Source organism: Gastrolobium bilobum, unplaced genomic scaffold (assembly GCF_033153095.1).
Source record: "Gastrolobium bilobum isolate Gb01-03AN ecotype WA unplaced genomic scaffold, APGP_CSIRO_Gbil_v1 utg1531, whole genome shotgun sequence".
NCBI lineage: Eukaryota > Viridiplantae > Streptophyta > Magnoliopsida > Fabales > Fabaceae > Gastrolobium > Gastrolobium bilobum.
The window spans coordinates 142,259-214,347 of NW_026896587.1; the positions used below are offsets into that span (position 1 = coordinate 142,259).

Here is a 72,089-nt window from a genome sequence, read left to right on the forward strand (position 1 = left end):
GATTGGTAACGCATTTGATAATATAATTGATGCTAAAAGGACTTTGAGGGAAATTAAGCTCCTTCGCCACATGGATCATGAAAATGTAACCTTCTGTTTTTTTCAAATTAAAAAATCTCTTCCTATTTTTAGTCCTTGTAATTCTGATGCATTTCTTGAATTAATTTGCTATCTTCTTTCTCAGATCATTGCCATTAAGGATATCATACGGCCTCCCAAAAAGGATACTTTCAATGATGTATACATTGTTTATGAATTGATGGACACTGATCTTCATCATATAATTCGTTCTAATCAATCTCTTAACGATGACCATTGTCAGGTTCGGTTCTAATCATATTTTTTGAACTTAATTGCCATGTCATTTTTTTTGTCTTTTCAGGGGCAAGTCTGTCCTTTTCAATATTTGCTACCAATATCAAACACTGCTTAGTAACAATGGAGATACAACACTTCCTGTATGTTGGAAAAAAGTCATAATATCTGGACAGTGTATACTATACGTGGGTTTTCAGTTTTCACTTTTGCGTTTATACAGAAAATCAATGAACATTGACAGTATTGCTAAGATATTGTGAAGTAATGAAATGCTTTCTCTATACTCCCATTTGAGTGTGACACAGATTTGCCTGCATTAACCATCCTAGTCAAAGAACTACTGTAACTTATCAAGTCTTATCTTTGGACATAATATTCCCATTCTAATGAAGTATTGAAATTTGCACAACACAGACTCACAGAAAGGTTAAATAGATCATCTTGAATATGAAATCTATTTTTATTATTATAACAAAAGAAGGAGCTGTCTCATTCTCACATCAATAGGTATTAAGTTTTGACTTCTTTTTTTCATTTGAAATTAAGCATGGTATTGATATTTCATGAAACTTCTGCAGTACTTTTTATACCAGCTGTTACGTGGGCTGAAATATGTGCATTCAGCTAATGTCTTGCACCGTGATCTTAAGCCCAGTAATTTACTTCTGAATTCAAACTGTGACCTCAAAATTGGGGACTTTGGTTTGGCAAGGACAACATCTGAAACAGATTTCATGACAGAGTACGTTGTCACCCGATGGTACCGAGCCCCAGAATTGCTCCTTAATTGTTCAGAGTACACCTCTGCAATTGATGTTTGGTCTGTTGGTTGCATACTTGGTGAAATTAAGACCAGAAAACCCTTGTTTCCTGGGAAAGATTATGTTCATCAGCTAAGGCTTATAACAGAGGTATGGGTTTGATGCTTCCATTTAAACTTGCGGGCTGCTGTGGCATTCTAAATATTGTATTACATTACTTATCTCTTGCGTTAGTTGGTTGATCTGTAAAATCCTCATCCTGCTTATGAAAGTGATTTACACTTGCGAGTTACAAACCCAAACCCTGTAACTAACAGAAGGAATTTTTATTATGAGAGAAAAATAACTCCCTTTGACCTTCCCAACATGCTTAATAGTTGATACCCCAGCTGAAGCTATTGGAAGCAAAAAGCCATTGTTTTTCACATTTTGTTACTCCCGTTGTTTGCTTATCCCTGCTTTCGTCACTGCTTAGAATGACTTAAATTAACTATAGGAATTGGGTTCTGTGTGAAGTTTTCACAATCTGAATGCCTAGAATGACTTAAATTTGTCCAGAACCGACACCCTTCACTAAACTAAAGTGCAAAAGAAAGCTGTTCAAACTTCCAATTCTTCCTGTTTCTTGTTTATCTTTCAGATCCAGCTATTGCTAATTTACTGTTGTTGATAAATGGAAGTCAATCGCTGTCTAGAATATGATAAGCCATTATCTTTAGCATTAATATATCTACAATCGACCCTCATCTCTATCCTCGCAAATTGGGGAGTTTTGTGACTGGAGTTTGCCCTTTTTATATCATTTTGCATGGTTCCAGTTTCGGTATCTCTACCAACCCTTGTTCCCCTTACACCAGGGAATAATAAAAGTCATATTATAATCCATCTTATTATACTTCCATCTTGAATGCTGTTATTGTTAAAAAATTGAAGGAATGCATGTAAGCTGATTCTATAGTTCCCTGTAAATTGATCACTACTAGTTGTAACACCACAGATGCTTTCTGTTCTCCTTTTGCTTAAAAGTTAATAGGTTCACCTGACGATGCAAGCCTTGGATTTCTCCGAAGTGAAAATGCCAGAAGATATGTTAGACAGCTTCCACAATGCAGGAAGCAAAAATTCTCGGCTAGATTCCCTGATATGTCGCCTGAGGCTTTGGATCTACTAGAAAAGATGCTTATCTTTGATCCCAACAAACGCATAACAGGTTAGCAAGTTCTCTTTTTTAATGTAAGTCCTCTTTCTTTTTTTGTCCCATATTTATGTAGTATTTTCATTTATATGCAGTTGATGAGGCATTATGTCACCCATATCTTTCTTCACTTCACGACATCAATGATGAGCCAGTTGGTCCCAGGCCTTTCAGTTTTGATTTTGAGCAGCCAACATTCAGTGCAGAGCACATCAAAGAGCTCATCTGGATGGAATCAGTGAACTTCAACCCAGATCCACCCTGTCAGTAATTCTTTTTTATTTGTATATGGGATCTATTAATCTCATGTTGCATGAGCACTACTTTTTCAAAAAGAGAAAAAAAATAAAAAATAATGAACCCCATTATTTTGTCTCTGTTGCATGAGATAATTATCTCATGTAACATGAGATAATTATTTCCTTTCGTATATATGTAACAAGATAAACTTCTTTCACCTTAAATATGGTGCCTGTCCATCATTGTCCAGATAAGTTGCTAGGCACAGAAAGTTCCCTTCCTGGGAATCTAATTCTAGACCATTTAGGATGCAAATGAAAATGGGTAATCTGTAGAAATCCTGTTGAATATCACAAGCATTTATAGAAGTTGAAAAGCTGTTGTATTATGTTGAAGTTTGCTTAAGGAGGAATGGGAGTCAGGGTCTGGGAGGAGCAAATATGATAGCAAAAACCGTGAGTCTGTATTGGAGCGTTTTTTTTATTATCTATCAATAATCTTTGAATCCTCTTTTCTGGTTTTTAATGTTTAGATCTTGTACCATTTGTTACACGCCTATGATGTCTGGCTTCACACATGGGGTGGATTCTTGTTTCATGGCTAAACTTAACAATGCATCTCTTATTAGATTAAATACAAAATATTACAATGATTAAATTAAATTAAAATGGAAAAAAAAGAACGTAATAACTAAATATAAACTCTAATTTGATATTAAAGTAATTTTTTTTATGGAAAAAGTGTTTTTCCTATATGTAACATGAAATTTCCAAAATGCCGATCATCTTTACTATCTCCTATTACACTAAACCCTTTTTTTAATTATACTATAGCAATTTGTTAGCTTGTTACACAATAAGAACACCGAATTAATTATTTAAAGTAATTAAGAATTCATTATAAGAATATAAAATTATTTATTTCAATAACAGATCCAATTATCTTCTAAAAATATCTTTACAACACGAGTAGTAACAGGTCAATCCACATGTACAATATGAAGCAGGAACCTTCGAGAATAACAATCAAGTTCCAATAAACGTTGACGTTAATATCATAACAACGTTTTTTGGCACAGTATTACCCATAAAATGTTCTCCCAGCACTACTATTCATTAGCGAATTGAAAACTAAATAATACACATATGACATAATGTTCTTGGCTAACGCCATGCACTTCAATACACATACTCTATACATAGCAGAGCACCTATTATCACGCTAGAATTAGACGAAGAATCTCTCCCGAGAACTTGAATGATTTCTCTGTTTCTTCCAGAAAGTGGTTCTTCTCTTCCCGAGTCCATTCCTGATATAAACAACAAGGGAATTCCAAAAGGCATATTCATTACCCCAACTCAGAAAATTTGAATGCAACCATTTTATCCTTTGCTACCCAGAAATAAAGCCGCAATAGAAATCAACCTATTGATTATTCCTTTAATGATTGCAAGGAACCGTACGCAAAGAGTTAAAGAGAGTTCAAGAAACTTACTTCAGCAACTTTATTCAACTTGTCCCTCACATTCTGCAACAACTGGGAAAGGTCACCATCCCATTTATAGAACTCCAGCCCCTTGCTGTTAAGTAGCTTTTCAGCAACCTGTAAAAGTTAAGGTTAAGATGCTGGAAGATCTTGAGTATAGAAAGGATAAAGTAACATTCATTATTGATTTTTACCTCATCAGGTGAAAATGGCTGAAAAAAAAACTACAACATAGTGAAACCCCCAAGAGTTGTAGGATGCCAATCAAATGCAGAATGCTTGATAACAATTCTCTCTCGTTAACAAATGCAGATATCTTGCTTATTTTAATTTTTAAAAAGCTTATAATAAAAATGCTTCAGAAAGGGCTTTAGGCTGAAAACTTTTTTTTCTAAGTGCAAAATATGCGAATCCAAACATGTATGTATACAAATAGTAATATTGATTAATTACCATCAGCATAATAGTAGTTACACACAACAAAGTATTTGATGCTAAGAGAAAATAATGCACATAGAACATATGTGACTCAACACTGCAAATATCTGTATATAGATACAACTATTGTGGGAATTGTCAAGATCTGACATACCAGCTTATATATACTGATGAGACCTTGAGATGCACCATCCCAAAAGCTAGCTCAAAGGGTGGGAGTGCCCAAGGCCTTATAAACCCCACATTAGTTACCCATACAATCAATGTGGGACTCCAAGTCCCATACCTTGCAAATAGAACCCCAACATTCCACCACGCTTCCCTAATGCGTGCCCCCACGCACATTGCAGAAAATATAAAGGAAATACAGAAAATACACACTAAAAGACCTCACTCACTCTAAAGCCAAATACCTAGGCCAAAGAGATCCCAAGAGATCTTTTCCAAAAGTCCCACTCCAAATATTCTGAATACATGCATCCCTCACTACACACACTCACTCACCTTTTATCCTACTTACCAGAATATTCTAGAATAGTTTTCCTAACAAACTAGCTAATTCACTAACTAATTTTGCATTGCATTGCTGAACTTGGGCCCACTAGTCCTAGCCCATCAATACTCCCCTTTCAAAATTCACCTTGTCCTCAAGGTCAGTAGAAAAGGCAGATAATGTGAGAGGATTTTCCACCGGGATCCCATTGTTTGAAACCTCTTAATCCCAATGTCAGCAGAAAAGGATTTGGCACTCTGTCACCCTCAGCTAACTTATCATTTGCACAAGCCAAAATGCAGAGTTGTTTATTTGGATGAGAAAATGCTATGTTATTCACGCCGCCAATATGAACATCTGCCTCTATACGATGGGCCAGCTCATTTGATCCAGTGTAGGTATATAAGAGAATAGATTGTTTAGTAAATACAATACCCACCAAACATCCATCAAGGCTCCATGTGACATGGTTGAAAGAAATAGGTGCAGCCACCTGAATTGGTAATGAGCATGCTGATATACCTAAGTACCATTCAAGGAAAAATTTACCATATGGTGTGTTTCGAGAACCCTCATTTCTAAAAAAATCAGGATGCTCAGCTTGTTGCGTCAAAATTCCGGTACCCAAAGGACCACCATCTCCCCATTCTCGCTTTCCAATCTTTCTTGCCAACACATTTAGAGACGCAAACATATACTCATCATAGCACTGAAACTCGCCAAGTTCATAAGCAAAGCCAAATTTGGCTTCTGGGAAGAGAATGAAAGATATCTAACATACCCCCTCCTTTCTACCACCTCGTTTGGCGACCATAATCGCATCCCCCACCACTCGCCACCGTACATCGCCTCTGTTGCATCATTGGAGTCTTGCGTGCTGCTGCCCTGCGTGTTGCCCATTGGGTTGTGCCGCCATCGTTCTGTCATTTCTTCAGGAGACCTTCGCCGGAATTGCATTGTCTTCCGGTCACCATTTCCACCTCCGCCATTATTTCCTCCGCCGTTGTTACCAGTCTTGCCTCTCTTTTTTGCATCGTACCCTAAGTTGACATTGCCTTTGTTGGGCTGTGTTTGCATCCCATTGGTTCTGATGGGGTTAATTAGATTGGGCCCTCTATTGTGAGGCCCATTACCAGACTCAGCCCCTCACCCATTTGTTTCACCAGTTAAGTTGTTGGACCGGGTCATGATTGCAGCTCTTAAATGCTGACCCAAACCACTTCTCTGTTCTCTGGTCCTGCTACATTCTCCTTCTCCCTTTCTTCTTCTTCTTCTTTAATTTCTTCTTTTTCAATTTTCTGTTCGTGTTTTGCTTCCTCTTTCATTCAAGCTTCTTGCTTTTCTTCCCAAGCATCCATGATCCTTATCATCTTCCGCATCAATTCCATGACATCCTTCGTGTTGGCCTTCTCCAATGCTTCAAGATATCTGTCGGTTTTGTTCTCCATTTTTTTTTTGTTCTTTTTTTTTTTTTCAGATCTGGACCAAAAGCACTCCCTAGATCGGAAATGCTCTGATACCAAATTGATGGAACCCTTTTTTTATAAATCTGAAATTGCAGAAAATATAAAGGAAATACAGAAAATAAACACTAAAAGACCTCACTCACTCTAAAGCCAAATACCTAGGCCAAAGAGATCCCAAGAGATCCTTTCCAAAAGTCCCACTCCAAATATTCTGAATACATGCATCCCTCACTACACACACTCACTCACCTTTTATCCTACTTACCAGAATATTCTAGAATAGTTTTCCTAACAAACTAGCTAATTCACTAACTAATTTTGCATTGCTGAACTTGGGCCCACTAGTCCTAGCCCATCATATACCTACAAGCCTTGTAAAACTTTGCGGACCGTTCCATTTAAAAGAAATTCGAGATATTCCCACTTCGTCAAAAACTTCACTATTTTTTTTACATCTCCAAGGAAATATATAGTAGTAAATATGCTACATGGAGAGGAAAAATGAAAAATATCCCCCGATGTGACTGTGCCATATTAATCATAAAACAGATGTTCCAGCCCAATAACAACACTCAAAACCAAAGGTGGGCTGCATAATCAATGTGAAACACAACATAATTTAACTTCTTTTAGCATGAATGCAATTGATTACCTTTTTCCCAATCATTCGACCACCAGCAGTGTGAGCAAAGTAGATGTTGTAAAAGTGGCAAATGAAGGCTTGGGGATCCTTATGAGATAATTCCGTAAGATATTGTGCATAGGTAAGACCAGGAGAGGAAGGTTCAGGAATGGTATGACCTTGCTCCTTGAACCACTCCAAATCTTTTGCCAAACTAGCAGACCTTTCCAATCCAGTATTTCTGAATTCAGCATCTATGAAAGAAAGATGAAATCATAGGCATTTAACAATCAGATTAGTTGGGAACATCCATACACCAGGGAACACCAACTTATTAGTTATGGATATGCTAAAGAAATATAGAACACAACAACTAAAACGGATAACAGCAAGAAACCCTTGAAATGGAAAGCTGAGTGAACAAGACAATTAAGAACAAGTTCCAGAATATGAAGAAGCTTAAAGATATATGATTATAAATTATATTGAATGCTTTTGCAGTTATTTTCCCACTAAATTACAACTCTACCTTGCACAGTAGGAAGGCTGGACACTATGTAATGCCCCGTGTGCACCCGAACCATTATCCTTATGATTTCAGGTGCAGCAGTTAAATTTTTTATTTATTTAATAGGTTCTTTATTAAATACCATTGCAAATACAACTTCCTTTATTTGATTTCCAAGTTTGATGTACAAATAATAGCAAGGTAGCCAAACAACATATATTGCCATTAATCATAGTGACTACAAAGGAAAGCATACATACATGTGTTATGTGTATAAATGCATTGGTATGACGTAAAGCATAACTCACAAGGAATCTAGCTTTCAGCTTTTGTCTTCAAAATAAAGTTTCAATCCTTGTTGATTTCATAGCCTAGCCTTGACAGAAATGATATATATATATATATATATATATATATATATATATATATATATATATATAGGTGCACCACTAACATCTAGTGAAATTGGTGGTTAGGCTGTTTGAAGACTTTGGGATTCCTTTTAATTATTATTCATTCATAATCCCTCAAGGTCAGACCAGTTTAATGGGTACAAGGTAAGTTCTCTTGGAATTATTTGATCTAGATTTTCCTCATCTTCTATAATTCCCAATTCTTGAAACATTCCTTAAGAACTGGCACCCTTCACTATTTAAGAGTTGGCCCTTCAATTAGCGAACCTAGCCCCTTAACTAACAAGCATATCCATTACTCCCTCAGAATTACACGGTTTATGCATCTACTGAATTTTTTTGTCACCAACAGGAAAATATCCTGATACAGGAATTTCGGTATCCAAATATACTTCGAAAAGTATCCGAATACAGCAACAGAAGTATCTAGATATTGTAATGCAGGGATTGTTCCTGTCGAAAACTCCCGTCTCTCACTTATATATGACTTCTAAGTAGTTAGGTACAATTAACCCTTTCTTTCATTCTTCAAAATCTGCAATTTCACCATTTATGTCTCTATCTCATGCCTTTCATGAAACAAGTAATAAATTATACATGTGTTCTCTCAAATAATTACTTTAAGTAGCTCATGTAGTCAACGTTAATTCTGCCATGTACCAAGCACAACTCATACACTATAAAAATCTGAACATCAACCTTACAAGATATCTGTAAAGAACCTTGGGATACACCACCCCAAAAGCTAGCTCAAAGGGTGGGAGTGCCCAAGACCTTATAAACTCCACATTAGTTGCACATACAACCAATGTGGGACTATATATAGTCCCACATTGGTTGTATGTGCAACTAATGTGGAGTTTATAAATCTCAACAATATCTTTCAAAATACATGGATAGAAGCAAACATTACACATTGGGAAAACAAAAGATGCACCTCCACTTCATACACATATCATTAGCAGCATTGTAACCAAAATAGTTAAAGCAACATAATTCCATCTTCATTCGTTTTTAAAGAGGACATCATATTTTGGCAATCTCCAATTAAGGCAGCATATATCTTTCATGCACTGATTAGCATAAATACCAAGTTCACAAAATTAAAGCTATACTTTCATTGCATTTACGTGGCTGTCTATGGTTCACATAATGAAAACACACACAAGTGTTCAAAATACATACAAACTACTACTACAACAGCCACATCATAAAAGACTTTCATAACATAGCAGCCCTATCGACTTCACAAACACATCTGAATTAAACCAGAACTTCCGGCCATCACTCCTTTTCATTTACTTGCACTATGGCCATTCCCTTATTCTCTGGACTCCCTGCAATAGCAGCCCCAGAGTAAAAACTCAATAAACCGCTAGTTCCTAAGTCATTTTTCCTTCTTACTTTCAATGCACCTGCATAAAACTCATTTTAAAACAGAATTTCCAATGTGAAGGGTACATAACAGAACAATCAGTTAGTGCATTAGCACAAACACAATTGAAAAGCTAAATCATGGTACATCCATCATCATAACTTGTCTATATACACCACCATGAGCCTTTGCTCAAGTAGGACGTCTCCTAAGAGGTGTCTAAGCTTAATCTTCAACCTGGCCAGGGATTCATACTATGCTCTTCAAGAGCAGCACTTAATTCTCAACTGCTCAACTTCTCATCTTGTCTTTCATTCTTTCTTTGAAACACTATGCTCTTCAAGAGCAGCACTTGATTCTCAAGTGCTAAACTTCAAATCTTGTCTTTCATTCTTTCTTTGAAACACTATGCTCTTCAAGAGAGGCTTGTCTATATACACCACCATGAGCCTTTGCTCAAGTAGGACGTCTCCTAAGAGGTGTCTAAGCTTAATCTTCAACCTGGCCAGGGATTCATACTATGCTCCTCAAGAGCAGCACTTAATTCTCAACTGCTCAACTTCTCATCTTGTCTTTCATTCTTTCTTTGAAACACTATGCTCTTCAAGAGCAGCACTTGATTCTCAAGTGCTAAACTTCAAATCTTGTCTTTCATTCTTTCTTTGAAACACTATGCTCTTCAAGAGAGGCACTTAATTCTCAAGTGCTAAACTTCTTATCTTGTCTTTCATTCTTCTTTCAAAACAGCCATTGCCTAGTTTATGAATTCACTAACTCAAGACTGTAACTTCATGCTCTTGCATCATAACTCAGAAAAATGCAATTTCAGCTTTAAGGTAATTATAGCAATCACGTTTAACAGTCTTTACACTAACAACATAATCATTCATTTTCAAGAAACATAATACTCTAAATTTTCTCATAATCATGTAGCCTTAAAGCATGCTAAACAGTAAGCATTAAATTTTCATCCAATAATTCAAGCACAAAACAGAAACTTCAAGGTCCTAACATTAACCTTGCGCAACTGAAAATAAAGAGGAAAATAGGGCCAAGAACTAGGGGTTTACCACTTGTCCTTTCTCTATACGATGCTTTAGCCTCTTCTCCTTGACAAATTTTCACTTGAATCCCCTTTCACTAATAATAACTAAGGATCTTAAAATTTAAAGGTTGCACTTTTGTCTACCCCTTCGTATCAGCATTCACTTCTTCTTCCCATGGGTTAAACCTTCATGCATTCCCTACTTGATGCTCTTTAATCCCAGACGTTCACATATTAAATTGTGTCTTCCTCACAACCCCTGATCCATGCAGTACAGGAATTAAATGAATTGGTGTCTATGGCTCAAGGATGAGGGAAATTAAGAGAACAGTGTGGTCTCTATGGCTGATACCGAGAATAGCTTAGGGTGTTAGAGAATGGGTGAAGTTTTACATGCAAAGTGCTTTCTTTCGTGATATCAGACTTGACAGGGAGTGGTTGTCCTCTCATTAATTGCATGGAATCCATCCTAGATTAGGGAGTGTGAAATCCCCCATATGCACACACACGATCATAATCGGATGACTAGGAATTTGTTTATATAAACCTCTATTTTTCTCCCTGCACACCCAATCATATTCACCTCTATTGCTTGGGAATTACAGTTCAGCCCTTGCAGATTCAAATTTATAATTTTAACCTCTTGTCTTTGGAACCGAACATAAACTCTTCAACCAAAACAATAATTTCTGAATTTAATTTAACTTATAGATTTAAATTGAAATTATTGGGGTGTTATAAATCTCCCTACCTTTTAAAAATTTTGTCGTCAAAATTTAAGGTATTGAGTTTCATAGCCAAATCATACACATATGAGCATGCATTCATCCACTTCTAATATAATCGGCATTGACCATACACAAGCATTAACACTAAAATGTCTAACCATCCGAAAGGAGTGTGGTTCCCCACTTACATGGAAACAATACCTTCATTCATCAACAATTCCCTTAATTAGAAAATATGATGCAAATTTAACCTTATGCTTCGTTATTCATACTCAAAGTAAATAACCTACTCAAGGAAACATGAACCTTGACTATTGACTATTGATAATCTTCCTCCAAAGCTCATCATTCTTAGTCACTCAGAATTCCATGATCCTAAGTTGGTAGATACCCATATATAAAAACAAATAATTACTCAGATACCAATATTTTCTGCATTTTTTTTCCTTCTACCTCCTCACTTTTGATTGTAATGTGCTTCACAGAATAACAAAGTAAGAAAATAAAGATGTAGAGGCACATTTTGAAAAATTCTAATTTAGTCATGCAACTGCTAAGCATTTCAGATTACTCAGGGCATGCACAATAATAATAAAATTATATCTTACACTTATCAAGTTTACACAAATAGCCTCATTAGATTAAGAAATCATGCTTGCCTTCTCTATATTTAATTTAGAAATATAACCCTGAAGATCAACTAAAATGTTGATTTTCAGGGGAGGTAAGTGAAGTTTTCTCTCAGTAATCTCTTTCACTTATTACAAAAGCAAATTGGGTTTTGGTGGTTCCACTTTTGCTTCATGAATTTTTTAATTTTTTTTTGTATAGATGAATCCATTTTGAACAAGTGAGGATAAAGTCTGAGCAAATTTTCTTGGGTTATGTGCCAAGAATATCAAATTGAGCCCCCATAATGCATTAAAACAACTACCAATTCAAGAGAAACTCCAAATATAGTTACAGTAATTGCCGAATCGAAACAGCGACAACATCATATTGCAAGCACTACACCCGAGAAAAACAAGGCAGAGATAGTCCAGAAATTTAAATCAAAGGAAACTATCTACGTCAATATTCAGCAATTACATCTCAATACAACCAACCGTTAGTTCTTGATACAGTTATGCAACTATATCAATTCCATTATTTCAAAAAATTACTCAATTTGCAATTGGCTTGGGGCTATTTAACAAGATTAGAGAATCATTTTTCAAAAAAAGTACAAATCACATCACACAGAACGCTTCTAACTTATACATTGAGCTACTATAACAACCTCATAATTACTACCTTACCACGCGAAATATTTGCAGCAGTATACATAACAATCGAATACGAAATAGAACCGTCGCAAAGCTCAAACATCAGCCAACATGAATACTACGTTAAAATATCTAAGAATAGTGAGAGAAATAACAGAGTCACAGCAAAAACTCACATGAAGGATAAGCAGCCTCTTCAATGATCTTCTCAAGTGTATCATAAACCAACTTGCTGTCGACGAGGAACCTTAAGTACCCATCAATCGTTGGGTCCCACTTGGTCACAGCTCTCTCCTCGGGTTCCGTGACCTCTTTCTCACCCTCCTTGGCCTGGTCCTTCGTATGCAACTTCATGGCTACGAACCTCATCTCCTCCACGAACCCCTTGGACTCATCAGGGTAAAGCTTCTTGGGTTTCTCGGCCGTTGTTTCGGACACGATAACCGCTTTCATAGGCATCTCAAAAACGCCACGATGAACCTGAAACTTCACTGATAATCTCGTGGGCAAGAAAATTGGACGAAATTGATGAGGTGATGAGACATGGGTCTTGCTATAAAGGGATTGGATTTGAGAAACAGCTGTTAGTGACGCCATGGTGATTGATTGGTATTGCAAGAAGAGAGTTGAGTGCACGAAATCTCTGATGTGAAGCAGCAAATGAATTTAGATGATAGAGTGTGAGAAATGCGGGGATAAATACAACTGAAGGTTCAAGCAGTAACCTTGAAGAAAAAAACATTAAACCCTAAATTAAATGGGTGGTTTTGGTGTTGCCCAGCCTGCAAGGCAGACAGGTCTTGTGCCTTCTCGGCATCTCCTTAAATGGAAGGGATGGTTTTCTCTATCCCATCTCTCTAAAAATTAATTTACAAATTTCATGAGGAGTTTGACGAAGGAATGCATCAATTTTATATAATTTAATTAATATTATTCTTTTATTTTTATATATTTAGTTAATATTATTCTTTTATTTTTATGCATTTCAGTTACTTTTACGAGGATTTAATTGAAAAATTATAAATTATACAAACTCTTAAGATAAAAGATATAATGATGTCACTTTTTGTTGTATACAGAAATAACATTCTTCTTTCCCTTATAGCATTTATTACTGTTCACTTTCTTCATATTACTATAAGTAATATATTTATATTTTTTTAATATGTGAACAATATATCTGGTTGAACGGGCCTCTCTTCTAGTATGGTGTGATTCGAGAACGAACCAGGTGGGCATGTAACATCTCAGGCGCTGACGAGGGTGGAGAGTGATCGTCGGTGTGCAAGGACATGGTGAGCAAAGGCACAAACAAAGAGCGGCTCCTGGCAAGCTTCCAGCGACGGGGTACATGAATGAATCAAATCAACACCTGAAAAAGAGGAAATTCAGAGACTGTGCTGATATAGTTGACGATAGCTTATAAGAATTAATTGGTACTACCTATACTAACAAGATGCATCTATTTTTTGGTAGCCTATAACGGAAGAACTCCACAGTTAAGCGTGCTTGACTTGCAGTAATTATGAGTGGGTGACCTCCTGGGAAGTTTTCTCCGAAAGTGTGCGAGTAAGTACAAAGTACGCTGAAAAGTCTCGTGTTGTATATGAGGATAATCATTGATTCTTGAAGCGGTCAGGCCTTACGTAATGGGTGTGGGTTCTAAGAAGTCCCACATTGGACAATTAGTAAGAGGAGAGAAGATATATAAGCTCTCACCTCACACTACTAAATTACCCCTTAAGGCACTACACATTTTGTGGAGGGGAGAGGAGCTAGATGGCCTTTGGTTCACCACACACGTGCGCCACCGTCCGCTCGACTCGGCTCGGATCGGATCATGTGTGAAATAAAAAAAAAATTATTATTATTTTGTCCAAAAATACCTCTGTCCTTATCTGTTGCTTCCCTCCAATTTATTCAAACTCAATCGTTGTTTCCCGCCATTTTTGAACAGAACCGGTTCTTACCTTTTGGTTTCGTTTTGAACCAAACCCGTGCGTTCGGTTAAATTCGAACAGAATCGGTCACTGGTCGCACTGCTTGGTCGCGGTCAATGTTGTCAAACTCGAGTTTCTACGTAGAAACAGAAAGGGTGGTAGAAACGTAAAACGTAGAAACGACACAAAACGTAAAGTTTATACTTTCTACTACTTAAGGTCAAGATATAAAATTATATATATGCATGTAAAAAATATATTTCATAATGAACATATGTGTTAGCCACTTATCTATCTAACAAGGAAAATTATTTTTGATAACCAGGTATCAAAACTATAAACAGTGATAGCTAACAAGTAATGGATAACCAATATGCTTTAACTGCTTCATACACTCTGCAGATTTTGGATCATCGCTCATCATGATATAATTCCACTTCTTTCAATGCACACAATGATCCAAAAACACAAAACGATTTTCATAACATAACTTATAATAGAATTGCAGTTTTATAAGACATAATTATAAAAGACATATATCCAAACAAAAAGATATCAAGATACTATGCATATGATTTGGGGAAAAAGAAATTTATTTATTTTTTAATTTTTTTTTTGTACATCTTTTTTTAAAAAAAAAATCATTTTAAGTAAAAACGGTCAAAACGATAAAAACGTAAGTTTTTACCATTTTTACGTTTTTATGCGGCATTTTTATCAGTTTTTATCAAGGACCGTTTTTACTTGCGTTTTAACACGCACCACTCTAGTAAAAACGTAAAAACGTAAGTTTTTACGTTTTTACACTAGTTTTTGACAACAATGATCGCGGTTACCTGACGGCTTTTAATCGTGACTCTCCGGCGTCTATATATAAACTCTCCTTCCTTCAGAAAAACCATCCATTTTTCTGCATCGTTACTCTGCCGATTTTTTCCTTTATCCGTACAGACATTCATATATCCCTGTGATTCCTAAGACATCCTGTTGCGTTCATTCGGGCTCTTGGTTGGTAGTTGCATCATTTTTGAGACGCAATTCATTCTATCCTAGGAGACAAGTGTTCATCTATCTTCGGCAATAATGAGGGCACAAATTGTCTTAAAGAGACAACTGTGTTGAGCTCGGGTTCTATTGCATACTTTCATCATTTCTTTTTTCTTATATAGTGTGAGTCTGTTCTTATTTTTCTTATTGCACTTGATTGTTGATTTCATTTTAAATTTCTATCTTACAATCAGATTCAAGTCTTTTGGTGATCATTCATCCACTGTCTTCGACAACAATCTTAAGACAATTTGTAACTTTTTGTGATCACAAGCATCCTCTACTCTTCAGTTTAGTTTTGGTATTGATTTCATAATCATATTCATCATACTAGTCTGGAAGTAAAGCCAAGAAACTAAACGAATACGAGAAACAATGTAAATTGCAATAGAATTTCAAAGTGTCTACTTTTTTTTTTGGTAAACATCAAAGAGACTACTTAAGTCATGCAAGTTATAGTCACTGAAGATGGTTTTTTTTTGCAACAAACACAATCACACAAAAAATGGGACTTACTCATTTTTTTAAAAATAAACCATGATCCACTTTTCTGAAAAATCATCCATTTTTCTGCATTGTTACTATGCTCGATTTTTCCTTCATCCATGCAGACATTCATATATTCCTGTGATTCCTCAGACATCTTGCTGCATTCGTTTAGGCTCTTGGTTGGTAGTTGTCATCATTCTTGAGACGCAATCTATCATATCTTGGGAGACAAGTGTTCATCTACATTCAGCAATAGCGAGGGAACAAATTATCTTAAGGGGACAATTGCGTTGGGCTCGGATTCCATTACATACTCTCATCATTTCTTTTTCCTTATATATTGTGAGTCTGTTCTTATTTTTCTTATTGCATTTGATTGTTGATTTCATTTTAAATTTATGTCTTACAATCAGATTCAAATCTTTTGGTGATCATTCACCTACTGACTTCGACAACAATCTTAAGACAATTTGTAACTTTTGTGATCAGAGGCATCCTCTACTCTTCGGTTTGGTTTTGGTATTGATTTCATAATCATATGCATCATAGTAGTCAGGAAGCAAAACCAAGAAACTAAACAAATACGAGAAACAATGTAAATTGCAATAGAATATCAAAGAGACTACTTTTCTTTTTTGGTAAGTATCAGAGAGACTACTTAAGTCATGTAAGTTATAGTCACTGCAGATGGTTTTTTGTTTTTTTTGCAACAGACACACAAAAAAATGGGACCCACTCCTTTTTGAAAAAAAACCCATGATCCATCATCATATTCTGGATTTTCTATATATTGTTGCAGAAGTTTTTTTTTTATTTGCAGAAACAGCAAAGCTATATTTCCTTAAGTTATAACACAAAAAAACTGATGAGCCAGAAACATAATCTAATCGACACACATTTAAGGGTCAGGATTAGGATCCTCCGAAAATTGCGAGAAGAATCAATCCTTAAAGCTATTTGTCTATTGTAATGAAGGGAAAAGTGTGTATTATTATAAATGATATAAAGTTGTGCTATTTTAAGTGGAAGAAAGAGATAAATAAAGAAAAAGAGAAAGTGGACAAAACAATATAAAAATGTGGATCTCATCTTTTTGTGAGAGTAAAATGACATAAAGTGTGTCATTTTAAAGAACAAATATTTTTCCTATAATGAAATATTGATCGTAAGAAGAGTTTTATAACCAGTAGAAATTTTGTTGAGTTAAAAACTGTACTTCCTTTAATTATTGTTTTTTTAACTGTGAGATATCCCTATTCCTTTTTGAGCGATGACATGCATCAGAACGTACCACTGCGTTACTTGCCTATGTATTGAAATGGACAGAAGAGAAAAAATAAATGCACATTTAAAAACAAATCACAAAAATGTCACGCAAGATTAAAGATTAAGCTCAATCACTCAATTAATGTTCTGCGAGAATTGTCTATGATTTCTTTTGGAGTGAACGTGTGATGCATGACATCTGCCGGAAGAGACAATTCCCACTTAACTCCATTAGTTTTTTTTTTTTTTGTCTTGTAATTCCCTGGGCAATGATAAGGTTCAGATTTTCACTCTTTGAAGTGTTTAGATGAAAAATTTTATTGATTCAAATTCACAACATCTAGCCCAATATTAATATTCATGAATCGTTCTTTTACTCGGTTCTCTCTCTCCCTCCTCCCTCCTCCCCTATCTCCAAGAGTGAAATTAAAATGGAAAAGGAAGAAAACATAAAAGAGAAAGAAACTTCCTCGAACAAGATTCTGAAAAAGCTAGCTGTAAGTGTATGGTTACTTGTGAGCAAAAAGAAAGAGTTTGGACTTATAATGATACGTGTTAATTAAATAGCATATATACCCTATGTATATAAACCTTAAACATATGTTAATCAGAAAGCAAATGATTATTTTTTTTTTTTAAGATATTCCAATAGGTTCATTGTTTCGTGACTAATCTGAATCGGGGCGTGTCCCGGGATTAAAATTTTAAATCTCTTCCAAAGATAATACTGTGAAGGATCGAACACATGTTCTCACCCTCATCTGTTCAATTCCCTAACACCAACTGAACTACTATCATTTGATGTTCATGAATCATTCTGTAGCTAGCTCTTAATCTCTTATCGCATGGTCAATTAAAAAAGTTCCTTGCCAACTTAATTTAAATATAAGTGATGTGAGAAGATCAACTGACAAAAAACTGGAGAGAAAGTATATAACTTACTATATTTGTTTGAAGTACAGCTAAAATAATAATAACACACTTAAACATTCAGTTCAACCTGATCAAACTAACAGAGAAAGCACACCCTGATTTTTTCCCAAGACAGTAGTGACCCACACCTACTTGAATATTATTTAGCCTGACCTATTTTTAGATTTAATTTGATCCTTGCCAATCCAACACTGGGAAAACTTATCCCATATTTGATTTTATTTTTTTTATTTTTTTTGAGGTGTCTTTTTTCATTCTAAAACTAAATTATAAGTGATTATTCAAAACCCACACATATAAGCTGCAATATATATGCGCCGATTCTCCTTTTCAGAAGCACCATTACCATGGATAACGGAGAAAGAAATATCACTTATCCCCAAACAAGTATCCAAGCGATGAATGTCCACCAGGAACCGAGTTGACTTTTGTTGACGGGCGATCCTGAATCATTAATATATGTTGAGAAAAATGGTTTAACAAATTAACTACATAAGATGATAGTTAGAAAGGTTAAAAGAGATTGGTCATGAATATCAATACTGTTAAGAGTGTTAGTGTTAGTAGTGTAGAAGTCCCACATTGAGTGTGTCTCTTTGTATTCTTCAATTGGTTTGCTATATAATAGCACCAATGTTGTGTAGTTTAATACAACAAGGATTACTATCATTTTCTCTTGTCTCTATGATATTTAACATGGTATCTAGAGCCTAACAAGAGGAATCTTAATCCATTTAACTTAGTTCTATTTTCCATAATTTCAATATGGTTATAGAGAGATATCACCCTCCTTGAGGGATTTCCGTTGCTATTTTTTTTTCGGGTTTTTCTTAGTATGCTCTGTGACTGCAGCTTAGACTGGTCTGTCACATCAGAAAAGAATGATCCTTGGGAAGTTGTTGGGTTGACCACCGTTGTCGTTGACCGACCACCGTTGACCGCGTCGTCCACCGTTGACAGCCGTCTCCGGCGACTTTTCCGGTGACTTTGCCGATGATAATTCCGGCACTATTTAGAAGTTCCTCTTGAGGGGGAGCACTGTCCATGTTGTTGATGGTCATTCCAGCACAATTGTCTTTGCCGATGATAATTCCGGCACTGTTTAGAAGTTCCTCTTGAGGGGGAGCACTGTCCATGTTGCTGATGGTCATTCCAGCACAATTGTCTTTGCCGATGATAATTCTGGCACTGTTTAGAAGTTCCTCTTGAGGGGGAGCACCGTCCATATTGCTGATGGTCATTCCAGCACAATTGTCTTTGCCGATGATTATACTGGCACTGTTTAGAAGTTCCTCTTGATGGGGATCGCCGTCCATGTTGCTGATGGTCATTCCAGCACAATTGTCTTTGCCGATGATCATTCCAGCATCTTCCATGTTGATGTTCATTTCGACGCCATTTTTAGCACATTGTTGATTTTTGGTCTCTCATTTAGGAGATCTATTTTGATGTTACGTTACTTGGTCTTTCTTGTAATAAGCTTGTAGCATAGTCAAGGGGAAACCACGGCTACTCACCAACTGTTAAATGAAATGTCTGAGAGGGATCTTGATGCTGATGTCCTGGTCAGCTCAGTTGTCTTTGCCGATGATAATTCCGGCACCATCCATGCTCTGATGTCCATTCCAGCACTGTCTCTTTATCAGCTCTTCAGACTGATGGTCATTCCAGTTGATTTGTTGTACTTAGTCATTTCATTTCGTTGATGTAGCATTGTTGTTTTTGGTTCCTAATGAGAGTATTATTTATGTATCAAGCTTGTAGCATATGATCTATACGCTACAGCTTGAGGGGGAGTGTTAAGAGTGTTAGTGTTAGTAGTGTAGAAGTCCCACATTGAGTGTGTCTCTTTGTATTCTTCAATTGGTTTGCTATATAATAGCACCAATGTTGTGTAGTTTAATACAACAAGGATTACTATCATTTTCTCTTGTCTCTATGATATTTAACAAATACTAATTAGATATCAAATACAGAAGCTTACAGCTACAAAGTTTCCCAAATGCAGGCCTTGAGATTGATTGTTTGAGATGGTAGCTTGAGTCTGAGTGTTAGAAGGAGCACCCCCACCCTCAGAGGGCTTGTCGATGTCAATGCCATATGGTGGCAATGAAACTGTCTTTAAGGGCAAAGGCTGATTTGGCTGCTCTTCTGACCCAAACAGGTAACCCAAAGAGCTCTGTCCACCACCAGAGCTTTCACCTCTACTCATGGTCCACGTGGTTCTCTTCAAGATCTATGTTATTGCTATAACAGGCAAAGACTATAAATGGCTGGGGAAGATATTATGATTAACTTTCGATGTGTGTGTCTATATATATATCGGATGGCTTTGTTGTCTGCTTCAGTAAGCAAAGTATGCTAAGACTTCAATACAGTAATATGGTGTAGATGATAATGCACTACACCTAATCGGGCATTATTGTCTTGATAAATTTTAAAGGATAGTGCACTAGTGCTTTCATATTTATTATTCCCTTGCCAAAAGGAACATGTGTGATGGAATGCGAGTTAAGGAATAATATGGTGCTTCAACCAAGTCAAACATACGAGTGATTTGGTTTTGTCCACCACGAGATAAAGAAAAGAAGAATGGAGCCTTTTTATTTTTCATTTTTCCCTTTAGCCGAAAGTATCTGTGTGTTTGGAACAGAGACAAGTTACATTATTCTCTCAACGAAGGAAACTTGTCTAAATTGTATCTCAATTTCATTTACAGACATGCATATTGCTTTTATTATTTGAATATATTTCACTAAATATTATCTCAGCATTGCTCCAGCCTAATGTTACTCGACTTCCTTTTTCCTGAATAACTTTATAAGTTCCTCCTTACCAAAAAAAAAAAAAAAAAAAAACTTTATGAGTTCCTACATATAGAGAGAGGGATCAATTTGCAATTATGTAAGAATAATTACTATGTTTTACACTTAATTTTAGCTATTGATTTCCATGTATCAAACGATCGTAGTTGATTGAGTTATTTTTGTTAATTAATTATTAATTTTTAATAAATTACAACCGTCAGATATACAAAAATTAACTATTAAGATGTGTGAGATGTTAGATTTAAGCAGATCAATGATTAAGATTAAATATATGACTTTTTATTCTTATACCAGTTGATGAACAGGTTATTCTTACACTAGTGTAATAATAATAAATTTTACGTTTAATTTTAACTATTATTTTTTGTACCTACGATGAATGTAATTTATTGAGAATTAAAATTAACTACTGAAAATACATTACATGTATACAACATTGCTGTTTAAATATTTCTTTTTCGGTAGACAAATTAGAAATCAAACTAATAAAATATCATTTCACAGAGTTGGCCAATCTAAAAAAGATAAGAAGAATAACTTTAAAGTTGAAGCTTTGCGATTCAGGCGAACCAATAAAGTAGGTCAAGTGTCAAATATCATGTGGCTTTCATCTATAATCAAGATTCAAGACCCACGCTATCCATTACCCTTAATTTTTTTATTTTTTTTATCGTCATTTCACTAAGGAAAAGATGCAGTGGTCCATGGTTATGTTCATACAAAACTTGATGTCAAATATGCTATCATTTGAAAATAAAGAATCTAATATTAATGAGAGAATTTGAGGATTTGTTTTTTAAATATAATAAATTCATGTTTAGATAGAGGGATGAAAAAAGCATATACAAATAATTTACGCATGAATTCTGGATATTTATATAAGAAAATGTGAATCTTGTGAAAGAAATAATTTATATTTTATCTTTCCAAATATGGCATCAACACGTCATATGAAAACGAATTTAAATCCAAATTGAGATGGGTGGATTTATTAATTATTTAATATGAATAAATGTGAGAATAATAAAAGTAAGGGAGATGTTATACTTACTATCTTTTTTTCTTACTACTTATTACTATCAAATTTTAACCATTGATTTTCGTCAATTTAATGGTTATAATTTATTGGGTCACACTTATTAATTAATTATTAATTTCAATAAATTATAATCGTTAGATTGACGAAAATCAACGGTTAAAATTTAATAGTAATAAATTAATTTTTGTCAATTAACAGTTATTATTTTTACAAATCAAATTAATTAATTAATTATTAATTTACAATAAATAATAATCACTAATTAATAAAAATTAACAATTAAAATATAATTATAAATTATAAATATAACATTCCTCGTTAAATAAATCATTGACGTAGTTGTAGAGTCTTATCACATATTGTTTTTTCATTACGATGTGTCAAGGAAAAGTTGATTATATTTTCAAAAAAAGGAAAAGGAAAAGTTGATTATCATGCAAAGCAATCCAGAGTCATAGCCCCGATTTGGGAAATTATTGTACGAATGTGATTATTCGTCAATACAAAAAGTACAAGAAACTATGCCATTTGAGGCCTACTGCTATTCATGGTTTGAACGTCATTACTTGAGTCGATCTCGATTTTCTCATATAAAAAAAAAACATAATTATATAAAGATCATAATTATATAATGATAATAAAAAAATAAAAATAAAATAAAATAAATAATTATAAAATTATAACCATTAATTCACCTGTATATGATTGTTATTTTTTTACATAATTATGTAAAAAAAGATTTATATGAAATGATCCATTTCCAGTTGGATCATGTTCTGTGACCCTAAATAAAAGTATTTTAGTTGCTCAGGCACTGATTAAATTAAGGATAAGTCGAATATTCAAGATAATGGTTGCTTTAAACTTTAAAAGAGAATCCAAAAAGAATGAAACAATAGCATTAGCTGGTCTGTTGCTGGAGTTGAATATGGACCCATCAATGACTCGTATTACTTAGACAGAGTCCGGTGGGCAGGGATCTTGTAGGCCACAGGAATCCTTTGGCAAGTTATTAATTAATTCACTATTAGTTTATGATTAACAATTTTAATATTATTATACCCCCATTTTTAAAATAAAACAGATTTGGCATATTGTTACAGGGTCCTTTTTTTCTCATGTTAAAAAATTTTTGCAATTATTTTTTAATTATATACTCTCGGAGATATATAATTATAATATTAAAGTTATTTTTTTTTAACTATGTACTCCTGAGAACACATAGTTAAAAAATTATTACTGATTTTTTTTTTAATTATGTATTTCATGAAATATATAGTTAAAAAACGATTACAGAAATTCCTGCAACATGAGAAACATATTTTTCATTATTATAACATTTTTATACGACATATTTGTTATAACATTCTTTCTTGGCATTATTATCATCAGTCATCACGTAAATAATGGTTAAGAAATCAAGTATGAGTGATAAATAATTAAATTTCATATATTAAAAATAAATTAAATAAGAAATATATAAATAAAATGACCCATGATTTCCGAATTCATCCCAATTCTCGTGTAAAAGAAAATAGGTTAGGAGTAGCTGGTCCTTCTCTTTTAGACTACCATTCTTTCCATTAAGAGGCTGTGGCGCGACACATTGAATTGAAGGCCGCAAAATCACCCTTTTTGCAATTTGTTATGATTTGGGCATTCACTATTATTTATAATAGCAACCCATCTTTCAAAGCGCTGGGCTCACAGACCACAGATGATGTTTCCAGCCCAAACTATAAACACTCGAATACAGATACCGTTTTTTGTAATGTACTGTTACTTTGTAAGAAGTCCAAATTCTAATAGCAACCCAAATCATAAAACAAAAAAAATAAGTATCTGCATCTAGATGTTGAACCCCTCGCACACGTGTCTTTATAAAATTGAAGTCCGGAAACTTCGGGAACTACCTATTTCCAGTGGCACTTCTTGTTGTTCACACTCAGACGAGCCATTGCGATTGCGAACTCCTTTGTTCTGCTTGTGTTTCCTACAATTCCCTATTCTTAACCATCGAGATTGAACCTTTTTTGTAAGTCTTCCGCTTATTCTTTTGATCATCTAAATATATTGTCAAAGCTTTTCGTTTGTTTCTGAGACTTTGTCTTAATTTAATGTCTCAACTTTTATTGCCAAAATAATTTCACCAAATTGTATGATCTTGATGTATACCAATACGATCATTGAAGCAGCGTTGGGTATTTATAATTGTAGTCATAAACTCATGAGATGCAATACAAGGATTCCGTTGGTGGCATAGTTTCCAATTTCTTTCTTTATTTTGTTTTAATTTTTGTTCCTCTTTTCTTTTCTTTTTTCTTTTTTTTTTCCTTTTTTTAAAAAAAGAGCTTTAAATTAAATGGGTGCCAAGAATCGTATTATTGTATAGTCCATAATCATCCATGTTTTTCTTGTGGCATATGAGAATTGTATTTATGCCATTTCATTTAATATTCAATATCAACGATTTTTCGTTTCTCTTCTCTGCAGACCAAAACAATACTGTTATCGGTTGCCCAATTTCCTATTTCGAAGTTATTTCTAGATGCTTTATCAAAAGGAGTTACTCTTGTATTTTTGTGATTTGGCTAGCTTCATGTATTGGATTATTATGTTAACATCAACTTGTTATCTCATCATAGTTGTTGCAAGAATTAATGTGTAGTTTCTAACTGAGAATAATAATACTAATAATAATGTTTAGTCTTGTTAAGAGTGTTAGTGTTAATAGTGTAGAAGTTCCACATTGAGTGTGTCTCTTTGTATTCTTCAATTGGTTTGCTATATAATAGCACCAATGTTGTGTAGTTTAATATAACAAGTATTACTATCATTTCCTCTTGTATCTATAATATTTAATATGGTATCTAGAGCCTAACAAGAGGAATCTTAATCCGTTTAACTTAGTTCTATTTTCCATAATTTCAATATGGTTATAGAGAGATATCACCCTCCTTGAGGGATTCCCGCTGCTATTTCTTTTTCGGGTTTTTCTTAGTATGCTCTGTGACTGCAGCTTAGACTGATCTGTCACATCAAAAAAGAATGATCCTTGGGAAGTTGTTGGGTTGACCACCGTTGTCGTTGACCGACCACCGTTGACCGCGTCGTCCATCGTTGACAGTCGTCTCCGGCGACTTTTCCGATGACTTTTCGGCGATCCACCACCGTCTCCGACAACTTGTTCGACGACCCACCGCCGTCTCCGGCGAATTTTCCGATTCCGCGAAGCTTTGTTTTTTCTTTAATCTTCTTTCTTCCCAAGATGGAGTATTTATACTATTCATCATCCATCTTGAGGGGGAGCACTGTCCAAGTTGTTGATGTTGTCTCCGCTGATGTTAATTCCGACACCGAAGTTCCTCTTGAGGGGGAGCACTGTCCATGTTACTGATGATCATTCCGGCATCTTCCATGTTGATGTTCATTTCGACGTCATTTTTAGCACATTGTTGATTTTTGGTTTCTCATTTAGGAGATTTATTTTGATGTTATGTTACTTGGTCTTTCTTGTAATAAGCTTGTAGCATAGTCAAGGGTAAACCACGGCTGCTCACCAACTGTTACATGAAATGTCTGAGAGGGATCTTGATGCTGATGTCCTGGTCAGCTCAGTTGTCTTTGTCGATGATAATTTCCGGCACCATCCATGCTCTGATGTCCATTCCTGCACTGTCTCTTTATCAGCTCTTCAGACTGATGGTCATTCCAGTTGATTTGTTGTACTTAGTCATTTCATTTCGTTGATGTAGCATTGTTGTTTTTGGTTCCTAATGGGAGTATTATTTATGTATCAAGCTTGTAGTATATGATCTATATGCTACAGCTTGAGGGGGAGTGTTAAGAGTGTTAGTGTTAATAGTGTAGAAGTTCCACATTGAGTGTGTCTCTTTGTATTCTTCAATTGGTTTGCTATATAATAGCACCAATGTTGTGTAGTTTAATATAACAAGAATTACTATCATTTTCTCTTGTATCTATAATATTTAACATAGTCTAATGACGTTTATCGGGCTTTTCCTATGTTGCAGTTGTTATGATTAAATTATTCTCACGAGGGAATATTTTAGTAATATAAAGCTTGTTTTCTTCGATTATTGCAGGGACAGCACGGTAGTTATAGTGTATATGCGGGGACTTATTCAACTACTACTGCAGCCCGCAATATACAGATTCAAGCGTATGAACCATTTGAATGGATCACGAGGTAGTGTGAAATATCTTTGATGCCTATAGTGTAGAGATCGTGTTGCTTGACATTGACTTATTTTTTACATTCTCGGTTTTATCTATTTATTTATCTCGTGACTTATTTTTTACATTCTCAGTTTTATCTATTTATTTATCTCGTGTTCTTGGGGAAGCAATTGTTACTCGTTAGATTATGGGAACTGGCAAATATAAGAAAATTTATGAAATAAAATTTTGTACTTGAAACAGGTATATTGGCGACTTCAACGCCTGATAAACAAGAGAACAACGAATCTGGAGAAATGGGGCTAGCTACTAAAGAGATGATTGACCCAATAGTCACCTTTAGCAGGCCTCCACCACTTCCTCCAGTTATAGGACCGTTGGTTGCTCTCTCGTTGTTAGAGACATGGTGGAACAGCGGTACCGATGATGATGGCAAGTGATATGAGATCATTCCCTCTAGTGCAAGCAGTTCTTATTTCGGGGTAGTGTGCTCTCTACTTGAAGAAAATCTTAGAAATAAAAATCACAATATTGAATGCATAGCTAAGCAATCGAACCATGAAGCTCCATAGCTTTATGTAACCATCTAGTAGTGGATTAAGCAAGGGCGCTACAAATATATTGTAAATTTTCAATACCCAATTTAGTATTGCATGAGGACTACTTAAGAACCCTGCAGGAACACACACATATATTAATGGATATGTTGGGTAATTAAAAGGAAATAAAAAACCTAGAAACGCTTACTCACACTGAGCTACATTTGGAAACTCATCAAATAATGAAGTCACGGTCTTCAACAGAGTCTGAATTTCTCAAGGGGAAAAGCCAATTGAATAGATCCAAAAGGAAACAAAATACCATAGGATTATCGGATATTAGATGATAGTGCGTCAAGGTGAAAAATAAAAATAAAATAAAAGATGCTTTCATTATCATAAGAATCAGAATGCTTATAAGAGTCAGTTTGTTTTTTCGGAGTTACCAAAACTATGCTTCCAGGTTTGACCGGTGATTCAATTAATACTTCAGCTATCCTGAATTACAGTTTTATAGTGAGTATTTGTTTTATTTGTTACAATTGTGGAATGTTGAGAAGTTAATTGTTTTTATACGTACCGAATGATCATGTTTTCTCCTTCTTCTGATAACTTGAAGAAGCTGCAACCTCTAGTGAATGGGATCTGTTCCTTTTTCCATTCTACCATACCACAAAGATTGTCATCAAGCCTTGGATCATTCAGTAAATAGTAAAGAGAACAGTAGAAAAATGGAGGAAAAGAATATGACCCAAGTGCCAGATAGCTGTAACAGTAAAATCATCTCCCTCGCATATATGTCTCACTCTGAATTTCACATTCTGGCCCATGCTAGCAGTAAGCTGCTCTAGAAAGTGCATCACTTCCTGCAATGTTATTTTTAGACTATGTACGTAGTCTAGCTATTTACTTGGTGCAATCAACCGTGGCTTATTTTGGGTAAAATGTATGGTTCGGATACAAACCTTCTTTCCTTGGAATGGTTTGATGAAGGCACAGTCATCAAAGCAAGCATCTTGAGATATGCATTCGCCCAATTGTCGTAGCTCTTTCTCATTGATACATGTGTAAAATCTATCTACTGTTTCTGCTGGGGAGAATGAGTTTTGCCCAGTTTTGGGGTCTCTATTTGATGATATGGCTGTAATTCTATTGTTATCCCAAGATTTTTTTAGAACATTCTTCTGGAAACAGATGCTGCGTTGTTGCATCTTCATTTTGTCTGAGTGCAAGTTGCATGTTCTTTTGCTGGGCGAGAACCTGGGGGTGAGCCTCTTTGTGATGTTGGAGTTTATTCCTGTGCCATGGCATGAAGCTCTGGCTGGGAATCTAACTACAGCATTCATTTTCAAATTTTTCTAACCGAAGCATTACCACAGACATTTAATGGCAACTCTCTAATATATAGCTGCCTTTGTGACTTAATCGACGAAAAGAACAGAGAGTTTTCTCTAGCTTTAGGCAAAGAATCAGTGCCTAGTTTGTTTAGCTTTCTCCATTTGCTTTACTGTTTTTGACTTGACATGAAATCTAAGAATATTACCTCCTTCCTTGATCGGGTATGGAATTCTTTCAATTACTACTTTACCTCGTGTTTTTTTATTTCCTGAATTCTCGTCCCTTGCTGTCACGGCCGACACTTATCTCACCCTCAACAACTGTTACCAAGATAACAATACTGTTATTGAACAGTTTATTTTTATTCTCAACCATGGCTACTGAGTGCCAAGGTAGTATTGTTACGGGAACAATTTATCATTTTACTCGGCTGTGAAAGACAATAATTATTTCATTTGTCCCACTAATGTCATTCCTATGCTAATAGATCCTGTTGTTGTCACGATGCTATGGCACTTCAATTGTACAATTTTAGCCCCGGAAGGGGGACGACTCTTATGATGGCATCAGACATTGATCTTTGCGCATTCGTAGCTGACAAAATAAATCACATTGGGAATGGATTATCTATTTTTTCAATTTATATGGTTCGGTTACATGAGATAATTTCAGTCGTTAGTAGACAAATTAACAGTGATATACATTGTAACATCCTGGCGCTGATGAGGGTGGAGAGTGATAGTCTTTTGGCACGTGAGTTGGATTGTACTACCAGTTGTCATGCCCAGTGTCTGGAGTCCAGACCCGTTAAGGTAGGAGGGTTGTGATGGTAAGGAGCGGCTCTTGATAAGCTTTCAGTGGGAGGGGTACATAAATGAATCGAATCAATATCTGAATAAGAGGGATCCAGAGGCTGTGTAGGTATGAGACTGTACAATTGATGATAACTTAAAGAAATTAATTGGTACTACCTATACTAACAAGATGCATTTACTTTTCGGTAGCCTATAATTTAAGAAATTCATAGTTAAGCGTTCTTGACTTTGAGCAATTTTGTGATGGGTGACCTTTTGGAAAATTTGTCCAGGAAGTGTGCGAGAGTGAGGACAAAGCACGCTGAAAAGTCTCGTGTTAGTGTGTGAGACAATCATTGATCCTTTAAGCGGCTAGACATTACAAGTGGTATTAGAGCATGACTTTTCTCCCAATACGGTGTGGTTTGAGGACGAATCATACGAAAGCTAGTTGGCATATAACATCTTAGGCACTGACAAGGGCAGAGAGTGATAGTCCTTTGGAACGTGGGTTGGGCTGTACTACTAGTTGTCATGCCCAATGTTTGGAGTCTATACCCGTTAAGGTAGGAAGGAGGGTTGTGACGGTAAGAAGCGACTCTGGCAAGTTTTTAGCAGGAGGAGTACATGAATGAATCGAATCAGCACCCGAATAAGAAGAATCCAGAGTCTGTGCAGGTATGGGAATGTATAGTGAGGGATAGCTTAAAGGAATTAATTAGTACTACTTATACTAACAAGATACATTTACTTTTCGATAGTCCATAACTTAAGAATTCTATAGTTAAGCGTGCTTGACTTGGAACAATTTTGAGATAGATAACCTCCTCGAAATTTTTTCCAGGAATTGTGTGCTGAAAAGTCTCATGTTATTGTGTGAGAACAGTCATCAATCATGCAAGCTGATGAACATTACACACGTTCTTTTTCATTTCTCGTCAGTTGGTTTATCCATGGATGATTTTAGGCTGATGGATGATATTCAACTTTTTTTTTAGACTGTTTGACTGAGGACAAATGAAATTTGAAGAATGTACTATTACATACATTTTATTTTGAGTAAAGAGATAGTGGTCTGGAGTCTCGGAGGAGTAATGCGCCTGACGGGAACAGAGCAGTTTATTGATTGATGCTATATCATTATAAACTCTATGGCTGACAACTTCGTGATACAGGAGAAATGATGGAACATGAAGAAGATTGGAATATTGAAGCAGTAGCCCAATGAATAGTAATCTAATTTGTTCGTCAAAGACAATGACTAAGCAATGCATTGACGGGTTGTAGTTAATTGTTCAAAATCTTCTGATATTAAATTAAGAACCGCAATAAGATTACAAGTTTGTGGTAGAATTGGGTTAAGCTCGCCAGCGATACCCTATGGGGTCTATGGTTATAGCAGTCACAATCAAAGAATTAATTATCTACCCCATTCATTGCGTTAGGTTCAATTACATTTTAGATGTGCTGAAACAACTGAATAGAGAATATAGACAAGTTCTATCTATCCATGTCCTTATGTCTAGCCAAACAGGAGGCAGTCTTGAATCTTCCCCTTATTATACAATTGGGTCAAGCAAACACCACCTAGACAACCATGACGGGAAGACTAATTCAACATAACAGAAACTGTGAGAAAGTAAGATAAAATGGAAAGAGGCAAATCTTTTTTTGGATATTTATTTGTACCTGGCAGAAGACTGTGCACGGTGATCGTATTTAATACCTGCGAAACAAGTTTCATGACCATGTGACGCAGCAGCATCATCTTCAATATTTAATATCGGAGTATATTTATATTTGCTTGATCAGCAGGCTGTCTAGTAATATATACATATAGCCAGCTAGCCTTCTAAGTTACACTGAAAATGAGGACAACAACACTATAGATATAGAATACACCTTGCTTCCCTGATTCGGAACCAATAGGTATATGAAATATTAAACAAACGCATCTGCCCAAGAAAAAACAATGGACTAAATCCCATTACCAGACACAAGACATCTTCGCATTTACCCCGCACGTGTTCGTTAAAACAACCGTACTGTCTCTCTGAAGCTACATACGCCAATGATGGTTTATTTTTGGGTCGCCCTAAATCAAACCTATGGATTCGAAGCACAGTTTGTCCTTCGTTGAGCTGAAAGGAATCTTGTAGAGTCATACAAAATAGCTGGCATGCTTCCCAACCCCCACCAGTGAGACAGAACTGCTTCACCTTCCTTCCAATATTAATTAAATCTGCAATCACTTGCCCAAGAGCCTCACCTTGAAATTACGATAAGCATATCCAGGGTTCTATATAAACTCATGGACCTTACGTTCCTCTCATCCCAATTTTCAGAAACACTCACTACATACATTCAAGATATATCAGTTTGTTTTAGGTGGCATAATTAAGAGAATGAATAACAGAGTCGGTCATGTTCCAGCTGCAGAAGTTGCCAACAGGAACAGGTTCAGAGGGAAAAAGCCACTTCCAAAAAGAGGTCAGATTAAATGCAAGATAGCGGCCAATGCTTTTCATTCCATAATATCTGTAATTTCCAAAGCCTCTTCATCTGGCTTGCATTCTCCGAGAAAAAACTAGTCGCTTAAAGAAGGGTTGAAAAATGTACTAGGATATTGTTGTTTGTATGTTGTACCTACTCCATCTAGTTTTTCATGTTCCTCTGTAACTTGTATTCCGTTTTACACGGCGCACGCTATATGTTTTCTCCCCTCTTCAGTTAGCTATATCCAGTTTTGAATGTAAATTTAGGGTGTCAAAAGAAATTTTGTCCATTTCGAGGATATGTCTTACAAGTTGTAGCATCGGCGTTAATAACTAGCAAATATTTTAGTTTTTATTTTTATTTTTTTGACAAGAATCCTAATTACCTAGAGGAGTAGGCTCTCTAGTGTTATTCCTACAAGCTTCAAATTTTTAAATAAATTATAAGACTAATTTGGAATGTGGAGTGAGTTGGACATAAAGATTTTAAGAAGGGTGTTCAAAATGTTTTAAAAAACCAAACCGATCCATAACCAAACTGCTCCACATTTTAAAAATCGGTTTCATATGAAACTATATTTTATTTTATAAACTGATTATTTACCAAATCATAAAAGTAATTGATTATCCATAACCAAACTGCTCTACAATTAAAGAACAAATAAGTATTATTTTTTATCATGAGCAGCTCAAGTAAAAAACATTTATTTAAAAAAAAAAATACACATAAATCAAAATGTTGGATCCTAAGAAAACACTTCTTATGTAACGTAAAACCTTTTTTCCCAAAAAAAAAAATAACCACATACAAGCCTCTGGGCAAACTCATAACTTGATAAGACGAAGGCTTTAAAATGACAAAGATGGAATTAAAAAATTCATAACGAAAAGGGCAAAGAAATTAATCAATTGGCTTAACATCTCTGAGAGCGTCGTTAAAAGGACAATTCTCAACGGATTTACTTATTTGTTCTTTAATTATAGACCAGTTTGGTTATGGATAACCAATTATTTTTATGATTTGGTAAATAAACAGTTTATAAAAATAAAATACAGTTTCATACGAAATCGATTTTTAAAAATAACCAGTTTTTAAAATGTGGAGCAGTTTGGTTATGGATTAGTTTAGTTCTTTTGATTATTTTGAACACCTCTACCCATACCTTCCTCCATCAGTTCAAATGTAGTAACATAAATCTTGAGAGAACGAAGCAATTTTTTTGTATAATTTTAAAATAATTCAACTGTTCTTCTACCAATCACTCTCAAAACAACATGAAACAATTTCTATAAGAATCATTTCGTCCGGAGAGTTCCAAAACAATGAAGATTCTTGCAAGAAATAGTTAGTCAACTACCTATAATCGGGAGAAACAAACGACTACTTATAAAAATAGCACAATTCATCAAAAACCGATTTTGAATTTGTTAAACAATCGGTTTTGAACTTGATAACCGAATTATGGTTCATAACCGATTTTGATTTAAAATCGTTTTAAAACCGATTATAAACCATAAACCGGTTTTAGAATCGGTTTCAAACCGGTTTAGAAAATTAAAAATCGGTTTTAAAAGAAGAAAACCGGTTCGGTTTGAAAACCAAACCATTTAAAACCGATTCGGTTCGATTTTTTATTAAAATCGGTTATGAATCGCTCCAGACACACCCCTAATTTTAAGCTCATCTCAAAGGTAACATGAGAGAATTGAACCAAACTCCTTTCATTTACACTGTTTAGCTCTCATGCAAGTAACTGAACTACAACTATTTGTTGAAATAATTTAGTTTCTTAAATTGTAGTTAAAAAAAAAAAAGGAGAGAGGGAGAGACCATGCATCCACGATGTAAGAACTAAAGCATTCACGTAATAACCCCTACAGTTATAAAATTTATAGGTTAGTCTCTCAAGCTTTTAAATTACGTACTCAATCACCTCCCCCTAATCACACGGTCAAGATACCGGCATTATCCCTGATTTTGTTGAAAGCTTACCAGTTATGAGTTTTGTGCATCTCGCATGGGTGTAAATGGGCGGAACTAAAATTAGGCTTTGGTCTAAAAAAATTAAATCTAAATAAATAAACATAAAATTAACCAAACTACAAGGGGTTCACATCAAGGGTTGTGACCCTTACCACAATAATAAAAACTAGCCAGACATATTCATGTCTGACAAAATTAATATAAAAGAAAATAAATTCAGAACCTAGAGAAGAGAAAGAAGATGAAGATCTTCCGTCTTGATCGTTCGAATCTCTGAAACTCCAAGAAGCTCCCAAGAATTCTCACTCTCTTTGTTGTCTTTCTTTTCCTTCTTGTCAAAAAGTTGCTCCTTCCTCTGTTTCTGATCCTTTTATTAGGTTTTGGGAAAACCTACTTTCAATTGCCCTCCAATTGGGCCATTTTTTGTGTAATTCGCATCGGATTAAAATTAAAAAATATCGCCCACGCAATTTGCACCAGCATCCACGCAAATCGCGCGGAAAAACAGAGCTGAAGCTTCAAAATGGCGCGATTTGCGCTAGTCACCGCGCAAATCGCACGGAGATGCTGAATCAAAAGGTTGAAATGGCGTGATTTGCGCCATGCTCCGCGCAAAACGCGCTGGCTGGAGAACTTCAACTTCTCTCCTTCACTTCATTATTGATTATTGATGTTTCCTGTTATTAAGATGCTAAATTTAGTGAGAGAATGATTGATAAGGAATAATCAATATTTCTTGCATTTATGACTTATTTTCACTCATTTATAATTAATTCCTTGCTTCTTTTAACTTAAAAAGTATCATATGCTGGACGCATATCACTTATGCAACATACAGAAAAGTGGATAGATCCACCATGGAGAAGAGAGAGAAAAATAAGTGGACGTCACTCACTTTTTGTGTGTGCATGAGATAAAATTATCTCAGGTAACATGATAGAGATATTTCCCTTAAAAAAACTACTTTAAGATTTAATGTCTCTCATAGGAGATAATTATATCTCCTTCATGGCTACACATACATAAAAATATGTGAGACTCATATTTTTTTTCTCTTCTCTTTTTATGGGCCCACACTTTTTTATGTGTGTGTATGAGATAATTTTATCTCTTATAACATGAGAAATATCAAACCTCATTTTTTAATTCGTTGACTTCTTTATTTCTCTTTAAGTTTCAATTATTCTGCAAAATTTTATAAAAAAAGAATTAAAAGAGTTATATCCTTGATTTCTGTGAAATATAATTTGATTTAATTTAATTCTTTTTTTACTTTGTTAATTCTCCTTCTCATTTAATTTGGTTAAAATATTAAGAAAGAACGATAAGATTTGAAAAAACTTGTTGTCTTTTAAATCTTTTTTAAAGTAAAAAATAATTTGAAACGAATTAAATATTTTAAAATAGCAATTATTTTAAAATGGAAAGTGTTGTTGACATTTTTTATTTTTTAGTTATTGACTGTTAATAGAGATAACAAGTTCAGGCATGACAATAAGAAATGCAGACAGATGAATTCAACTCGTTTGTCTTATTTGGATTAGCCTTTATTCCTAGACTTTGATGCAATCCTATATAAATTTAAAGAAGGGAGGGAATTTTATTTTTGTTGACTCAAGAGTAAAATTTAAGGGCTCGTTTGGTGGACCGGTGTAACGTCTGGCCGCTTCAAGAGTTAATGACTATTCCTATATACTAACATGAAATTTTTCAGTGTGTTTTTTCCTCACTCTCACACTTCCTGAAAAAACTTCTCAGGAGGTCATTCATCCCATAATTGCTCCAAGTCAAGCACGCTTAATTATAAAGTTCTTCCGTTACGGGCTACCGAAAATTAGATGCATCTTGTTAGTATAGGTAATACCAATTAATTCTTAGTCCTCCCTCGCACACTTCACGGGAAAACTTCCCCGGAGGTCATCCATTCCAGAATTGCACCAAGTCAAGCACGCTTAACTATGAAATTCTTCCATTTTGGGCCACCGAAAAGTAGATGCATCTTGTTAGTATAGGTAGTACCAATTAATTCTTATAAGCTATCCTGTAAGAACCTGCACCGTTAATTTAGGAAATTAATTAAATAAATATGAGAATTATAAAATAATTTCATAATTGACCCTAATAAATATGAGAAGGCTTAAATAATTATAGTAAGTGATTAAGAATGCTGAAAGTCGATTTTCTGATGAAAAATGCAGATACCGGTTCTGCTCCACGGTATAAATGCGTACCGAAAAATTATCCCGGAAAATTATGAAAAGTGTGTATATGTCACTAGAAAAATATATAGCACTGGCATAACAAGTTTCAGGTCAAAATAATGAGAACTGGTGCCAGAACTGATACTGGCTAAATAAAAGCGCGTACCGGAAAGGTGCTGCGAAAAATAAAATAAAAATATGAAAAAACTTAGAAAAATGAGTAGGTTCATAATCCTAAGTTTGGGATTGAAATGCTAAGCGTAACAATTAGCGCTAATACAGTGCGATTAAGTTTTAATCGGCTATAAATACAACTTTTGGCACATAACCCTAGGCCATAATCTGACTCTACGTGAGCCTTTGGAGCTGTGATCAGCCTCCTCCCTTTTCATGCCTTCCTCTTTTTGAAAAACTATCAAGTTGTCACCTTTTGCTTGATTCTTCCCTCTTAATCTTGCATACACTTAGTGGAGTGGCTTCTGAGTGTATGAGGCAGCCTTTGTTCTGAGTTGAGCTTTTGTTTGGGGAGGTTTAAGGTGTTGTTTTCTGAGTTGTTGGAGAGGAGACCTTTTCTTGGCATTTTGAGCTTCAAAGAAGCTACCTTTGGTGAGAAAGAACCATTGTGGTGTGCCATTTTCGTGCACCTTCAAAGTCAGAACTTGAAGAGCTGTTGTGAGAGCTCCAAGAGTCATTATACCTCTGTTTTGAGCTTGGGTAAGCTTCACCACCTTTAATCATGAGTTTTATTGGTTAAAAGTGGAGTCTTGACATATTTAATGAGTTGTTCTAGTAACTAACACGAATATGAACCTAATAGGGTATAAAAATGCATGCTTGGACGTAATAATAGGTTAAAAGTTGAACCTTTGAGTGATATCTTCGCAAAAATGCAGAACTGCATTCTGTCGCGAAATATCTGGATATGGAGTCTTGTGATATTCAGATATGATATCCGGATATCAATATCTGAATATGGCCCCGACATATATTCGGATATTTTGGGTTTTCGAGGACAGTAAGGGTACTGTTCATACAGAATGACATTTTGGGTTAGTGACCCATGTTTGGTCAATGTGGACTTCTGTAATAATTAATCTAAGTCAGAATCTAATTGATTAAGGGCTTTATAAGAAGTCTAAAGACATGAAACGTAAAGGGAAAACGTTGTCTTTATGTTATATGCTTGTAAGTATGATTGTTGATGATATTGCTGGTCTAAAACAGATTGTGATTCTGCTGTTTGTGGACTTTGAGCTTGTGTGGACTCTTGGTTTGGATAGTTAGCTTGCAAGGTAAGCTTTTGTGTCCTCGGTTTAGCCATTGTTGGTTCCACCATGCCCCTTGGGGGAATGGTTTATATGCATGATGTGTTTTCATGTATTGATTTATTGAAATGTTGATGAGCTGTTAAGTGCAAATGCCCTACTAGATGTATGTGATGTTCGCCTAGACGGGGTTAAGTTCCTGTGGGCAGGTACGACATTGGCGTGTACTATTGTGGGTTGTAGACGTACGTACAACCTACACTTCCTCTGATCAGTAGAATAGTTAACACACATGACATAATGATATGCTGCATTGCACTGATTTTGAAACTTATATGATATGACTACTTTTGAACTTATATTGCACATGTAAGTGAGCTTGGGGTGGAGAAATCCTTGAGGACCCTTTGCCTTACTGAGATTTCTGTTTAGAGATCTCACCCTACGTTTGGGGCACATATTTCAGGTTCAGGTAACTCGGGGGTTGAGACCTCGGGCGGCAGGAGGCCGAAGCTGAGTTAGATATTGCTGATTATACTGTGAGGCTTGGATGCTGTTACGTCTATCTTTATGATTGTCTTGTTATTTGATTTGAGACTCTGTTGGGCTTGTTGCCTTATTTGGGTGAGCATGTGGTTTGTCCATGCGACATTGATTGACTATGTCTTATTTGGATTTGAGTTGTATTAATGTATCAGGATTATGTCCGGACTACGTGTTGTAGATCCGTGAGTTAGATACTCACCTTTATTTATACATATATTGAGGTTATTCAGTATAGCTAGTTGTCTATTTGCAATTACATACGGGCAACATTTCGAAAGTGATTTAAGTAATCAACTTGGTAATTGATAATGACGTCATAATTGAAAAGAAAAAGATATTCTACATTTTTTAATTAAGCGTGGCTTAATACGATGATATGATAACAAACCAGATATACACGGGGTGTTACATATCACAAACTATGTAGTCTCATACCTGCACAGTTTTTGGAATTTCTCTCTTTCGAGTGTCGATTCGATTCATTCATGCATATAACCCCCCACTGGAAGCCTGTCAGGAGCCGCTCCTTGTCTGTGCCTCTTTGCACCGGCGATCACTCCTCGCCCTCGTCAGCACTCGGGATGTTACAATAAGGTAGAATAAGGGTAGAATATGATATGGAGCTGATAAGCCTATATTATGTTATGTGTTTGATGAGCACCTGATTAGCAATCTGATAAGATTATGTAGAAGGAGAAAAGAGAAAGAAAAAACAAAGAGAAAGAAAAAACAAAATATAATGCAATAAATACAAATATATTGGGTAACGTGGGGGTATATTGGATAATGTGGGGATATATTGGGTATCCAATATTGATATCCTATCCTGTTGAATCCTAACTCAGCTCCTCCCATAGGATAAGAAATCGTGTATTGGATAGGATAAAATGAGACAATAAGATAATCTAATCATATCCTATTGACCCATCAAACAAGAGATAAAAATAAGATATGATAAGTTATCCTATCCTATCTTCTTTATCAGGTGCTCCAAACAGGCCCTAAAAGTCTTATTTTTTGTTTTAGTTGTTGATTTTCATTTATTAACGGTTGTCATTTATTTAAAATTAATAATTAATTAACTAGTATAACTCAATAAACTATAATTGTACCCAATGGGTGCAGCTCAGTTGGTAACTTGGCGCTGAGTTAGTGGGATTGGATATGTGTTCGATTCCCGCTGAATGCATTCTTGGGGAGGGGGCTGAACCTTTAGCCATCACTGTTCCCCCGCACTCCGGATTAGTCTCATAGCCTGCTCAAAGAGTCGAAACTCGTGGGGATACCGGAGGGAGCCAACTCGTCTCAAAGAGATAATTAGGGTTGGGTAACTCCAAAAAAAAATAAACTATAATTGTTAGATAGACGAAAATCAATGATTAAGATGAAAAGTAACACTTCTAATTTTTATATCAGAGTTAAAAAAATCCTTCCCATTTAAAGAAAAATAATAGTAGTAAATTAGTAATAGTAATAACATACAAAAAAAGATGAGCTTCCTAAGAAAAAATGACGCGTGAGTAAAATATCTTATTATTTAGAGAATGGAATAATTTACCAAACAAAAAAAGGAATGAAATTTAATTAAAATTGAATGCATATATTCTTAAAAAGGTCATCAATGCTAGTTGTAATTTTAAGAAATTCCATACAATTATATTGAAAATCATAAGTATTAATTAAGTTCTATTAGAGTCCCCTTTACTCATTTTGATAAATTATTGAACAAATAATACCAACATTTTTTCCCTAAAGAATATATTTTGTTAAAAGTAATTATATTTATTTGTTTTTACACTACTTACAAAGTTAAAGATCATGGAGTTTATGAGAGTTAGACGAGTTGTACTCATTAATAAACTTCATTTTATTGTTGATATATAAATTTACTCTGCCTAAGATGAAAATAACAGTTGGAAAAAATGAGGTTTTGAGAACATTCAAATATAATATGATGTAATAATATGAAAAAACTTTGTGAAAAAATATGTAAAAAAAAAAACCCGTTGACATCTACAGCTGTTGACTAAATAATTTATTTAAGCAATAATAACAATACGATTACCATCTTGTTGAATGAAATCAACTGAAAATCCCGCTCACTAACCTCAGCATAATAATTGGTAACACCGTTTGAATTTTGGTCAACTAGGAATAGAAATCGACTTCTTTGCGTTACTTTTTTTCTTAAAAGGTGTTGACTTCTTTGTGCGTTAAGTATCTGTCGTTTTACTAAGAAAAGTAACATGGACAAATAAAAAAGATGTGTCGTCCGGAATAAAACTTCACGAGGGAAAGGGTAAAAATAAAAGTGGTATGCAATGTCACTATTGTAAATGTTATTATTCACAAAGAATGATAGATTTTTCCATAAAAAAAAAAAGGATGAATTTTAATATATTTACACGAGGAAGGTTATACTTACAACATTTTTTTATTACAACCATATTTTAACACCGTTGATTTCTGCCAATCAACGGTTATCATTTATTGTGAATTAATAATTAATTAATGAGTTTAATTTGCGAAAATCATAACCGTTGATTGACGAAAATCAACAATGTTAAGATATGGTTGTAAGAGGTCGTAAAGAAAAAATGTTGTAAGTATAACATTTCTCCGTTTACATAAAAAAATTATTATTGAGATATGGTTGTACATATTAAAAAAAAAAATGTCAACAATAGGAATTTGTACCGTAATTTTGTTAATGTAATATATTTGGTCATTAACAAGAAAATAAATAAAAGAAAAATCCAAGAGTGACTTCCTGTTGCTAGTTGTAGATGAGAAAGAATTGTCTGTATGAATATGAGCGCGACTCTGGGTGCGATAGAAAGTAATTGTTAACCTACTCAGAAGTAAAAAACAGAGAGGGAGGGGATTATCACTTGTCATATATGGCCAATGATGAAGCCCCACGAAAGTCAGTCCGACACCAAAACATTAGAAATCTAAACGTTTCTCTAACTCCAATAACAGAGTATCTATCAAATTCACTCACTCACCCTCTTCCCATACATACCACACAATTAAGGTAATATGGTCAGACCCAAACGCCTCATTCGTTAACTGTGTGTCCTTTAATACAATTAATAAATATTCGTCTTGGCCTTGGGAATTTCATTCCTGGGGAGTGTGCAACCACACACCTATTATGCATGTTTTCCCCTTTACCTTTCTGCAACTCTCTTCTTCTCTGTTTGAGCATTCTGAGAGATCTCTTTCATTTGAAATCGAAATTCAAGCCCCTCTCTCTCTCTCTCTCTAATTCCTTGCATTTGTTATTGGGGGCTTTTGTATTAGACAGAAATTGAAAAAAAAAAAAAAAATGAAAGATTCAGAGAAATTAATTTGGGATCAGACGAGAAGACCCTCACACTCGCCGAAGCTTATCATTATGATATGGTTAATGCTCTTCGTTTCCCTCACCTATGTAGTTTACACTCTCAAGCTACTCTCCACATCAAAAGCTTGCAACCATGGCCCATTCTCCATCCACATCAATGCCAATGCCACTGCTTCCCCAAACAGAACAGCGATTGGAGAAACCCGACACCAACAAACGGAGCTCCGACACATAGTGTTCGGAATCGCGGCATCCTCGAAGCTCTGGGAACAGAGGAAAAACTACATCAAGCTGTGGTACAAGGCCAAGGAGATGAGAGGGGTAGTGTGGCTTGATGATCGCGTGAAAACCAACGAAAGCGAAGGGCTTCCACCGGTTAAGATTTCCACCGACACCTCCAATTTCGCTTATACCAACAAGCAAGGACACCGTTCCGCCATTCGAATCTCTCGCATCGTGTCTGAAACGCTGCGTTTAGGGCTCGAGGACGTGCGGTGGTTCGTGATGGGCGACGACGACACCGTTTTCATCACCGACAACCTGCTGAGGATTTTGAACAAGTATGATCACGACCAGTTCTATTACATTGGGAGCTTGTCGGAGAGTCACTTGCAGAACATTCACTTCTCGTACGGAATGGCCTACGGTGGAGGTGGCTTCGCCATTAGCTACCCTTTGGCCAAGGCTCTGGAAAAAATGCAGGACCGTTGTATTCAGAGATACCCGGGATTGTACGGCTCCGATGATCGAATGCAAGCTTGTATGGCTGAACTTGGTGTTCCACTCACTAAGGAAATTGGTTTTCACCAGGTCTCTGCTCTCTCTCTCTCTCTAATATTAATTATTTTATTTATCGTCATTCTGCTTCTGTGTCTGTGTCAACTCAAGTATGAGTGATTGTGCTTCTATTTTTTGTTCTCAGTTGTTTGAGTGGAAGTGGGACACTGTAATTTAGTTTTGGCCTGTGACAAACTCGGGTTATATCTTTTTCTCAAGTTGACTTTCCGCAGGTGAAAACTAGAATGTTCTATTTTACTATCATTGGCAATTGCTAGCTTTCCCGTATTTGACCCCAACATGAGGGAAGCGTCGCTCGTGTCTCTGACTTCAGCATTCAACTCTTCTTTCTGTTTAATTCTAGAAAATGATTCGCGCCATTGAATTTCTAGATAGATGAACTAGGAACTTAATTCTCGAAACCAATTCAACACTTGAGTATGATAATATATATATATTAAATAAAGAATAAATTAGTATTTATCGAGATAAAGTACAAAAGAAAAAAAAAAGTATTTCGTGTTTTACGATTGCCAATATAATTTCATTTTTATTTTATCGGAAAAATTCAGGTGACATGCTTCGTTTTTTGTTTTTTAGTTTTTGTTTTTTCTTCTGAGTCGGTGATGCGTTCTTACCCCTACCTACAAAAAAATAAAAATAAAAGCTATTATGTTAACGATCAAGAGTGTATAAAACATGTTTTATGGTCCAATTACTAATCTATTAAATCAGTTATTATTGAACTTGACATTTGACCGGTTTGACAGTGATCTTTTTATCTAACTGCAAATCACTTACCCAAAGAAAAGGCTCCTTTTTGGGATGGTGATTGTGGACAACACTGTGACTCTTTTCTTTTTCTTTTTTAATTGACATAGGTTTCTAAAATTTGACTTTACGTTACCTTCCAACTGCAAGAGCTCCATTTAATTAGAGTGCAATGTTAAGTGTAAGTGATGAGGATTTTGATTGTTTTTTCCCCTAACTGGGTATTGTATCTTGAGGAGCTAGACAAGACATTTGCAAAACCTGTTCTGGTTTGTCTTACAAAGGAGAATCTATATATTTTATTTTATTTTATTTGGTGGATAATGCAGCAAAGTCATGTTATTTCTTTTACACAAGCAATGTAGTCCTGCTTGCTATTGTGCAAGTTTTCACACTGACAGCTCTTGGTTTATTGGAACAGTATGATGTGTATGGGAACCTGTTTGGGCTTCTAGCAGCTCACCCTGTGACTCCATTGGTGTCACTGCACCACCTTGATGTGGTTGAGCCAATCTTCCCCAATGTCACAAGGGTAGAAGCCCTTCAACGACTTTCCATGCCAATGAAGCTTGACTCAGCTGCGCTCATTCAGCAATCCATCTGCTACGACAAGAAAAGGAGCTGGACCATTTCTGTTTCATGGGGTTTTTCTGTTCAGATATTTCGTGGGATATTTTCACCCCGAGAGATGGAAATGCCTTCAAGAACATTCTTGAATTGGTACAGAAGAGCAGATTACACTGCATACGCATTCAACACACGCCCAGTTACCCGAAACCCATGTCAGAAGCCTTTTGTGTTTTACTTGTCTAAGGCAAAATTCAATTCTACAATTCGACAGACAGTGAGTGAATATGAAAGGCATCGTGTCCCTCATCCAGAATGCCGGTGGAAGATGGCTGATCCTTCTGCTCTTGACAAAGTTGAGGTATATAAGAAGCCAGACCCGCGTCTATGGGATAGAGTAAGTTCTTGTCACAGCAAGTTCTTACTTAAATTATGATTCAAAACCAATTGTGGTATGTATCATTTGTTGAGATATTGATGTGGGTTTCTTTGCCTATTTGCTGATATTTTTTGCAGGCTCCAAGGAGAAACTGTTGCAGAGTGATGAAGTCAAACAATAAAGGAACCATGGTGATAGATGTGGGTATATGTAGAGGTGGTGAGGTCACCGAACCTTAATTGTGACTTTTGTGAATGATTAATATTAAGGAGGGAGATTGTTGTGCACCACCTTCTTGTCTATATTCTTAGAGCTTATTTATTTATTTATTTATTTATTGGGTGTCAACATGCAATTTTGTCATTTTTCCCGGGGGCTCCTGAAATGGGGTGGGTTGTTGAAACAAAGGACACGAACAAAAAAATGTCTGAAAGTTATTATAATTCTTTTTTTTTTTTCTTTTTCTTTTTTGGTTACAAATTTGTATTTGAATTCAATAATCTTTAGAATTAAGATGCGTGGCCGTGTATAACAAAAAGAAAAATTTCATTATGCATGCTTGACTGCGACCCTTGCACTTAACATATTCGGAACAGAAATCGCAAATGATTGTTCTGATCGACATGCTATTGCTAATCTTAACTAAATTCAGTAAATTGTTATTACACACACGTAAACATAAAACAAGTACTGAGAAATATTCTTATCCCACTTTTTTTTTTTGTCACGTTTAGCAAATGGATCTATTGTCTTGACATTGAAAAGAAAATCCATTTGTCGGAAATACTCGTTATCCTACGTTATCTTTAATTCTATTAGTTGTTCTTAAATTTATAGATTTTCATGGTATACCTTTCATAAGCTTAAGAGTTAAAGAGGTCTGTTAAGTGTAAGAGTTTGTTTCGTACAAAGTCGGACCTGAAAATTGAATCTAAATATCTAATGAATATTCGATCGCTTGCTAAATTGGTAAACGGACATCTGAGACTGGGAATCGGACGTGTGTTTTTGTTTCCTTGTTATTATTTTAATGGACTTTTTTGGGAGGAACATATTTTCTACGTTAAGATAGTATCTACTCCCTTATAACTTATTAGAAATAAAAATTAATTAAATATTGATAAAAATAATCATAAAAAAAAAAGATAATATACAAAATTTATTTTTGTCATATTTAATAAATAATGTAACAAATGTTCTATAGTCCCTTCCAAGGTGGGGCTGGGTAAGGCGCGGTTCAAACATATTTTTAATTTAATTGACAAGTTATCAAATGTTTCTATTATTAATTCATATCACTTTAATATAATTTTGTATTTTGGAAGTACATTAAATTTTTTTTTTCTCTCTCTCTCTTTAAAAACTTTTCCGAAGTTGTCACTCAAAAGTGAGATCCAACTACTGAAAAATGATAGTAATTAAATTAATAGTAGTAACATTAGTTACAAAGAATATATACCTCTTTACTTGAAGGAAATGTTCAGGAATCAGGACATCTTAACCCAAACAATTGCATATAAATGAGATGAGGGGACTGGGGAGCCACAGAAACTACCATTAGCTTATCCTCTGCAACACCAACATGGGATTTTTAGAATCGTGAAATGCTGATTGTGGATGGGAAGACAAAACGATCAAAGTTTTGTGCTTTTGTTGTGCCGGCCTCATCAAAATATGTCCCCGTACAGAACACCCAATGATTTTGTAATGCGTAGAGCGCATGTGACGTTCCGAGGGAGTCCCGACAATAGAAAGTTCAAAATTAAAAACAAACACTTTCTTTCACCTGGTAATCGTTCTTGTAAGATGTAAGCAAAATTCGAGTATAATGACAAAATTTTCTGCATACAATAAATGATGAACCGGGGACCAACAAGATGCTACCTATTGGTAGTATATTCTAATGATTTAAAAACGACCCTTTGTAAAATATAGCATATAACAAGAGATCTTACTCTTTTAGTCTTTTTACCAAACACTGTTTCTAAAGTTTGCTTGTGTCTTTTATATACTAGATTCTTGTAAAAAATGGGCAAGAAACTCTTCTTCGGATATACGGTTTCTTGTCCACAGAAAACAGCAATTGAAACACGTTAAGAATCAAACAGTATATTCTTCGAGATGGAATCTTTGAGATATTAGTATCCAATCAAATAATAGTTTATATGAAAAGATCAACTAAAGAGAGATGGAACTCAACCAGGAGGTATTTACCAGAATTCATGAATACGAAAACGCCAAATTAACGAGTCCTGATTTAAACCTTGTCTCTGCTTCCAGCCCAGAGGGTTTGAGCTGTTTCGTTGGCGTTTCTAATTGATTAAAGGCCAGATGCTGCAGAAGTGCTTGGGATTTCTTGGACGACCTAAAATCATTCTTTTTTGTTTGGTTAAATAACAATAGCTGCTTCTCTTCTCTTCAAGACAAAACAAAATGATGGTTGTCACTTGTCACTTAACCCTGACAATGTACCAACACTATAGCAATTGCTCATATTATTTTTTGTTTGTTTATGACTTGTTATTATTATTTTGAGTCAAAAAAATCATTTTGAATCTTCAATTATTCTCTCGTATGTGCTTATGTCAATGAACCGGCACAAGCGGACTGATGTATTACACATATGCTATATTTAAGCATCTCAAAGGGTTGGATTCCTACTAGAAGCAATTTTGGGGTTAATGGTGAAAATTTCTCACTTCAAGCCACCAAGAAATTAGTCTCATCCTACAAAGCGGGGATATCATGAATTTACTCAGAAAAAAAAGTATTCCAAAAGAAAACAATAAATAAAAGTAGGGTAATACTTTTTTTATGTTGTATAAGAGAAGTATTATCTCCTACTCAAACAATAAATAGGAGAGAGGAAAAAGTTGGAGGTGAGAAAAAGAAAAAATTTGTGGGACCCATTTGATAAATGTAAGCATAGAAGATAATATTTCTTTTATGCAACATAAGAAAAGTATTATCCATAAAAGTATTTGCATTTAAATTTAGGGATAGGATATTGTAACAATCAACTAGTCAATGGCGGACCTGCACTATTGCCTGTGTGGGCAAGTGCAGACACTAACTTGTAAAAATAACTTTTTTTTCTATTAAAAAACTGATCTGTTTTGCTTCTAGAGTTGTATAGTTAACTTAGTTTAGATTTATTAAGTTGTTACTTTCTCTTGTCTTAATGGTTGGTATTGTGGTCATGTATCTACAAATCACATTTTCAATTCTTATATTTAATCTTTTGCAAATGCAAGATAAGGCTATCTACCGTATACCCTTCCATGGATCCTGTGCACGGCGAGAGCTTTTAAACAAAAAGTTTTGGAAGCACTGTTGTTGAACCCCTGCCAATAAATGTGCAGACATAAATATAATTTTCTGAGTCCGTCACTGCAACTAGTGTTACTACCAATCAATTTCACTGTTAGATCGGTTATGTTGATCCAACGGTTATATTTCTTTCCATCTTTGTATAGTTATGATTTCTCATATTAATGTGGCCGTGTGTATAGAGAAGGCTTTTGTTGTGAGAGGTTTACTCAGTTAATGTGATCTTCCGCCTCGAAAGAATTCGTCGAGGCTGTCGGCTGGAGGATACCTTGGGAAACAAATATATATATATATATATGTGTGTGTGTGTGTGTGTGTAAAGTATTAAATAAGAGAAATCATAACCATACAAAAATGGAAATAAATATAACCGTTGCATCAACATAATCAATCTAACGGTGAAATTGATTGATAATAACATTGGTAGTAACATTAATTGATTGTTACAATATCCTTCTCCTTAAGTCTGATTACATTTTCCATCTCTAAAAATCTTCGTAAAATCAAAAGATAACATCAACAGTTTTTCTTAAACTTTTTAACAATAATAGCCCAAAAATATTATTTAAATAAAAAAACATAAAATTACTGATTTAGCATTCTTTCTTCTAAACGTTTTATCTTAATTAATCACTAATTCCTATAAGTATTTCATTTTGAAGTGCTCTTAATATACAGATATTTTTTATACTATCATTAAATGGTGCATTCATATATTATTAAAAAAAAATTAAAATAGTTGAGATAACGAAACTTCTCTAGTGATTTGAATTTTATATATAATTAGATAATATACAAAACTATAATAAAGTTACAATATTCATATAAAATGCTACACATGACATTAGGGGTGTAAACAGGACAAATTGCATGCTAAAACCTCAAATTTGGTTTGTGCAGAAAAAAGAAAAATGATGCTCCAGCTTTCTTCCGGTGAGAAGCATCCAACCCTTCGCCAATCTGTCTGAATTGAAACCATATGGTAGGCGTGGCAATCCCAACCTACCCATAGGTACATTGCCGCATCCTGCATCTCACTTTTAAATAAATATTATGTATTAATAACCAGAATGGAAAAAAAAAAAAAAAAAAGAATGAGACGAAGAAAATATTAGTGTTATTATGAAAATAGATTAATTTTTTATGTGTTTTATAAGTTATAATATATTGAATTTGAATGTTTTCGTATTAGGTAATATATTTTTGTTAACCATATCTGGTTATTATAGGTTTAACATTAATTATGAATATGTTGAATTAATTTTGATGTTATAATTGATTAGTGTATAAACTTATTTAAAATAATTATAAATGTGGAACGGGCGTGTAAGGTACCTATTTTAATATTTTATTGCAGCGTAGTTTAAAATTTTGATCTTAGAAGTGTGAGGTAGGATAATTAGAGCCTTTTTGCGTTCTCGTCAAGCACAACACAGTAGCCCATCTTGGAGAACTTGGAGAGCACACCGAGATGATAAGAGCTTAACTCTACTTGGATCACACCGAAAGAATTTGCGTTCTCGTCAAGCACAACACAGTAGCCCATCTTGGAGAACTTGGAGAGCACACCGAGATGATAAGAGCTTAACTCTACTTGGATCACACCGAAAGAACAGGAACCTGTAAGGTATCAGACCAGAATGCAAGAAAGGGAAGAAAGAAAGAGAAGAGAAGGTCAATCTGTTGATGGACATAAGGGCAGGTCAATCTGTGTAGGATACCATGGTTCTGTAAAAAGGGAGTGAGTGTGAGGTATTCTTTACCATTATCTGTTTGGACAGCTTTAATTTTGGAATTCAATTGCAGTTCAGCCATGTTCTTGAATTAAATAAAGATGGAGAGAGTTTGGGATCTGGTTTTTAATGGATAAACCAAAGTGAATCGACTAAAGGCATCAACAAAGCACATGTAATACCTTGAACCATATATACTGTCCATAGGAGCTGGACCCCATATATCAGAGAAAACTAATTCAAGGGGCTGAGAATAGACAGTAGAAGACAAATTAAAAGGTAGTTGGTGCATTTTTCCCATACAACAAGCACAACATGGTGTAATGTCAACTTTATTATGAAATGGAATATTACAATGTGAGAGGACAACTTTTACAGTTTTGAATGAAGCATGTCCTAGTCGACTATGCCATAGATCTATGACAGAATTACAAGAAGAATTTCGAGAAGAATCAACAGAATTATTACAAGTGGAAGTTTCTGTATGAAGTGCAGCAAGAAGAGATTTCTTGAACACTTCAACACCTTGGAATACATATAACCCATTCTTAAGCGTCCCTTGGAGAAGAATCTCCTTGGTGACCTGAGATTTAACAAAGCATGTGTTAGAATGGAACTCAAAGAAAACATTGTGTTCTTTAGCAAATTGAGAAACACTCAGCAAGTTTTTGGACAAACCAGGGACATGTAAGAGGTTAGATAAGGCAAAAGAAGATGAATTATAAGGAGAATGGAGAATTGAGTGACCAATATGCTGTATTCTCATACCTGTTCCATTACCTATCTTGACAGAATCATTGCCTCTGTAGTTCGACTTTGTAATCAGGTTTGACTGGTCTGGAGTAAAGTGGTTGGTTGCTCCTGAATCAGGATACCAAGTAGGATCAAAGACTGAGCAGTGATCAGATACATCTTCATACTGAGAAGAACTACTGGATTCGGCCACAGCAACATGAGCTTGAGGTTTTTGAGATGAGCCATTTATCTGATGCTGATTATAGGGATTTGGAAGTCCCTCAGTAATACGGTGATGGCACTCCCAAGCAATGTGACCAAACCGTCCACAGACTTGGCATTGTGGTCTGTTAGAATTCTGAAAATTCTGAGAATTGTGAAAATTTTGATTAAATCTTCCACCTCTATAGAAGTTCCTGCCTCCTCTATAGTTCTGACCTCTTCCTCTATTAAGGAAGGTTCCTCTTGTAGAGTTAAATCTTCCACCTCTTGAGAACTGCATTTGGGCCACATTTACTTGTAGAGAGTTGATTTCTGTCTTTCTGTGCTTTTCTATACATTCTTCTTGTGCCATTAGTAAAGACTCGATTTCATTCACAGAATAGGCATCAGTTCTTGAAGTAACTGATATAATGAAAGGATCATAATCCTCACCTAAACCGTCGAGTATGGCATCGATATGATTTTCAGTGGATATGGGAGCTCCTGTAGCTGCAAGCGAATCTACAATCTTCTTTAGCTGCAGCAGATACTTCGAAATGGAGTCTCTTTTCTTTGTGCTTTTGAGTTGAACCTTCAATTGTTTAATTCTTGCTCGAGTTTGAGAAGCAAAGAACTCTTCAAGCCTCTGTCAAATTTCACGTGAAGTGTTGCATCCAACTGCTCTTGTAAGAAGAGATTCGGACATGGAAGCCAATAACCAAGAAACCAGCAATTGATCTTGTTGTTCCCAAAGATCTGCTCCATATTCGTTTCTTGCTGATTCTGCATCTCCAGAGATGAACTTCTGTAATTTGAAACCTTTGATTGTTGCTGATGCTTGTTGTTTCCAAGGGAGGAAATTCTCCTCATCCAGTTTAATCGAGACTGGATTCGAAAAGGTATGTAGTGCGGGTTATGTTGTTGGAGCTAGTTGTGTTGAAGCGTGGTTTTCCATGGATCAAGATTCAAGCTCTGATACCATGTAAGGTATCAGACCAGAATGCAAGAAAGGGAAGAAAGAAAGAGAAGAGAAGAAAACTGAATGTGATCTTTCTATTAGACAAAGCAATTCATCATTACTCACTATTACAGCATAGCAGTGTATATATACAGGCTAGTTACAACTAACAACTCAGTAGCTAGGAGTTAGTTATAACTGACTATAACTAAAAATGTAAAACTGATAACAAAAATATATTGACAACTGTTATACTCTTTCAGAACCAAACTTGGATAATGGAAACTACGTAGATGTGCTAAAGTGGAGTGAGCTCAACGGGTTAGTTCAAATAGCCTGATAAAATCTGTAAGATATGGGCCAACAAAACTGAAAAATAAAATACTTCAGCCTTTTTTTTTTTGTGAGAAAAATACTTCGGCCTTACCAGTGAACCCAAAATTATTATAATTTTTAAGTTTTAATTTACCTAAATGTTAGTTTGAAATAAAAAAAACTATAAATTATATATTAAACAATAGGGTAGGTTATTCTGCCTACCTTTACATATCCCTCTCAACATCATTAAATTACAATATCATCTAACGATAGAGATTTGCATGATAAAATAAACCATTTCACTCTTTCTCCTCACTATCTCGCACACTTTCCCTCTCCTCCCTTGTCTCTCTGTCGCACCATATCCTGCCACCGTCGGTTCCACCCCCATATTAAAATGATGAAATAAAATACACACCAACAATGATGCATTTATAAATACCCTCAAATCAATTTTAAGATTAAATCCTTCAACACACAATTAACTTCTAGTCATATAATGTGATGATGCAATTGTAAATACCGCTAAAATAATTATTATTAAATCCTTTTATTTTTCACATCCCATTGGAGGAAGTGAGGTTTTGGAGGTGAAGGAGATTTGGTCGATGAAATGAGGAATCAATGAAGATGGTGGTTGACGAAGGTAATTGATATGGTGGATTGACGTTTGACGGTGGTCTCACGGTTAGACGATTTGGGACGGAGGAGAGTGATGTAGATGGGGAGTGGTGGGTTTGACAAAGATGATAGTGATCGAAGGGGGTGGGAGGAGAGAGAAAGGGTGGGAGACAATGAGAGAGAAAGAGGTAAAGGGGTTAGTTTTATCCCGCGAATCTTTATCGTTAGATGAGATTGTAATCTAATGGTGTTAAAAGAGGTAGGCAAAATAAGAGTAGACAAAATAACATATTCTATAAATAATAATTAATTTTTAATCCTTTAAAGAAAATTAATTTAATTTTTTTAATGCAAGTTAATTGAATAAATCATTATGTATAAAAAAATGAATAAATCATTTAAAATCAATAGTTTTGAACTTTAATTGTATAAATATGTAGAGAAAATACGGCTGACAGATTAGTTGGAATAACTCAACACTCTCATAAGGCCGAACGGGACAAATATAATTGGCGCATTACAAGTTGGTCTGCATTTGTTCCCGTTCATAGTAATTTTCACCTCTAATACTACGTTAGTTAGTATTGATCAATTTATTTTAGGCAATGAAGCAATTTGGATTTGAAGGAGCACAGATCGTTAAATAATAAAGTGTACCGGAGTACGAAATCGTTCCCACGAGGATTGGTTTTCAAGCACTATTTCACTAATTGCGGTTTAGCTGGACAACCAAGATCGAGATGAAGAGAATTGAAATTTAAAACAATCAATAACATGTAAATTTAGAATTAAGAACAATAAAAAATGAGTTGTTTAATTATCAAGAATAAGCGTAGTTAGGATTTCGATTTTCCCCAATTTTCTCTTTATGTTATGAATTAAACAGTCAAGAATATGCTCTTAATATAATGCCAATTAATATTTTTTAAATTAATTAAAGTTCAATTCCTTGTTACCCTAATTCTATGTGATCTTGAAAGAATTCTAGTTCCCCGATTGTTCCTCAAGAAAACATACATTAAGATTAAGAATGCAAAGATTGCACAATTGCCTATCTCTATTCCTATATCACAAGGATTGTGGTGAATTTATCAAATCAGGGTTCATGAACCAACATCCCTTGTTATAAAATTCTCCTAAATCATTCTACAAGGAGCATACTCATAGAAAACATTAAAGAAAGATAAATTCATTCAAATATAAAAATAGAAGAATCAATTTAATTCATAACACAAAGATTCAATCATGTTTCATCTTCCCCTAACTACATAAAAAATCTAGTCTAGCATATTGAAATTAATAACAATGGAAAAGAAAATAATTCCTCAAGACTCCATTGATGTGATGTTGTCTTGAATCTTCAATGCTCCACAATAGAACTTTTTTCTCTTCGATTCGTCCAAGGCTCCTTGTTTTGGGATGTACCAGCCTTTTTATAGAGAAGAAACATATCTTTTAATTTCCATTCAAATATTCTATAGAATCTTCATTCAAATCTTAAATTGGATATTGATAACAATTGGGCCTGAGCTTTGACGTATCAGTTCACTTTAGCACTCTGAATAGGTTAATTCCATTTTCCATAGCACGCTTTAGCGCTCAGTAACGCGCTTAAGCGCACTCTTCGACAATAAATTTCTTGTTGCTAGCGCATTTTGGTTTTCTGTAGTGCGTTAAAGCGCGCTTCTCCAGTGGATTTTGGCCGTTTTGCTTCATTAGCGCGTTGTAGAGCGCTGAAGTGCGCTCCATTAGCCTCTGAATTGCTTGTAACTTGCTTTCTTTGGACTTCCTTTGGTATTCAAACATTTCCTTTCATTCCTTTTCTCCATTTAGCATTCTTTTGTGTCAAAATACCTTCAAAACAAGCAAGACTACAATATGTTAGCTAGAAATTCAATCTTTATGATTTTACAATGTAAAACCCTAATTTCCATGCAATCCACTATCTGATTCTTGTATAAATTAACCTAAGAACATGGTAAACCAAGGGTTTATCATAAGGTTAACGGAAGAATTCAGGTGCAAATAACAAATACTTTGTGTGTATTGTGACAATGAGTGTGTCTAGCACATTGCAAAAAATTCAACTTTTCATTCAAGAACGAAACACATAGAAACTTAATATCATTTCGTTAGAGAATTAGTATAGGAAGTGAATATAAATATTCATAAGTTTCTCCCAAAAAAAACTAGCAGATGTCATGATAAAATCAATCATCACTGACAAGTTCATATGGTGTCGATTGTTCTAGTTTATTAGAATCCAAGGCAGAATGTAACTGGTAAGAAAAAGAAAGATTTTGAAAACTCACCAAACGTGACTTTAAACAGGAGATTGACGTAAGGCATAAAGTCATTTTTGGTGGTTAAAGTCAAAGGAAATTGCAAGTTACTTTTTTACTCAAATTCAGTTGTTATTCATTCAAAGAATTTGCTCATGTTACTGTGCAAAACACGAAAGGAAAGTGGAGGATATATGTAAGGGTAAAGTGTGTGTCATTTTAAAGGATGTAAGTTGTGTCATTTTAAGAGAGAGAAAGAGATAGATAAAGTAGGAGAGAGAGTTGACAAAAAAAATAAAGGTGTGGGTCTCACCTCTTTGTGAGAGTAAAATGATATAAGTTGTGTCATTTAAAAGGATAAACATTTTTCCTTATATGTAATTACACAAATTCTCCCGCCTATAAATAGAACACATTTCTTGTTGTTTTAATCATCTCAAACTCAGTGAAGAAAAAATAAATAGCATCTTCTGAGTGTTTTCTATGAATATGGCATATTTTTCTAATTTAAGAGAGAGGAATATTATTTTGTTTTTGCATTAAGGGGGCATTTTGTAGAGGAAAAAAAATGTTGCCTGAAAAAATGATTTCCTGGAATATGGTAGGAAATTTTTTTCCTTAGGAAAGTTACTAAAAGGTGTTTGGTATGCCAAATTTTTTTCAAAAATATTGAGTTAATTTTACTGATACTATGTTTTGTTGATGATAAAATATTAATGGGAATCTGAACTAAAATTACAAAATTAACATGAAATTTTTATTTTACCTCTGCATTCTCTCTCTCCAGGGTCATTTATGACTTTACTTAATTGATTAGAAATTTGGTAGTGTGATGGAATTTTTTTTTCCATCCCAACAATGGAAATCTTTGATAGCAAATTCACGTAGAAAAGCAATTTCCGAGAAAAAATATAGCCAGGTATCTCATCATTTTTGCTATCAAATGTGGCTTTTTTATTTTTCTTAGTAGGCTTTCCCAGGTTTGTAATTACCGTGGTTTTTCTCATATCAATTGAGGATTTTCCACATTAAATTTCCAAATATGTCAATTCCTATTTTTCTCAACTTTATTTTAGTTGTATGATAGTCTGGTACTAAACATTGTTCATCGAATAGTTAACTTATGAAACTGCATAATTAAAAAAGAATGTGTAAGAGTGGTTATTTGTCAAACAAGTTTTGCGGGATATAAGTATTCATTATTCGAAAATTAATTGTCGCATAAGAATGAGAGAATGTCTTCTATGGGATCTTGAGGGCCAGGCATGAGGCAATGTTTTGAGATGTAAGAATGGTGGTGCCATTGTAGTGGGATAGAGGAGATTGAATATACTTACGTATATTATGGGATAATAATCTTGTTCTGAAAATCGATTTAACTCTTCTTATCCGTAAATATAAATATGTTCTGCTAAACCAAATTAAATTTGCGTGTAATTATTTGTGACGTTTTCTTGAATTACTAATATGGAACACTCTCATAAGAGTTGAGGTCTTCAAATCAATAAATCTAGCAGTCAACTCCCATCACGAATGCCATGTATAAGTAGGCTTGGACTTTCGCACACCATACATGTACATATACTGGCCCAATCCAAACATTTATAGGCTTACGGCCCCATCAGAAGCTAAAAGCGCTTCGTCTCTAAAATCATCGGCTTCTGTTCGTTTTCAGTCAGTGGAATGGTAGCGGATGACGCCTGAACTCGATCGCAAGTATACGAAGCAACTTCGATTTTTCGTGGACACTCATTTCCTTATTCCATTCCCGTTGAATAGTAGATAAAAAAAGAAGTGGAACAAGAAAATTGACTTAATTCAAATTTAAAAGAAAATATGTAAACTTGTATGAATATAAATTAGTTTCAAAATGTACACAACTGATCTACATGAACTAGTATAAAATAAATAAATAAATTTAGTAAAACTAGAGAAACAAAAAAAAATTATTCAGAAAAATTGAAACACGAGTATAGATCCGTGAGTTGGGGTCAACAATGGCCCTGTATTTTACTCAAAATAATTAAAAAATTAATTTTTTAAATGGTTATCAAACACATAAATTAACATAAGGTTTTGAAAGTTGGTTTAACATATACTTTCCGAAATTTACCCTAAATTTTTGCTTTAGTGCCGCATTTTAACAACCGGACTTGATTCCTTTTCACCCTTGAAATTTTAAAGTACGAAATATCACATGTAGGAAATTTTCTTTTTCTTCATTTTTGTGTGTGTGTGTGTACAAAATATTAAACGAGACCTGTGCGTTGGTTTGGGAAAGACCATGTCAAAGAACACCAAGAAGCCAACAGGCACACCAACTTAAAAGGATATGTAATGCACACATCTACATGTACGTTTGCCCCAAACAAAACAAGTCAAAAATTTGAAAGAAGAAAAGTCATGACTCAGGAGAATATATATCAACCGAATGCGCGTAACAAGAAAAATGTTCTATTAATGATGATATCAACGTTTCTAGCGAACTAATACCCAACTGGCAAAAAGTTTATACCTACTAACAGACACACAAAGACATATGAAAGGAAATATCACACGCAATATGTGGAAATCGTTTCTACGGGGAAGAATTAACAAGGTTATTTGGAGAGACAAAATTGGGAAGTTGGTTGGGACTTGGGAGTGTGTGGAAGAAGGCGAAGGCCCCATTTGTCATATCATATATTTTTGTAAAACCGAAACTCTCAATACTAATTAACGTGTTAAAGACGGTCCTCTAATTATAGGCTCTACTTAGCTCCTAAGTCCTAACTCATAATAATATTCTTTGCGGTCGTACTCGTTCATTAGTCACAGGAATTAACTGCGGTACTGCACAGCAGGAATTAACATAAGTCATCACAATAAAACAATTCTTATTCCTTTCTGTTGCAATCCGTGAATAGGGGTCAACAATGGCCCTACTTATCTAGCTATGTAAATTCGTATCTTGTTTTGTTGCACTGATCGATCAGCAATCAATACAAGTACTTCATTTTTCTTGCTAGCTTCTCAGCTTCCTTTCCTCTACATATGTACTAATTTGTTTCACCCAAGTATCTTATTAACTTCAGGAAACCAACCATGTGACTACTTCCGTATATGTATACGCCAGAAGAAAGATGCTGTCTTGTTTTCTCTAGTTTGTTTCACTGTGTCCCATTCTACTCATCGCCACTGTTGGTATATATATATATTCATCATAAAAAGGTACGTAACAGGAAATACTAAATTCATCGCGGATCACCAAAAAATAAAAATAAAAGAAAAAAGTGTATGCTTCTTTTACTTTTAGCCTATATAAAAAAATAATTTTTTTGGTTTCTTGCCAACAAAAATAAGCATGGGAAAGAGGAGACTCGCTAGAATGAAATATTCATCATGCATCAAGTCTGGACTTTTTTTTTTTTTTCATACTTTAATTTTAATGCGCAGTTAATAAAAAAAGTTTAATATGTATATTTGTTAATGTATTATCACCTTTCAAAAAAAAAATTAAAGTATTATCACACAACTAATAATTTGACTTCTGATATAATTATTAATATAGTCAAATTATTGGACGATTGTATAATTTTTTTACTTTATATATATATATATATATATATATATATATATATATATATATATAACTCTTTATCAATAATACGGAGTATATAAACTTCACATGTATTGTGCACCATACGTTCAGCATTCCAAATTATTGTTAGTATTATGATTTAATTTTCTTTCGCTGAAGTGAAAACCATAGATAGTGTTTGAAGCGAAAGGAATTTTTTTTATCTACTTTGCTGCATGGCTTAACATGCGCACATACAGGGAATGGAGTTCTATTTAATTTTCCGTTGTTAAATAATAATATAAATTTAGATATATGCTACAATGAGTTAGCTTATAATAAAATAATTGGCAAGATCAACCATTTGTATTTATGATAACTGTATAGCTTTAAATTTAATGATTTTTGGTAATTGACCATAATGTATAATTTTATAATAAATTTTAGATGTTGATATATTGACTTTAAAATATTACTTTAACTAATGTGTGCTGAAAAAACTTATACAATAAAATATTGAATTAATTAAATTAATGCCACTCAAAATCCTTCCTTCAAAACAAAATTACGGAAAAGAAAAATAATGTAATTTACCGAAAAAAAAATAAAAATAATGTAACTATATTGGACGCGCAAATATTACCGATTTGAAAAATGATGACCACTGCCAGTTACAGTACTATTGCTATACCGAAAATATACGGAGGCAAATACATATCCATCTCTAGTGGATGAGATTCTTTTCATCATCGATCCTTTTAACACACAAGTTGCAGTCTTAAGCATATAAATGGGCGATGGGTCTCGTTTGAATAACCTAGCACCTCAAACACCAAACTAATTGAAAAGGTATCTCTTATATTGGCCAAAAGGAAGGGGCACAGACAAACCAATAACAAAAGTTGACATATACGTATCATCAAGCAACCAATTCTTATCGGCGCGAGATATTGTCTTGATGAGGGTGAATTAGGGACCACAACCACCAAATTATCTTTGATATTTTTTATTTTATTTTTTTTGTAATTCTTGTTCTTCTTATAGCATCCAACCAAAATTGTACAGCCAAATGTCATTGTCCTTTTTTTAAAAAAAAGGTATTTTCTTTTCATAACAAAAATACAAATATCTTCAACCCTAACAAAAGAATTTTATTTGCCACTTAGGCTCTTAGCTCAGTGCTGAATGGAAACGTACCCCTGTCGAAATAGTCTCCTCAGGGGATCGAATTCCAATTCCAATTCCAAAATAGAGGAAACAACTGGTTAATTAATTAAAAATACAAAAGATGATTAAGTAAACAAAATCTGTATAAAAATTGCAGCAATTCCAATTCCAAGATATATATAAGCATGAATACACATGTTGAAACTATACGTTTATCTAACCAAAGTGTAGCTTTATGTATGGAAGCATTGTGTAGTATATATTCTTTATACGTAGCTAGCTAAAAGCAAAAAAAAAAACTAATTATCTCTCTACTTAATTTCACCAACTTACCCACGATTCATTTCAGAGTGAAGTTTAAATAACTTTTGGGATCAATAATTTATATGGAGAGTCCTATCCTGCCAAGTCATGGAGAAGCTGTGCGCCCATCAAATTCCTGTATGGTAGATTTTGTCCTTCGCCATCCAAAAGAGAGTACTGAACTGTTTGACATTCTTCAATCTGGTCTCTTGGATAGAACAGTGAACTCTGAGTTGCTGGTGGAAACGCTAAGCTCACCCCGCTTCCTCCTGCATGCTGCTGTAACCCTAGCGTCAAAGACACTCCACCGTTGAAGCTCTGGTTGGCATTCTGATCATTACTATTGAAAGAAACCATGCCGGATGAGTGGTGCGCGTAAGATGAAAAATCAAGCTCCACAGACCCAAATGTGTCCGTGACTCGTCCCAAACATTGTTCTTGGGGATTCATGTGGTGGTGGTGGTTCTGGAGTGTTTTGGTGCTGCTCTTTGGGTCGTTTTTGTTATCAGGGTTATGGTGATTGATGATGGTGGACACACACTCGGAGTCAATTCGAACAAGGCGATCCGGTGTTGGCTTCTGATCCTCAGGACGTGATGAAGATGGTAGGTTTTGAACATTCGGGTTAATTTCATCGTTGGGATCGTTACCCCCTTCCGAGGAAGCCATATTGTTTTCACGCTCCTTCACTTCCTCCAAGTACATTTCCTCCACCATTGGCTTCCATAGCCTCACCCTTGCATTAATAAACCAATTCGATACCTGCTTCGAAACATACATGTCACCGAACGGGGTTTTCAATTTTCAAATCAATATTTATATGTAATTAATATTATTATAATATAGGACTTGGCTTGGTCCTATAATGATATGTTTAGTATATATTATGAATGACTTAAAGGCCGTGTACCTAACTCTTATTTGATTATGCAAAATAATTTACGGGAAATCAAAAGTTTATATATATGTTAGGGAGAAATATGTACGTGCCTGGCTTCTCGAGAGACCAGTTTGGCGGGCTAATATATGTTTATCAACATCGCTTGGGTACCTGCAAGAGTTTACCCTCAAAAAATTAATTAAAAATATGACATTTAATTGTACCTAGTAATTAGTGATCAGATATATATATATATATATATATATATATATATATATATATATATATATCACTAGTTGAAAGTAGGGATCATACGGAGGAGATATTACCCACAGAAAAGAATTAGTAATAGAAAGTGGACCATATTAAAGGACTACCCAAATTTACGTATATATAAATATTATAACAAAATACGAAAAAAATGGAATCTGAATAGTGATGCACAGAAACTACCAAAATGTACCATCATAGTTTTTGCAAGCATAAATGATTGAGATTCTCCACGAGAAATCAACTTGCAGTTGTTCTCTCTCTTTTTTTATTTTGGAGAGAACATTGATTCTTTTGCGAAATCTATTTTGTAGGTTACTTATATTGGGAGGTAGCAAGCAATTACAGAAGAAGAATATTAAGCAGAGAGAGAGAGAGAGAGAGAGATTTACGGATGGAGAAAATGCTCAAAAAGCCAAGCCCTCAGAACGGAGACGGATCGCTCGGGAAGACCACGTTGGGGTCTCCAAGGATGGGTTTCCATCATGCTCATTTGTTGAAAGGCCCTTTGTTGTCTCAGTGCTTGGTCAATGACTTTGAGCCTAGGGGTTTCACCCCTTGTTGTGCCTGGTGCAACTGGATCTTTCTCTCCCATGGCTTTCCTTGTCGCCTGAATCTGACCCAATATTCCATCCTTTAAACATCTGAAATGTCTCGACATGGCTTTCAAAGCCAAAGCCGAGTACACTGTGGCAGCTCCATTGCCAGCCACTGCTTCAAACGACGATACCACCGCCTTCATCTGATTACGGTAGTGCCTGTACCTTCTGTCAACCTTGAGAGAGAGAAAAAAAAAAAAAAAAAGGCCAACAAAAGTTAATACATAAATTTTTATTTTGAAAGTTAAAGCTACCATAGAATAAACCATGCTACATATATACAAGTGTATAAAAGAAAAGAAACTAAATGAAATTAGCATGCATGTTGCCAAGAAAAAAGAAAAAAGAAAAGAAAAGGGGATATATAATTATAGAGGTTTGTTTTGTGAAGGTAAATAAAAAGCCTTAATTGTCACGATGCGGGCATTAATGAAAAGTCCGTAGTGGCTGCTCAATTAGTTCAGGAATCAAAATCGAAAGACCCCAAAAATCCCATCAACAACCACACCACCAAAAAGTTAAAGGACCTGGATAGATAGATACTAATTCACTTGGAGTAAAAGCACAATTTTACTCAAACCTTTTTCATATTTTGTGGAACGATCGATAAAGATATTTCCTTGCAAAGTACAAAGGTGGGGAAAACACTCTTAAATGTAACGAAACAATAATATTCGGAAACATATATACCTCTTCCAGCATCGAAAGCAGCTTTGTCTTTCTCTTCTGCAATTCCACGAACTCTAGAGATGTAAGAGAGTGCTTCTTTGAGGAACTGCTACCGTTATCCTCTTCCCACTGCTTGTTCTTGTTGGGCTTTTGCTTTGGCAAATCGCTTTGCTTCGTGCCCAAACAACAAAACTCGTTCAGAAGGTCCTGTGCAGGTATCAAGTACTTGGAGTTCTTGAGCAGGAAATGTCCTTGATAAAGATTCGCAGCTTTAGCACTCAAATACCCATCTTGCAACATCTGTTGTTGTTGTTGTTGTTGCTGTTGATGAACATTCGTGGATTTCCCGAAGAGTCCCTCTCTGGAACTCGACGAAACAAAATCAGGTTGTCTTAGCTCAAAAGATTGCAAGCCAATACTGGAAGGATTGTTTGAACTAAGAGAGAGTGAAAGACCTTGACTTGGCCTTTCGTTTCCTTCACAAGGGAACACACACCTCAAAGAAGAATCATCAACGAGTAATCTATTCTCTTGCCATGGAACTGAATCATGAGCTCCATCGATTAGATTCTCACCACTTGTTTCTGAAATCCCTGATGTGAAATCTGGTTTGTTACTGTACTCATGCTGGTAGAAATTACTACTAGACTCGTTCATAGTCTTGGAAGAGGAAGGACCTGGATGTTGACCAGGTCTTCCGAAGAAACTTTTCCACATGACTGAGTTGGTGTCACTCTGTTGCTGCTGAACGTTCTTTGGAAACCCTATCATTTCCATGCCTGCGGTGAGGTTGAACATCTCCGAGTCGGAGACAAAGCCTTGGATCTGGTTCACTAGATGAGTTTGCATCGTTTGGTTACCCGATGATACATCCGTGTAGCAGAATCCAGTTGAAGACACCATGTCCCTCGATTTGTCTTCACACAGTTGTCGAGCCATGAATGAAAGCTTTGCGTATGTTAATTCTTCTCTGCTTGTTACTATTGTGCTGCTTCCACTTTCGGTTTCTTCTTATGTTGAAGGGATGTTGCTAGTTTCATCAGGATCGAGTCTCCCGCAATAGAATCTAGAAACCACAATTGAAAAAGCATATAAGAAGAAAGGAAGAAAATTGAGTAACTAGCTTGTTTCTGTGGAAGGTAATTAATTAACTCTAAGATCTTACCGTAATGGAAGAGTGGATTGTAAAACCGATCAAAGTAGTGGTGGAGGGAACTAGAAGACGACGACGATGAAGATGGTAAATTGGAGAGTAAGTGATGAGAGGTTCTTTTTCTCAGACTTATTCTCTTAATAAGCCAACATAGAGTGACCACGAAAACCAACCTAAGAAGAAAGATGAGATATACTTCCTCAGAAATAGAAGAAGATCAGGTTTGGGGTGATGATGACCTTCATGCCATGTTCATCATTTGATATCTCTCTCTAGCAGAAGTGGGTCAATGGACCAAGATATAAATACAACCAAAATAGACTTCGTTGGGTTGGATAAAAATAAATAAAAATAAAGGAAATTCCCTCAATTATTTCTTACTTCCAAGCATTAAAAAACATCTAAAACCAGCAACATAAATAATATTATTATAAAATTAATTATTTTAAGTTGAATGAAAATAATTGAATATAAATAAGCATTGTAAGATACGAGTATTAAAAAAAAAAAAAAAACTGACCTTGTCTACAAAGTACTTATGAAGGACCAGGAACAACAGAAAGTAATGATCGTCCTTTGCCTGGTACCTATACTACAAGCCGCCACATGAGTTGCTCTCTGATTTACGAAAATGTTGATTTTGTAACAAATATTGCTTTTTCCACCCACAACCAAAACCAACCCAAACCCAAACCCATAATAATGCTGCCATGATAGAAATTGTAGATTTGTATTTGTTTATTGTTTCGCAATCACGAGCCTTTGGGAATTTTTATTTTATTTTTTTCTCTAAAAAAATGGAGATGGGATTATGAGGATCTTTGTAGGGAAACGAATCCCAAGATCGAAGTCAGCCTAAGTAGGAGTCTTTTCCAGGCTTTTTCAGATGGGTTTCAGCGAGAGAACTCTGTTTGGGATGAGTTTGTGGGCCATACTGCCTCCCTCTGTTCCCTTCCTGAACCAACCCCCCCAAAAAAAATAATAAAAAATAAAGGGTAGCACAAGCAGAGTTTTCTGTTCTGTTCTGTAATCTGTTCTGTTCTTACACAGCAATGAGAGAGAGAGAGTGAAAAGAGAAGGAATAGATGCGCCTGGGTTTGTGTAAAATGTTCCTAAAATAAGGGACTGAGCGTGAGATGAGATATTGAGATGAGGTGGTCCAATCTTTGCCCATCTAATTCTTATTAATTGGTGTATTAAAGCACTCCACCCATCCTCCTATCTCCATTTTGCATGGGACCGCATCTTTTCTTTTTATTTATTCATCATCCAAATTATGCCCCTTCCACGCGCATTTCTATATTCTATTATTCTCAAACCTCCATCACGACCCAAAACTTATCAAGAGTCAATCTAACTGTAATTAACCTTTTATTAAACAGGCACTAAGTTAGGTTTTACTTAATTCTGCGGGCCATTTAATCAAATGATCATAAATCAAAAAGTTTTGTGCAAATTCGGTTCCAATATATATAAGGTGAATGAACTCCGTGCTATATATATGAACATTTAATGTTTTGATGTTAGGTTTTAATTTGTTCGTCAATGATTATTGGCGATTTGTCATTTTGTGATTGAAAATGATCATAATGTTAATAGTAGGTGATTTTCAATCAAAACCAGCTCCAAGCATGTTTTGCATCATGTCTATATTTGCTTTCACATGTTTTAGAAAACATTTTTCTTCTTTTTGGCATTTCGATTTCAAGAAGATGATAAATAATTCACACATCATACATGTGAATAATCTCTGTTAATAATACATGGAGATGGGATGTTTAAAGAATGAAGAACTTGCTCATTCATATATGGCCATGCAAAGAGGCCACGACAAAGGAGGGAAGACACGCGCGAGGGATGAGAGTGGAGGAGTGAAGGTGGCGAACACAGCTTTAAATGTTTGTCTAATAAAAAGCAAGTGGTCCAGTAAGGGTAGCTTTCTCCGCCGCTTGCCAAATTTCTCTCCTCCCCTTTGCCCTACACCACAATTATGACGTCACTCTTCCTTTTAACACTTCAAAGTTCAAACTTCTCACTTCTCATTTCTCACCCAGCTTTGTACTTACTCGCTGATGGTGTGTGGGCCTTTTGGGGTGTGCACTACGCACAATGCGCTTTCTAACACCGTTGATTTTTTATTTTATTTTGTTTTGTTTTTCCTCTATTTATTTATTTGTTTTTTTGTCTTTCACAAAAAATGTTGTTGTTGGCTGTTCGCCCCACGTAACTTTCACTGAAGATTTTTTTATGTGTATGGCTTTGTATGTTTTTCGTGAGGAGTTAATAATGTAGGAGACTACAAACTGCAATCAGACGGTATCTTAACCCGCCAATCCCTCTTTCCCTACGTGTGTATACATTCCCATCTACGAATAAAAAAATACAACACATTGTCAATACGGAAACAAATGAATGAAAAAGGTGGAGTGTACGAACTTTATTTTGTTTTTCAAAGAAAATAACATAAGAGTAAGACTTAGTTTTCAAATTTCAAAGACCAAGAAGGGGGTCATGGCAGTGAGAGAGGGGTCAATTAGGGACTCCACAAATGGCGGGGGATTGTGTGTGTGAAAGACCCTGTACAAGTCTGGAACTTCATTAACAGCAGCCACATTTTTGAACAGGTTTGAAACTTGTAACTACATGCGACTCAACCAAGCTACCAACTATAGGGTGGTCCATCTTCAAATTTTCTTTATCTTTATGCATATGAAAAAAAAAATACTTTTATTTTATTCGTACACTATTACACCATTAGTACATTTGCGACTACTGGTGAGGACCATCCTAATCCTATGCTAGGGTTACTGTTATTGAAGCAGGAAGGGCATGCATAAGTGGGAGAGCGCCAAAGAGAAAATCATGCAGCTTTTTTAATTAGAGGAACCGTGTCTCAAATTGAGAATGACAAACGAAGGAGCTGGAGTACTTTTGCAAACCCACCGACTAAATTAAACCATGCTGTATTTAAAAAAAAATAAAAATTAAACCATGCTGCGTTCATAGTTATCAAAACCAATAATTATACTTATACAAAAAAAAAAAAAAACCAATAATTATATTCTTTGTCCCCATTATCAAAAATCACCAACAAGCTTAGAAATTATGTCATGCGCTAGGTTTAAGCTCATGCATTAACCGTGTATCTACTTCACATTTGCATTTGCAGCTAGCACGGTAAAAAAAATGAGTCTAAGAACACCTTACGTCTTTGATCTGTTCGATTGAATAATTCATTCATAGTTACTCTACTATTTTTTTTAGGGAAAAATGTGTATCATTCTAAAGGATGTAAAGTTGTGTCATTTCAAGATAAAGAAAGAGATAGATAAAGGAGAAGAGAGAGTTAACAAAAAAAATAAAGGTGTGGGTTCCACCTCTTTGCTAGAGTGAAGGGATATAAGTTATTTCATTTAAAAAGATAAACACTTTTTCCTTTTTTTTAATACCAAGTATTGGTTCTGGTATCATCTACAGGTCTTTTGCGCAAAGAAAAGAAAAAGACCGAATTTTATGTAAATAAAATAAAATAAGGTGAATATTACATTTAATATTTGTATGTGCAAGACGCCACTCCTTTAAATATAAACATATACAGATATATACTCATTACACTTGTTGATAAGTGCATCTAATTAAAATATAAGAAATACATTACCAGCTATAGAGTTATATTGCTCGCATGCATACAGATGGAGTGACAATATACTTTTTATACGATCGTTGATCAACTGCAATACCTCATTTAATGATTTTTATTGTAGGGGTGTGCAGAAAAATCAAAAAACTAAACTGAATTGTGAACTGAACCGAACTGCTCTTAAAATAATCAGTTTTTGAAAATCAGTTCAAGAATCGAACCAATTTTTAAAGAAGCAGTTCAAGAACCGAATCAGTTTTTAGAAACTAGTTCAAGAACCAAACTGTTTTCGAATCTAATCGAATCGTTTTATCTCTTTATTTCTTTATTTTTTTTCTTTTCAGAATAGGTTTGACCGGAACTAGTTTCAAAATGAACCGTACCATTTTCGAACCGGATCGAAACATTTCCAAACTGAACCGAACCGATTTCAATTCGAACCTAACCGTTTAAACCAATTTGATTCAATTCTTAAAAAAATTCAATTCAACCCATGCATAGACAGTAATTTAATCAAAAAGAGTCACAATCAATACAAAGGAAAACATTTAAATAATTTTAAGAAACTGCGGGTCTGATTGATAGTGTTCTAGTTTTTTTGTTCTTAAAATAATTTTTTAGAATAATTTATAAAAACTGTTTTTTAGAATAAAAGAAGGAAAAAATCTGTTTGATAAATTTGTTTTGAAAAGAGTTTTAAAAATTAAAGAACAAAAAAATCTGATTGGTAAATTTGTTCTCACAACATGTTTTCAAAACAAATTTACACATTTTTCAGTCGATGATTTCGTTATAAGTTTATTCCTTTGATTTCGTTATAATAAAAATGTGTTTATTATGTGTAAATTTACACACTCCCTTTTTATTATAACAGCCAGAATGATTTCGTTTATTTTTTTGTGTTTATCTCTCTCCTAAAATGACATAACTTGTGTCATTTAAAATGACAAACACCAAACCAAAAAATAAATACCAATCAAAGAGAAAAAGGGAGTGTTATAGGTTTATCTGCCTGTCTTTTTATTATTGAATCATTCTGGCCTATTAGAAAAAGATTTATTATTGAATATGTTTCTGCTTCACCGATATCAACCACCATTATGAAATCATTATTCTGCTATGTTCCTCGCAATCCAAAATCAAATTCAAAGGTGACATCTTGCCAAGGTGCAGCTCACGATTAAAACGTATTTGATAAAATTATTGTAAACCCTCACTTAGCAACTAGAAGTAATTATTATGAAATTTAATAGATACAAATTTAATTAAGAAGAAAAACTTAAATATAAATTAAAAAGGTGATTCTAATATTATTTATATATTTTTAAGTAGCATTTACTTTAAATTAAAACCAATTTCCAGATTACTTCTCGTAACAGATAATAAGAATTTGAAGAAACATGCATTACCCAAGAAATTTATCAAAATGTGACCTTAGCTTAGTGCATTCAGTATATATATATTATATAATAAATGTTCAGCCACATTAGACGAGATATATAACACATCTTTATTTTGGACGAAGTACACTGTTTCTTTCATCTTCTGAAAGAACAATGCACATGGTGTATGTGGATTGTAGTAAGTTTAATTACAGTCGTGAATCAGCCCTTACCATCAACGGTTGAATATTTAAATTGTGCATACATTTATAATTCAACATTAATGTTGTATTCAATGAAAATAACATCACTGTTATATGATGATGGTTAATTACCGACTAGTTGTCCCCATCCACTCCATTCTTGTTATTTAGTTTTTCCAAATGTGTAATGGCTGGCAATTGCACCTAAATAATACCCTGCCCCTACCTTTCCTTAATAATTGTTGTAGTTACTTATTTTAATTTCTTAAACTGCATTCTCTATTTTAATTAGTCCCTGCTTTCATCTTACCATATGAAGCACAACACTCCCATTTTCAACACTTAAACATATTCACTTTTCCATTTTTGCTCACTCACAGTGCTTAATTTGATTATACTAATTATTTAAGTTATTGACCGTTAGTAAAATATTCTATTCATTCTTAATTTTCGAAATGAAATTATGCAGAAGGATAGTAACGGTTCACCCCATTTTTGTTGTTGAATAGACCATTGGACTGTCAATGTCCGGTGGATGGGCATATACAATATATGCAATTTAATTTCAGCAAACAAATCATAGCAGTCCTCCATCAAAAAATGACAGTTTTCCAAATCCGTTTTTAGCACGTATTAACTTATCTAAAAGAATGCCCAAAGGAACTTACAAGACGAAACAATAAGTTAAGCCAAGTCCTCTAAAATTGAATACGAAAGTGAAAGAAAATTATGGAATTGCAACATTTCATTAGCCAAAAATTAGTTTCCATTTTTTCATGATCGTATATTGGGATACCTGTTCAATGCATATAACTGAAATAATATTTTAAGTGCATGAAATAATATTCATCAAAATTATTTGGATATGCATGAAATAATATTTTTTCATATATATGGTTTACATTTCTGTAGCTGTTGTACATGCAGCAATTAAATACTTGTCATATATATACTTGAAAGCATTAAATGCAGGGAATCATAATCATACAAAGGATGAAAGCATTAAATGTGGGAAATCATAACCATACACTTGTCATAGCTGTACGTAAAGCAACTGCATATAGGGTTCCTCGTTTCTGTTGTTGCTGCAGATGAAAAAAATTACAGCAAACATATTAACACTAGGATACAAAGCCATATCTTGGAATAAAAAAAAATTCAAGATACAGGACTGTATCCTGGTGGAAATAAGTATTGCTGCAAATTTTCTGATCTCCAGCAATAAAAGAGCTATTAAAGCCATATATATATATATTTATATATATATATATATATATATATATATTATGGAGGGTTATATTTATAAAATTTTACACTATGTACTTCTGGGAGTACATAATGTAATTTACAAAAATTTATAAAAAAAGTTTGTAAATAGATCATTCACACACACATATATATATATATATATATATATAAGAAAAATATTTCTCCGTCCATCCAAAAACTACGTCGTTTTGTTTATTTATTTTCTTATATTAATTGATTCATCTTTGAATGGTTATGATTTTCTTTTTCTCTCTCTTTCTTTATCACCATTGATCTGTCTTTGTATGGCTATAATTTAGTAGCCGGAGATAAACTTATCTCAAGTAACTTGAGAAACGATAAGCCTTATATATATGTGTGTGTGTGTCCATTTTTTTTCAAGCAACGTGAGATTTTTTTCTCCTATTATAGACACAAGATGTGGTGGGCCCTATCACCAATTAAAAAAAAATTATTACACACAGTTCGATTTCTCACTAATAGGAGAAAGAATTATCCTACAACATGAGAATTCTTTTCCTATATATATATATATAGGGATTTACATTTCTGCAGCTGTTGTACGTGCAGCAATCAAATACTTGCCATATATATACTTGAAAGTATTAAATGCAGAGAATCATAATCATACAAATGATGAAAGCATTAAATGTGAGTAATCATAACCATACATCTGTCGTTGATGTACGTAAAATGGCTGCAAAAATGATTTTATCATATATATATATATAGGGAAAAATATTTCTGCAGTTAATGCAGATAAGTTATCTGCATTTATTCCCAAAACGACGTCGTTTTGGTATTGAAATCTTAAAAAATTATGAATATAAAGACTATTATAACCCTGAAATAAATTAAAATTACAAAAACACTATGATTTCCGTCCCAAGACGATGTCGTATTGGCTTACTGCAGATAAGTTATCTGCAGTAACTGCAGAAAAACAAACCCATACATATATTGGTAAACGAAATGCAAGTTATGCAATTAGATCTGAAGGCAGGGAAAATATTTTAAGTGCTCCTGTTGCACCCATTATTTAATACATCCACCTAATTGAAATAAGCGCCAGGATTATCATGTTGTTATGTCAACACTCATCATTGTTAAAATCTTGATTTATCACTACGATTTTACGTTTTTACGATTTTTTTTTTACCAAAACAATTTTACTAATATTTCAAACGCTTTTACGTTTTTACGATTTTTTTACATTACAATTTTACATTTTATGATTTTTTAATCCCCTTCTAATTTTACTTAAGATTTCGATTTTAACAACCTTATCAACACTAAGAATAGAAGGGGGGGGAGATAGTCGTTAGCAACTTACTTATTAAATAAGTATGTCTTATTTTAAATAATAACAGTACCCATTACTAGGTGCTCCGGAGCACCGGAAATGATCTGGAAGACGGGGCAGTTAATTTACTTGATAATCAAACATTTGATATCATCATTGCATATTGTCAAAATATAATTCTTGTACTATTTAAGTTACAAATTCATTGTTTTTATATTTGTACTTTTGTTACTTTGGTTTGCATTTTTTATATTACATTTATTTCTTATTTTTGTACTCCTTTGGTACGGAAAGGAAGGAATGCATTGATAAACTAATAATTTTATTTCAGTATAATAAAAATATGGTGGGATAATTTATCTCTTGTTTCTCCAAAATAAAGGGGAAATTTATTTTTATAATTTAAATTTTTTTTGAAGCTATATTAATTTTTATCATAATGATATTTTCTCATAATCTAAAATAACATCGTTTTTGAGTTCACATTTTTTTCTCATGTAGCAGAATAAACAATAAGCCCTAAAAATATTGTCTCATTTCAAAGTTTGGAACATGATCCAACTCTAAGTATGAACATATTCTCCTTTTAAATTAAAAAAAAAAAAAAACAATCAATGCAATGTTCAAGGCATTAATTAGCAAAGTCCCCACCTTTGCTCAGAGGGGAAAAAGCAAATGGAAATCTCACTCTTGATTAAGAGATTATTGGCTATGGCCGCTTTTCTTTTTAATAAGAAAAAATATAAATAATAGTAGCTAGTAGTAATAAATTAATCCAATATTATCATATAATGTTTATTATATATATTTGGGATCCAAAAAAAAAAGTAGCTATTTTCAATTTTGATCTATGCAAACTTAAAGTTAACCTCTTGTATATGATTTGGCATTTTGTTTTTGGTAAAAAAAAGTTTATCAAGATTACATCGTCTCATTCCAAGAATATGATGAGATGCCGTAAATGTTTACAACGACTTATACTGATACATAAAAATATTTACAAAAATATACACTACACTTACAAAAAAAAAATTTGATTTACAAAACAAAAATTACCTGAACCAAATAACTTCATTTTTTTTTTCTTGACAGTGTTGGATTTCACGTTTTTAACCAATCTTAACTTACATTTTCATGTGCAGTTTGAGTTCATATTTATATATAGGGTTATACATGTATAATGTTACATGAAAAACACTATTTGGTCTTACACAAATATAAAAGAAGAGAGAGAAAATGAGTTGAGGAAAAAGAAAATAAAAAATTGTAGACCCCACGTTTATTTGTTTGTGTAGGAAAACAAGCTTTCATCATGTTACATAATAGATACATTTCCCTTATATATATTAGCCACTCTCAAAATGGTTTTGGACCAATTCCATATCCAACACGTGGCTGAATTACAATTTCATACACCTTCTCATATTTAATTTAACATGATTTATGTTATGTAATGAATTTGAACAAAAAAATATTCCCATTAATTATTGACCAATAATCTATTATTAAATTATTAAGATTTATGATATTAAAATTAGGCAATAGAACAACTACAGAGTCTACTCTCATAATTGTCGACATAATAGGTTTCCTTTTTATTAGACTATATTGAGGGTTTTTTAAACCGAAAATTAAGTGGTAGACAATAGTGATGACTAGTGTTTGAATTTTCCTAGCTAGCTTGCTCGTTTCTTAATGTAATTTTATATATATTGTATACAAGTTGCGCGGCAATGTTTATTTCCTCAATACGACAAAACATGAGTCTGCACTCACAGACAGGAATAAAATCAATACAAATGATAAAGCCCTAAAAGAATAATGTTTATTTCACGAAACATCTAGGCAGTTTTATAAAATAATAATGTCACGAAATAAGAATAAAACGAAATGAAATAAGTCGGAGCAAAATAATCATTGTCAATCAATTATTTCACATATTTGACATTTTTTTTGGTATATCATATATTTGTCTTCTAAATTTATTTAATTATTCGGTACAGAAAATAATATGAAACAATATTAAATTTGATATAAATACTTTTATGAAAAAATTGAATTTTGACTCCTGTTATGTATAATATATATTTGCATTTAATTTTTTCTAACCTAATAAGAAACAAATTCTGTTAAACAAAAAAGGAGAAAAATACTATATTTGCAACAACACAAAAACTGAGGGAAAAATATTTCTGCAGTTATTGCGGATAAGTTATCTGCATTTATTTCCAAAACGACGTCGTTTTGATATTGAAATCTTAAAAAATTATAAATATAAAGACTATTATAACTTTGAAATAAATTAAAATTACAAAAACACCATGATTTCTGTCACAAAACGACGTCGTATTAGGTTTACTGCAGATAACTTATATGCATTAACTGCAGAAAAAATAAATCCAAAAACTAAATAT

At 34.3% G+C, this 72,089-nt stretch overlaps 6 protein-coding genes across 6 annotated transcripts in view; 2 read left to right on the forward strand and 4 right to left on the reverse strand.

Moving 5' to 3' along the window:
* The window catches only part of LOC133300790 (mitogen-activated protein kinase homolog MMK2-like), a 2,858-nt gene extending 313 nt beyond the window's left edge, over positions 1–2,545 (forward strand). Inside the window, exons 2-6 of the mRNA XM_061500380.1 lie at positions 1–85; positions 185–322; positions 897–1,229; positions 2,106–2,289; positions 2,370–2,545. The exon at positions 1–85 is cut by the window's left edge and continues 45 nt beyond it. Coding sequence (XP_061356364.1) covers positions 1–85; positions 185–322; positions 897–1,229; positions 2,106–2,289; positions 2,370–2,545 — 916 coding nt within the window. The remainder of the gene's footprint in view (positions 86–184; positions 323–896; positions 1,230–2,105; positions 2,290–2,369) is intronic.
* A 941-nt stretch (positions 2,546–3,486) lies between these two features.
* Positions 3,487–13,225, reverse strand: LOC133300782 (heme oxygenase 1, chloroplastic-like). The gene is made up of 4 exons (XM_061500371.1): positions 12,530–13,225; positions 7,050–7,273; positions 4,010–4,117; positions 3,487–3,823 (listed from the first exon to the last, which is right to left on the reverse strand). The coding sequence occupies exons 1-4, from the start codon at positions 12,948–12,950 to the stop codon at positions 3,731–3,733; spliced, it is 846 nt and encodes a 281-aa protein (XP_061356355.1). The 5' UTR covers positions 12,951–13,225; the 3' UTR covers positions 3,487–3,730.
* A 5,172-nt stretch (positions 13,226–18,397) lies between these two features.
* Positions 18,398–20,240, reverse strand: LOC133300780 (protein SPIRAL1-like 5). The gene is made up of 2 exons (XM_061500369.1): positions 20,013–20,240; positions 18,398–18,472 (listed from the first exon to the last, which is right to left on the reverse strand). Exons 1-2 carry the CDS (start codon positions 20,238–20,240, stop codon positions 18,398–18,400), a joined length of 303 nt encoding a protein of 100 aa, XP_061356353.1.
* Positions 20,241–26,454: 6,214 nt separating this feature from the next.
* LOC133300781 (uncharacterized) lies at positions 26,455–31,506 on the reverse strand. The gene is made up of 6 exons (XM_061500370.1): positions 27,600–31,506; positions 27,386–27,500; positions 27,215–27,296; positions 27,081–27,132; positions 26,847–26,901; positions 26,455–26,768 (listed from the first exon to the last, which is right to left on the reverse strand). The coding sequence occupies exons 1-6, from the start codon at positions 27,978–27,980 to the stop codon at positions 26,590–26,592; spliced, it is 864 nt and encodes a 287-aa protein (XP_061356354.1). The 5' UTR covers positions 27,981–31,506; the 3' UTR covers positions 26,455–26,589.
* Positions 31,507–40,588: 9,082 nt separating this feature from the next.
* Positions 40,589–43,339, forward strand: LOC133300787 (uncharacterized). Its single transcript, XM_061500377.1, has 3 exons — positions 40,589–41,416; positions 42,576–43,118; positions 43,238–43,339. The coding sequence occupies exons 1-3, from the start codon at positions 40,589–40,591 to the stop codon at positions 43,337–43,339; spliced, it is 1,473 nt and encodes a 490-aa protein (XP_061356361.1).
* Positions 43,340–58,155: 14,816 nt separating this feature from the next.
* On the reverse strand, positions 58,156–62,960 carry LOC133300788 (homeobox protein BEL1 homolog). Its single transcript, XM_061500379.1, has 6 exons — positions 62,399–62,960; positions 61,891–62,051; positions 60,747–61,791; positions 59,850–60,232; positions 59,298–59,358; positions 58,156–59,069 (listed from the first exon to the last, which is right to left on the reverse strand). The coding sequence occupies exons 3-6, from the start codon at positions 61,662–61,664 to the stop codon at positions 58,401–58,403; spliced, it is 2,031 nt and encodes a 676-aa protein (XP_061356363.1). The 5' UTR covers positions 61,665–61,791; positions 61,891–62,051; positions 62,399–62,960; the 3' UTR covers positions 58,156–58,400.
* Between the last annotated feature and the right edge of the window lie 9,129 nt (positions 62,961–72,089).

What these genes read in the sequence shown, in the direction of transcription:
- LOC133300781 (XM_061500370.1), bottom strand. Translation starts at nt 27,980, where the DNA reads ATGAATGCTGTAGTTAGATTCCCAGCCAGAGCTTCATGCCATGGCACA. An exon ending in TACAGCTATCTGGCACTTGG is followed by an intron (nt 27,297 to 27,385) that starts GTCATATTCTTT and finishes GTGGTATGGTAG; the next exon opens with AATGGAAAAAGGAACAGATC. An exon ending in GGAGAAAACATGATCATTCG is followed by an intron (nt 27,133 to 27,214) that starts GTACGTATAAAA and finishes ACTGTAATTCAG; the next exon opens with GATAGCTGAAGTATTAATTG.
- LOC133300782 (XM_061500371.1), bottom strand. Translation starts at nt 12,950, where the DNA reads ATGGCGTCACTAACAGCTGTTTCTCAAATCCAATCCCTTTATAGCAAG. An exon ending in AGAGGCTGCTTATCCTTCAT is followed by an intron (nt 7,274 to 12,529) that starts GTGAGTTTTTGC and finishes TTTCTTTCATAG; the next exon opens with ATGCTGAATTCAGAAATACT. An exon ending in AGTTGAATAAAGTTGCTGAA is followed by an intron (nt 3,824 to 4,009) that starts GTAAGTTTCTTG and finishes TGTTTATATCAG; the next exon opens with GAATGGACTCGGGAAGAGAA.
- LOC133300780 (XM_061500369.1), bottom strand. Translation starts at nt 20,240, where the DNA reads ATGAGTAGAGGTGAAAGCTCTGGTGGTGGACAGAGCTCTTTGGGTTAC. An exon ending in ATTTGGGAAACTTTGTAGCT is followed by an intron (nt 18,473 to 20,012) that starts GTAAGCTTCTGT and finishes TTAATGATTCAG; the next exon opens with GATCGCCCGTCAACAAAAGT.
- LOC133300788 (XM_061500379.1), bottom strand. Translation starts at nt 61,664, where the DNA reads ATGGCTCGACAACTGTGTGAAGACAAATCGAGGGACATGGTGTCTTCA. An exon ending in TGCTTTCGATGCTGGAAGAG is followed by an intron (nt 60,233 to 60,746) that starts GTATATATGTTT and finishes CTCTCTCTCAAG; the next exon opens with GTTGACAGAAGGTACAGGCA. An exon ending in CTGGTCTCTCGAGAAGCCAG is followed by an intron (nt 59,070 to 59,297) that starts GCACGTACATAT and finishes GTTTCGAAGCAG; the next exon opens with GTATCGAATTGGTTTATTAA.
- LOC133300787 (XM_061500377.1), top strand. Translation starts at nt 40,589, where the DNA reads ATGAAAGATTCAGAGAAATTAATTTGGGATCAGACGAGAAGACCCTCA. An exon ending in AGGAAATTGGTTTTCACCAG is followed by an intron (nt 41,417 to 42,575) that starts GTCTCTGCTCTC and finishes TTATTGGAACAG; the next exon opens with TATGATGTGTATGGGAACCT. An exon ending in ACCCGCGTCTATGGGATAGA is followed by an intron (nt 43,119 to 43,237) that starts GTAAGTTCTTGT and finishes TATTTTTTGCAG; the next exon opens with GCTCCAAGGAGAAACTGTTG.